The sequence below is a fragment of the Lucilia sericata genome, unplaced genomic scaffold (assembly GCF_015586225.1).
Source record: "Lucilia sericata isolate MDLA Ls3-8-SP2 unplaced genomic scaffold, ASM1558622v1 Contig000844F_arrow, whole genome shotgun sequence".
Lineage (NCBI taxonomy): Eukaryota > Metazoa > Arthropoda > Insecta > Diptera > Calliphoridae > Lucilia > Lucilia sericata.
Genome location: NW_023994836.1, coordinates 49,758 through 120,000, shown reverse-complemented (window position 1 = coordinate 120,000; position 70,243 = coordinate 49,758). Strand labels below are relative to the sequence as shown.

Here is a 70,243-nt window from a genome sequence, read left to right as displayed (position 1 = left end):
GTCTTCTTTAGAGTATTTTCTAAAGAAGTGTCTTCTTTAGACTCTTTTCTATAGAAAAGTGTCTTCTTTAGACTCTTTTCTATAGTCTTCTTTAGAATCATTTCTTAATGTGTTTTTTTACACCCTTTTCTATAAAAAAATGTCTTCCTAGAAATGTCTTCTTCAGATTCTTTTCTATAGAAAAGTGTCTTCTTTAGAGTATTTTCTATAGAGTCTTTTCTATAGAAAAGGGTCTTCTTTAGATTCTTTTCTATAGAAAAGTGACTACTTTCGACTCTTTTCTAAAGAAAAGCGCCATCTTTAGATGCTTTTCTATAGAAAAATGTTTTCTCTAGACTCTTTTCTATAGATAAGTGTCTTATTTAGACTCTTTTCTATAGAAAAGTGTCTTCTTTAGACTCTTATCTATAGACTACTTTCGACCCTTTTCTAAAGAAAAGCGCCATCTTTAGATGCTTTTCTATAGAAAAATGTTTTCTCTAGACTCTTTTCTATAGATAAGTGTCTTATTTAGACTCTTTTCTATAGAAAAGTGTCTTCTTTAGACTCTTTTCTATAGATAAGTGTCTTCTTTAGACTCTTTTCTATAGAAAAGTGTCTTCTTTAGACTCTTTTCTATAGAAAAGTGTCTTCTTTAGACTCTTTTCTATAGAAAATTTTCTTCTTTAGACTCTTTTCTACAGACAAGTGTCTTCTTTAGACTCTTTTCTATAGAAAAGTGTCTTCTTTAGACCCTTTCTATAGAAAAGTGTCTTCTCTATACACTTTTCTATAGAAAAATTTCTTCTTTAGACTTTTTTCTATAGAAAATACTACTTTCTATAGAAAACTGTCTTCTTTAGACCATTTTCTATGAAAAAGTGTCTTCTTTAGACTCTTTTCTATAAGTGTTTTCGTAGACTCTTTTCTATAGAATACTGTCTTCTTAGAAGTGTCTTCTTTAGACTCTTTTCTATAGAAAGGTGTCTTCTTTAGACTCTTTACTATAGAAAAGAGTCTTCTTTAAACTCTTCTATAGAAAAGTGTCTTTAGATTTTTTATAGATAAGTGTCTTTTTTCGACTCTTTTCTATAGACTATTTTCTGTAGAAGAGTGTTTTCTTTAGACTCTTTTCTGTAGAAAAATGTTTTCTTTATACACATTCCTTTTTGGAAGTGTCTTCTTTAGACTCTTTTCTATATAAAAGCGTCTTCTTAGACTCTTTTCTAAAGAAAAGAATCTTCCTTAGACTATTTTCTATAAAAAGTGTTTTCTTTAAACTCTTTTCTATAAAAAAAATGTGTAAATCTTTTCTATAGAAAAGTGTCTACTTTATACTCTTTTCTATAGAAAAGTGTCTTCTTTTGACTGTTTACTATAGAAAAGAGTGTTCTTTAAACTCTTTACTACAGAAAGGTGTCTTCTTTTGACTCTTTTCTATAGAAAATAGTCTTCTTTAGACTCTTTTCGATAGAAATGTGTCTTTATTAAACCCTTTTCTATAGAAAAGTGTCTTCTTTAGACTCTTTTCTGTAGAAGAGTGTTTTCTTTAGACTCTTTTCTGTAGATAAGTGTTTTCATTACACATATTTCAATAGATAAGTGTCTTCTTTAGACTCTTTTCAAGGGAAAAGTGTCTTCGTTAGACTCTTTTCAATAGAAAAGCGTTTTCTTTAGAGTATTTTCTATAGAAAAGTGTCTTCTTTAGATTCTTTTCTAAAGAAAAGCGTCATCTTTAGATGCTTTTCTATAGAAAAATGTTTTCTCTAGACTCATTTCTATGAAAGTGTCTTCTTTAGACTCTTTGTCTTTATTAGACTATTTTCGATAGAAAAGTGTCTTTATTAAACTCTTTTCTATAGAAGAGTGTTCTTTAGAAGAGTGTTTTCTTTAGACTCCTTTCTGTAGAAAAGTGTTTTCATTATACATATTTCGATAGATAAGTGTCTTCTTTTGACTCTTTTCAAGGGAAAAGTGTCTTCGTTAGACTCTTTTCAATAGAAAAGCGTTTTCTTTAGACTATTTTCTATAGATAAGTGTCTCTTTAGACTATTTTCTATGAAAAGTGTCTTGTTTCGACTCTTTTCTATAGAAAAGCGTCTTCTTTAGATTCTTTTCTATAGATAAGTATCTTCTTTAAACTCTTTTCTATATAAAAGTGTCTTCTTTAGACTCTTTTCTATAGAAAATGTCTTCTTTAGACTCTTTTCTATAGAAAAGTGTCTTCTTTAGACTTTTTTCCCTTTTTTTATATCCACTCCTATAAGGAAAAACATTTCAAACAACTAAACTTTCCCCCAAATAGGGCTAATTTTGAATAAGTTTTTCAACACCTTTTTTTAACGCCCCTTGATATGTAGATGTGCGCATCTAAAGTACAAATAAATAAATCATATATTTTTAATACATTGACTAGTTATGATATACATATATATTTTTTTGTTATTTTATTTAAAAAAAAGAAAAAGTTTAAAAAGTTGGTGAGATTTGTGTGTGCGTTGTTTTTTTCAATGGCGTTAATACTCGTAATAGTAATAATGTTAATAATAATGGCCTTAAATAATGTTTGTTTGTTTATTTTATGAAATGGTGAGACAATTTTTTTCGGTTTTTTGTAGTTTGTTAGAAAATAATATACTTTAATTACCAAGATATCTTTTTTTTTTATAATATCATGACATTTTCCTTTCAACAACTAAAAAAAGAAGTTTATTTATAAGATATAATAAAAAACTAGTATGTAGTAAGTATTTAATAAAAAGATGAACAGAAATTAAAAAAAATAATAATAATAACTTTCTCAGTTTCATATTTTATAGATAATTATGTAGTTGCATTATTAGTTGTGGCAACTGATTGGTGTTTTCCTGTGGAAAAGTCTTCCTTGGTATGTTTGCTAAAGAAAAGTGTCTGTTTTTAGATTATTTTCTATTAACAAGAGTCTTGTCTAGACTTTTTTTTTTAATAGAAAAGTGTTCTTTTTAAAACCTTAACTATAGAAAAGTGAGATTAAGATTATTTTCTATAACAAAGAGTTTAGTCTAGATTTTTTTTATAGAAAAGTGTTCCTTTTAAAACCTTTATTATAGGAAAGTGCCTTCTTTAGGGTTCTTTTCCCATAGAAAAGAGTCTTCTTTAGAAAATTTTCTATAAAAAATTTCTTTCTTAGAGTATTTACTATAAAAAAGTGTCTTGTTCAGAGAATTTTCTATAGAAGAGTGTGTTTTTTAATGACTTTTTTATACAAAAATGTCTTTAGAGTATTTACTATAAAAAAGTGTCTTCTTTAGGGATTCTCTATAGGAACTAACCTTCTTTAGACACTTTTCTATAGAAAAATACTTCTTTAAGGTATTTACCAAAGTATAACGTATTTACTATAGAAAAATGTCTTCTTCAAAGTATTTTCTATAGTAAAGTATGTTCCTTAGATACCTTTTTATAGAATAATATCTTCTTTAGAGTATTTACTATATTCTGTAGGGATATTCTGTAGAAAATAGTCTTCTTTAGACATTTTTGTATAGAATAAAGACTTCTTTAGAGTATTAACTATAGCAAAGTGTCTTCTCTAGAGAATTTTCTATAGAAAAGTTTCTCCTTTTGACTATTATCTATATAAAAGTGTTTTCTTTAGACTCGTTTCTAGAAACGCGTCTACTTAAGACTGCTTTCTATAGAAAAGTGTCTTCTTTGCAATTTTCCCAAGAAAATTGTCTCTTATAGTAGTAGGTTCTACTATAGAAATATATCATCTTTTGTATAGAAAATAGCCTTCTTTATATTTCTTTCTATATAAAACTGTCTTCTTTAGACTCTTTTCTTATAGAAAAGTATTTTCTTTAGATACTTCTAAAGAAAACCCGTTTCTTTACGTTCTTTTCTACAGAAGAGTGCCTTCTTTAGACTATAGAAGAGGGTTTTATTTAAACGTTTTTCTATGGAAAAGTATATTTTTATGTTCTTTTCTCTAGAAAATTTACTTCTTTAGGTCTCTTATAGACCCTATACTATAGAAACTTTTCTTCTATAACTCTCCTAAAGAAAATTATCTTCTTTAGATTCTTTTCCATATATAGATCCTATTCTATATACTAGAGTCTTATTTAGACTGTTATCTATATAAAAGTGTCTTATTTAGATTCTTTTCTATAGAAAAATCTTTTCTTTAGGCTTTTCTTTAGACTCTTCTATAGAAATGTAATTAGGCTCTTATATAGAAAAGTGTCTTCTTTAGACTCTTCTTAAGAAAAGAGTTTTCTTTAAACTATTTTTTTCTTGTCTTCTTAAGACTCTTTTAAAGAAAAGTATCTTATTTTTCTATAAAAAAAGGTTCTTCTATAGAAAAGTATCTTCTTTTGACACTTCTTAGGTGTTTTCTGTAGACAATTTTCTATAGAACTATGTATGTCTTTTATATAGAAAGAGTATGTTTTATATTCTTTTCTATATAAAAGAATATTTTCTATAGAAAAGTGTAATCTTTAGACTAAAGTATATTCTCTAGACTATAAGACTAGACTAGACTAAAAGTATATTCTCTAGACTATTTTCTATGAAGAAAATGTTTCTTTATGCTTTTCTATAGAAAAGCCTAGTCTTTAGATTCTTTTAAAGAAAAGTTGCTTGTTTTTCATAAAATAGTGTCTTCTCTAAACTATTTTCTATAGAAAAGTGTCTTACTTAGAGTCTTAAGAAGACTCTTTTCTATAGAAAACACTAAATTCTATAGAAAAGTGTCTTCTTTATGCATTTCTATAGAAAATTATCTTCTTTATACAATTCTAAAGAAATATGTCTTATTTAGACTATTTCCTAAAGAAAAGGAATCTTCTTTGGATTATTTTCTATAGAAAAGTGTCTTCTAGAGAGTGTGTATATAGAAAAGTCTCTTTTATAGTCTGTTTTCTATAGAAAAGTGCTTTCTTTACACGTTTTCCCAAGGAAAATTTTAACTTTTTGGTTGTTTTTTAATGGAAAAATGAATTCTTTGGTATTTTTTCTATAGAGAAGTGTCTTCTGAAGTATTTTGTATAGTAATGTAGAAAAGTAACTTCTAGATGCTTCTAAAGAAAAGTGTCTTCTAGACTCTTCATATATAAAAAAGTGTCTTCTTTAGATTCTTTTCTATAGAAAAATCTTTCCTTTAGGTTCTTCTTTAGACTCTCCTAAAGAAATGTATCTTCTTTAGAATCTTCTTAAGAAAAGATTTTTCTTCAATTTTCTATCGAAAATTGCCTTTTTAAGACTCTTCCAAAGAAAAGAGTTTTACTTAGATTCTTTTCTAAAGAAATGTGTCTTACTTAGATTCTTCTATATAGAAAAGTCTTCTTTAGGCTCTTATATAGAAAAATGTCTTCTTTAGACTAAAGAAACGTATCTTCTTTAGAATCTTCTTAAGAAAAGAGTTTTCTTTAAACAACTTTTTTCTAGGCTTCTTAAGACTCTTTTAGAGAAAAGTATCTAATTTTCTATAAAAAATGTTCTTCTATAGAAAAGTATCTTCTTTGGACACTTCTTAGGTGTTTTCTGTAGACAATTTTCTATAGAACTATGTATGTCTTTTATATAGAAAGAGTATGTTGTATATTCTTTTCTATATAAAAGAATATGTTCTATAGAAAAGTGTAATTTTTAGACTCTTTACTATAGAAAAGTATATTCTCTAGACAATTTTCTATGGAAAAAGTTCTTCTTTATGCTTTTCTATAGAAAAGTCTAATCTTTAGATTCTTTTAAAGAAAAGTTGCTTGTTTTTCATAAAATGGTGTCTTTTTTAAACAATTTTCTATAGAAAAGTGTCTTTCTTAGAGTCTAAAGAAGATACTTTTCTACAGATAATAATATATTCTATAGAAAAGTGTCTTCTTTATGCATTTCTATAGAAAATTATCTTCTTTATACTCTTCTAAAGAAATATGTCTTATTTAGACTATTTCCTAAAGAAAAAGAATCTTCTTTGGATGATTTTCTATAGAAAAGTGTCTTCTAGAGAGTGTGTATATAGAAAAGTCTCTTTTATAGTCTGTTTTCTATAGAAAAGTGCATGCATTTCCCAAGGAAAATTTTAACTTTTTGGTTGTTTTTTAATGGAACAATGAACTCTTTGGTATTTTTTCTATAGAAAAGTGTCTTCTGAAGTATTTTATATAGAAATGTAGAAAAGTAACTTCTAGATGCTTCTAAAGAAAAGTGTCTTCTAGACTCTTCTATAGAAAAGTGTCTCCTAGACTCTTTTATAGAAAAGTATCTTCTTTAGACTTAGTTCTATAGCAAAGTCTTTGATTTAGACTTTTCTTTCGCCTATTTTTTTATAGAAACTTGTTTTGTAGTGATAATTTTTGGTAGAGGAGTGTCTCTTAGAGACTATTTTCTATAGGAAAGCGACTTCTTGAGAACATTTTCTATGGAAAATAACTTCTTTAGTTTATTTTCTATAAAATGGTTTCCTAACAAAAGATTCTGTACAATATTGTTGCTTGAAGTCTATGGCTGGGTTTATTACTTTTTTAACCCACTGTATTATATAATGGAATTTGACATGCTACTTTTGCATGTCTTAATTAAATATAAAACTTTTGTTTTCATCTTCAATTGAATGTTATTATAACTATTGAATTAAATACATTTCTTTAAATAAATTAAAAAAATAAATTACTTAAATGTTTATTATTTAAGTTAAAATATGTGTGAATTAGATTTAATTGTATATTTGGGTTTTTTTTCGAAATTTGTGAAATTTTATTAAAATTCATCTGAAAGCCCTTAATATTTTGGGTTCTCTTATTCTCTGTAGTATTATTAATAATGTTTAGGTTTTAGACACAAATTAATCATATTAAAACGTTCATTATATATCTGTGATTACAAGCAACAACAGCCTAAGTTGAAAAATAAGAAAATCATAGAAACTTAACAACAAAATGGCTATTTTTAGGTTCATAGGTAGTAACATTAATTTCTAGATAACGGCGAAATGTTCTTAAGTCAACTTAGGAGTTTATAGCTTGTGATCAGAGATTTCTATATGTCTCTTAGATGTAATCGTTTATAATGGTTAATTATGATTTTGTTGTTTGGTATCATCATAATCATGTTAACATCAATGCTTTCCATTTCATTTTCAAAAACAAAAAAAAAAAAAAAAACATTTCTTTAACGTTATTTTTGCCGCTTCTTTATATGAATTTCTGTTGTTATTTCACGTCTTTAAAACAAATTTTAATGTATTTATTGATGGTGATTTTGATATTTTGTATTGAACATTATTTCTGTTGTTTGTTAGTTAATGTTTTTTAATATGTGTTAAGAAAACAAAATGAAAAAACTACACACCACGTTTAAAGTGAAACTTTTTTGTTGAAAATTGTAAACGTTCCAATTTTTTTTTTCAATCGTTTGTTCGTTTATTGTGTTAAATTCAATTTCTTACGTACGTAAATCAATTAAAATTTATATTTTTGCCATGTTAAATGCAATTAATATTAAACTATTGTCAACAGAAAAAAAAACCATAAATATTTTTTAAGTAATAAGTTTAAATTGATTGAAAGTTGAGAAAAGATATAATATTTTAGCAGTTCCGCTATTGCTATCGAGTGAATAAACTTTTTGATAAACAAGTGTCTAAGAAAGACACTAGGAAAGAGCCTAAAGAAGAAAATTTTCTAAAGATGGCAATTTTGTATTAAAAGAGAATAACTTTTCTGAAGCCAAGAGTAGACAAAAGTATCTTCTCTAGACTATTTTCTATAGAAATGTGTCTTCTCTAGACTTTTCTATAGAAAAGAGTGTAAAAAACACACTTTTCTATAAAAGAGTCTAAAAAGAAATTTTCCTATAGAAAAGAGTCTAAGTAAGACACTTTTCTATAGAAAAGAGCCTAAAGAAGACACTTTTCTATAAAAAAGAGTCTAAAGAAGATACTTTTCTATAGAAAAGAGTCTAAAGAAGACATGTTTTATAGAAAATAGTTCTTCTATGAAAAAGTCTTTTCTATATAAAAGAGTCTAAAGTTTAAAAAAGACACTTTTCTATAGAAAAGAATCTAAATAAGACACTTATCTATAGCAGAGTCTAAAGAAGGCACTTTTCTATAGAAAAGAGTCTAAGTAAGACACTTTTCTATAAAAAAGAGCCTAAAGAAGACACTTTTCTATAGAAAAGAGCCTAAAGAAGACACTTAGCTATAGAAAAGAGTCTAAAGAAGACACTTTTCTATAGAAAAGAGTCTAAAGAAGACATATTTTATAGAAAATAGTTTTTTTATGAAAAAGTCTTTTCTATAGAAAAAAGTCTATAGAAGACACTTTTATATAGAAAAGAGTTTAAAAAAGACACTTTTCTATAAAAAAGAGTCTAAAGAAGACACTTTTCTATAGAAAAGAGTGTAAAGAAGACACTTTTCTATAGAAAAGACTCTAAATAAGACACTTATCTATAGAAAAGAGTTTAAAGAAGACACTTTTCTATATAAAAGAGTTTAAAGAAGATACTTTTCTATAGCAAATGGTCTAAAGACGACACTTTTCTATAGAGTCTTTTCTATAGAGTCTAAAGAAGACACTTTTCTATAGAAAAGAGTCTAAAGAAGACACTTTTCTATAGAAAAAAGTCTAAGAAAGACACGTTTCTGCAGAAAAGAGTCTAAAAAGACACTTTTCTATGGAGTAGAGTGTAAAGAAGACACTTTTCTATAGAAAAGAGTCTAAACTAGACACTTTTCTATAGAAAAGAGTTTAAACTAGACACTTTTCTATAGAAAATTGTCTAAAGAAGATACTATTCTAGAAAAGAGTCTAAAAAAGACACTTTTCTATAGCGAAGAGTCTAAAGAAGACACTTTTATATAGAAAATAGTCTAAAGAAGACACTTTTCTATAGAAAAGAGTCTTAAGAAGACGTTTTTTTTTAGTAAATAGACTACATTTCTATAAAGAAGAGCCTAAAAAAGACACTTTTATATAAAGAAGAATGTAAAGAAAACACATTTCTATTGAAGAATTAAAACAAAACTTATAGAAGAGTAAAAAGAACGTTTCTATAGAAAAATAGTCTAAAGAATAGACTTATATACGGAGAGCAGTCTGAAGAAAACCTTTTCTATAGAAAATAGTGTAAGAAGACACTCTTCTATAGAAAAGAGTCTGAAGATTAAATGTTCTATAGTAACGAGTGTAAAGGAGACACTTTCCTATAAAAAAAGAGTATAAAGAAGAAAATTTCTAAAGAAAATAGTCTAAAGAATGCACTATTATATAGAGAAGAATTTAAAGAAGAACTTTTCTATAGAAAATAGTCTAAAGAAGAAACCTTTCTATAGAAAAGAAAAAAAAAAACTTTTCTATAGAAAATTGTTTAAGAAGTTACATTTATATAGAATAGTGTATATTTTTCTATAGGAAATAAACTTAAAATACTCTTTTCTATAGAAAAGAGTCTAAAGAATAACTTTCTACAGAAATGCATCTAAAAAATACATTTCTATATGGAATAGAAGAACTTGTTTATAGAAAATAAGCTAGAGAAGACTATTTTATATAGAGAATACTCTACAGAAGAACTTTATCCTTTAGAAAAAAGAAGTAAAAAGACTTTCATATAGAATGTAATACAAAGAAGCACTTTTCTATAGAAAAGAGTCCAAAAAATATATTTTTCTATAGAAATTACTCCTAAGAAGACAACTTTTTCTACAGGAAAATGATTAAATAAGACAATTTTCTATAGAAAAGAATACACCTTGAAATTACGTGCGTATCTTTCCCACAAATAAGAAATTCTCTAGAAAACTGTTAACTCTTCGATGGGAAAGTAAAATTCTTTTAAATATTTCTCAAGCCGGAAGACAATTGCTTCTATTAGAAACTGAAAATAGTTTTTTTTTTGCACATTTAAAAAAAAAATTATCATATGTGCAAGTGATGTAATCTTTACTAAAACATTGTCTACTAAAAGTACTTAATGTTTTCAAGCCGTTTTATTATTATTACTCTCGTCTTAATAATAATTTTAAAAATAAACAAAAAAATGTTCTTAACAATTAACATAAATAGAATGAATGAAGTTTAACTTATAACTGAAAAAAAAATATACTTTAAAAACACAAGAATGAAGACGAATTAAAAAAATCACAGATACGTATAGTATTTTGCGTGCTAAAGTGTTGACAAAAGTTATTAACTTTTTAAATTTTTTTCCCCACAAATGACCTATAATCGGTAGTGTTACGTAGCCCGAGGGAAATGTTGAAGTGATAGAGATAAAAGAGTGTAAAAAACATGATTTTCTAAAGACAACAGTTTAAAATTGCTTCAACTTCTAGTTGCTTCAAATACAGACATGTTTTCTATAGAAAATTTGCTGCAATTATAGACAATTTTTCTATAGAAAAGTTGCTTTATATATAGACAACTTTTCTACAGAAAAGTTGTTTTATATATAGACAACTTTTCTATACACAAGTTGCTTTCTCTATAAACAAATTTTCTATAGAAAAGTTGCTCTATCTATAGACAAATTTTCTTTTAAAAAGTTGCTCTATCTATAGACAACTTTTCTATAAAATAGTTGCTCTACCTTTAGACAACTTTTCTATAGAAAAGTTGCTATATTTATAGACAACTTTTCTATAGAAAAGTTGCTCTATTTATAGACAACTTTTCTATAGAAAAGTTGCTTTATTTATAGACAACTTTTCTATAAAAAAGTTGCTTTATTTATAGACAACTTTTCTATAGAAAAGTTGCTTTATTTATAGACAACTTTTCTATAGAAAAGTTGCTTTATTTATAGACAACTTTTCTATAGAAAAGTTGCTTTATTTATAGACAACTTTTCTATAGAAAAGTTGCTTTATATATAGACAACTTTTCTATAGAAAAGTTGCTTTATATATAGACAACTTTTCTATACAAAAGTTGCTTTATATATAGACAACTTTTCTATACAAAAGTTGCTTTCTCTATAGACAAATTTTCTATAGAAAAGTTGTCTATAGATAGAGCAGAAAAGTTGCTTTATATATAGACAACTTTTCTACAGAAAAGTTGCTTTATATATAGACAACTTTTCTATACAAAAGTTGCTCTATCTATAGACAACTTTTTTTATAGAAAAGTTGCTCTATCTATAGGCAACTTTTCTATACAAAAGTTGCTCTATCTATAGACAACTTTTTTATAGAAAAGTTGCTCTATCTATAGACAACTTTTCTATAGAAAAGTTGCTCTATCTATAGACAACTTTTCTATAGAAAAGTTGCTCTATCTATAGACAACTTTTCTATAGAAAATTGCTCTATCTATAGACAACTTTTCCATAGAAAAGTTCCTCTATCTATAGACAACTTTTTTATAGAAAAGTTGCTCTATCTATAGACAACTTTTCTATAGAAAAGTAGCTCTATTCTATTCAAAAGTTGCTCTATCTATAGACAACTTTTCTATGGAAAAGTTGCTCTATCTATAGACAACTTTTCTATAGAAAAGTTGCTCTATCTATAGACAATTTTTCTATAGAAAAGTAGTTCTATCTATAGACAACTTTTCTGTAGAAAAGTAGCTCTATGTATAGACAACTTTTCCATAGAAAAGTTGCTCTATTTATGGACAACTTTTCCATAGAAAAGTTGCTCTATTTATAGACAAGTTGCTCTATCTATAGAAAACTTTTCTATAGAAAAGTTGCTCTATTTTTAAAGACAAGAGTTGTTCTATCTATATACAATTTTTCTATAGAAAGTTGCTCTATTTATAGACATATTTTCTATAATAAAGTTAATCTATCTATTGACAACTTTCTTATAAAAATGTTGCTCTATCTATAGACAACTTCTATAGAAAAGTTGCTCTATCTATAGACAACATTTCTATAGAGAAGTTGCTCCATCTATAGCCAACTTTTCTGTAGAAAAGTTGCTCTATCTATAGACACGTTTTCTATAGAAAAGTTGCTCTATCTATAGACAACTGTAGAAAAGTTGCTCTATCTATAGACAACTTTTCCATAGAAAAGCTGCTCTATCTATAGACAACTTTTCTATAGAAAAGTTGCTTCAACTATAGCCAACTTTCCTATAGAAAAGTTGCTTCAACTATAAACAACTTTTCTATAGAAAACTTGCTTCAACTATAGACAACTTTTGTATATAAAACTTGCTTCAACTATAGACAACTTTTCCATAGAAAAGTTGCTTCAACTAAGTAACTAAGAGATCAAATTTCCCTTAAAAATTTCTTCAGTGTATTTTTTCAAACTTGGCTTAAACGACAAACACCACAACAATAACAACAAATTAAATTATGTGTGGCAAGTGAAGATCAAACAAAACTAAATGTGAAAGAAAGCAAACAAAAGAGAAACGAAAAGCTGAAAAAGAAAAGACAAAAAAAGAAAACGTGCGAGAAAAGAAATCAAAAAAGAGTTAAAGAGAAGTGTTAAGAAGACAAAAAGCCAAAGAAGTTTTGTTGTAGTATTAACAACATGTTTTTTATACATATAGTTTTTTGTTTCATTTATATATTTTCTTTAAGCCCCAAGTGCTAAAGGAATGGTTAGTAATATTTGGATGGCCAGTCTAAGGTGAACTCTCGAGTAAAACGGTTTATTTTTTTAATAAAAGAAAAAAAAAATTGGTGGAACTTTTAACAACAAAAAAAATAAACATTACGGGAGTTAAGAAAAAATTTAAGAAAAAAAGTTATATAAAATATTACCAAAAATATATTTAAAAAACATCAACTAAGTAAAGAAAACTAAAAAGATTTTTAATTAAAAATTAATTTAATAAAAAAGAAATATACGTAAAAGTTTTATAAAATAATTTGAAAAATATATTATTTTAATTTATATTAAAATATCTAATAAATCACAAAGTAAATTAAAAAATTTAACAATTTAATTGTTTTTTAAAAAAGTATCTTTAATAAAATAACTCACAATACAATGGAATACCGGTGCTCGAGTAGATTAACAACCAAAGTAAGTGACCTCAATCAAACCAGCAAAAGTTATAAATAAAAAAAAAAATTCGAAAAAATTGAAAATAAATGAAAAAGAAAAAAATATAATAAAGTCAATTAAATAAAGAAGCTGTAAAAATCTATACAATAAAATTCCTTTATTTATTATGGTTATTATGGTCAAGACAGAGCTGCCAAAAGAAAGTTTTTTATTTAACGATTTTGAATTTTTTAAATATTGAAAAAAATTGTCTTAATTTGAAGTGTTTTTAAGGGTTTTTATCTTAAGTGTTCTGATTTTTTCTATAGAAAAAGTGTCTGTAGACGTTGGAATTTTTCAATAGAAAAGTTGTCTATAATATAAAAATGTGTTAGAAAGTTGCAGCAACTTTTCTATGGAAATCTTGTCTACGATAGAGACTAATTTTATGAAGAAAACTTGTCTAAAGTTGGGGCAACTTTTCTATAAAAAAAAGTTGTCTATAGATGGAGAAACTTTTGTATAGAAAAGTTGTCTGCAGATAGAGCAACTTTTGTATAGAAAAGTTGGCTGCAGATAGAGCAACTTTTGTATAGAAAAGTTGTCTATAGTTAGAGCAACATTTCTATAGAAAAGTCGTCTATAGAAAAGTTGACCACAGTTAGAGTAACTTTTCTATAGAAACGTTGTCTATAGTTAGAGTAACTTTTCTATATAGAAGTTGTCTACAGTTAGAGCCACTTTTCTATAGAAAAGTTGTCTATAGTTAGAGTAACTTTTCTATAGAAACGTTGTCTATAGTAAGACTAACTTTTTTATATAGAAGTTGTCTACAGTTAGAGACACCTTTATATAGAAAAGTTGTCTATAGTTAGAACCACTTTTTCTTTAGAAAAGTTGTCTATAGTTAGAGCAACTTTTCTTTAGAAACTTTTTTTAAGGTTTCGGCAATTTCCCTATAAAAAAGTTGTCTACAGTTATAGCAACTTTTCTTTAGAAAAGATGTCTATAGTTTGAGCAACTTTTCTATAGAAAAGTTGTCTATAGAAAAGTTGTCTATAGTTAGAGCAACTTTTCTATACAAAAGTTTTATAGTTAAAGCAACTTTTCTATAGAAAAGTTGTCTATCGTCAGAGAAACTTTTCTATAGAAAATATGTCTATAGTTAGAACAACTTTTGAATAGAAAAGTTGTCTATAGTTAGAGAAACTTTTCTTTAGAAACTTTCTTTAAAGTTTCGGCAATTTTCCTATAAAAAAGTTGTCTATAGTTTGAGCAACTTTTCTATAGTAAAGATGTCTATAGTTTGAGCAATTCTTCTATAGAAAAGTTGTCTATAGATGGAGCAACTTTTATATAGAAAAGTTGTCTATAGTTTGAGCAACTTTTCTATAGAAAAGATGTCTATAGTTTGAGCAACTTTTCTATAGAAAAGATGTCTATAGTTAGAGCAACTTTTCTTTAGAAACTTTCTCTAAAGTTTCGGCAACTTTCCTATAAAAAAGTTGTCTATAGTTGGAGCGAATTTTCTATAGAGAAGTTGTCTGTAGATAGAGCATTTTTTGTGTAGAAAAGTTGTCTATAGTTAAAGCAACTTTTCTATAGAAAAGTTGTCTATTGTTAGAGCAACTTTTGTATAGAAAAGTTGTCTTTAATTTGAGCAACTTTTATATAGAGAAGTTGTCTATAGTTAGAGCAACTTTTCTATAGAAAATTGTCTATAGTTAAAGCAACTTTTCTTTAGAAAAGTTCTTTATAATTAGAGCAACTTTTCTATACAAAAGTTGTTTATAGTTAAAACAAAAGTTGTCTATCGTCAGAGCAACTTTTCTATAGTAAATATGTCTATAGTTAGAACAACTTTTGAATAGGAAAGTTGTCTATAGTTAGAGCAACTTTTCTATAGAAAATATGTCTATAGTTAGAACAACTTTTGAATAGAAAAGTTGTCTATAGTTAGAGCAACTTTTGTATAGAAAAGTTGTCTATAGTTAGAACAACTTTTCTGTAGAAACTTTTCTATAGAAAAGTTGTCTATAGTGAAAGCAACTTTTCTTTCGAAAAGTTGTCTATAGTTAAAGCAACTTTTCTATAGAAAAGTTGTCTATCGTCAGAGTAATTTTTCTATAGAAAATGTGTCCATAGTTAGAGCAACTTTTGTATAGAAAAGTTGTCTATAGTTAGAGCAACATTTGCATAGAAAAGTTGTCTATAGTTAGAGCAAATTTCCTTTAGAAAATGTTTTTAAATATAGAGCTACTTTCCTTTAGAGAAGTTGTCTATACTAGAAATTACTTTCTAGAGAAATATTTACTAAAGTTGCTGCAACTTTTCTATAGAAACATTGTGTTTATTGAAGCAAGTTTTATATATATATAGAAAATGGCAACTCTTCTACCTTTCTTCTCTCTGTATACAATATCTCTTGAGTGTGAGTAATATATCTTTAGTCATGAATCCAATGTTTGTATGTCTGTCTGTCTGTCCCCTTACACATGTAAGTTGGTATATATGTATGTATGTATATATGTTTTGGATCTGTGTATATTTTTGTGGTTCTTGGAAATAAGCTTTATTTTTCTCCATGTTTTCTTGTATAGTTTTTTTTTCTCTTCATTTTACAAGTAAACATCGTGCAACAGCAGCATCCCAATAAAAATTGTTTAATGTTAAGAAAATACCAAGTTGCAACTTTTAATCAAACTTATACATAGATACTAAAACACACCAACACAAACACACTTGCTTTTATTATTACCAACATAAGCAGCTAATACTTTGCATTGTGTTTTGTTGTTGTTGTATTTATAAGAAACAAAAAAAAAATTGTATTTTAAAACCAGTATCTTAAATTGTGGCAAGTTCAGGTTCAAATATGTGTTGTTGTATTTTGTTTTAATGCATCTTGATGATGATCAATTTTGTTGTTTCAGTATTATATTTTGTGTGGTTTGTTTTTCGTAAAATTTTTATGATCGATCATAAAGTTGTAGTTTTTTTTACTTTTAAGAGGATTCAAAACAATTTGTTCAGTATTTAAAAAGTACAAAGAGTAGTTAAAAATAACTTATTTATCAATATTATAAAACATTTTTCAAGATTTGCACAAAAATTCTGCTTAAGAACGAACGTTTTTTTTTTGTGTTACTTGTTTAAAGTTTGCTGCTTAAGTCTTTTGTTTTCGTCAAGACTAAATATGGAAAATGTTATAAAATACAAAAAATTCTTCCATTTAAACTAATATAACTTCTTCAGTTTTGCTCTAAATTTCCCTTAACATTTTATGTTTTTTTTTTAAATCTTTTCAAATAAACTTTAAAAATAAAACTAACGGCCTGAATTTTAAACAAAAAAGCTTAAACTTTTTTTGTTGTTCTATTAATTTATTGATTGTTTACAATCGAGAGAAGAAGAAACGAAAAAAAAAAAACAACAACTTTAAACAAAACGAAATAACAATAAATTTTCTACTTAAAAAAAAATATCTTTAGACAATTAAACAGAATAATAAAGACAGACCTAATTCGGCCTTAGAGGTGTGTAGTCGTCGTCAAACATGTGAATAATGCAAAGGTACAACATGTGAATATAAATTTAAGAAAATAAAAGAAAAAAAAAAAAAAAAAACAGTAGTGGCTACTATCAGATTAACCCTTTAGGGCAAAAAGAGATCAGATTATAACTTTAGCAAATTACTAATACTGACTGGAGATATTTCTTTATAGATAAATTGTCTATAATTGCAACAACTATTCTTTAGAAAAGTAGTCCAAAGTTAAGAAACTCTTCTTTAGAAAAGTTGTCTATATATGGAGCAACTTTTATATAGAAAAGTTGTCTATATATAGAGAGCAACTTTTATATAGAAAAGTTTTCTATATATAGAGAACAACTTTTATATAGAAAAGTTGTATATATATAGAGAGCAACTTTTATATAGAAAAGTTGTCTATATATACAGCAACTTTTATATAGAAAAGTTGTCGATATATACACCAACTTTTATACAGAAAAGTTGTCTATATATAGAGCAACTTTTATATAGAAAAGTTGTCTATATATAGAGCAACTTTTATATAGAAAAGTTGTCTATATATAGAGCAACTTTTATATAGAAAAGTTGTCTATATATATAGCAACTTTTATATAGAAAAGTTGTCTATATAAGGAGCAACTTTTATATAGAAAAGTTGTCTATATAAGGAGCAACTTTTATATAGAAAAGTTGTCTATATAAGGAGCAACTTTTATATAGAAAAGTTGTCTATAGTTAGAGCAACTTTTCTATAGAAAAGTTGTCTATATATAGAGCAACTTTTATGTATATAGAAAAGTTGTCTATAGTTAGAGCAACTTTTCTATAGAAAAGTTGTCTATAGTTACAGCAACTTTTCTATAGAAAAGTTGTTTATATGAAGAGCAACTCTCCTATAGAAAAGTTGTCTATATTTAGAGCAACTTTTCTAGAGAATAGTTGTCTATATATAGAGCAACTTTTCTAGAGAAAAGTTGTCTATAGTTAGAGCAACTTTTCTATAGAAAAGTTGTTTATAGTTAGACCAACTTTTCTATAGAAAAGTTGTCTAAAGTTAAAGCAACTTTTCTATACAAAAGTTGTCTATAGTTAAAGCAACTTTTATATAGAAGAGTTGTTTATTTAGAAAACTTATTTATATATAGAGCAACTTTTGTCTATAGCTAGAGCAAGTTTTCTATAGAAAAGTTGTCTATAGTTAGAGCAACTTTTCTATAGAAATGTTGTCTATAGTTAGAGCAACTTTTCTATAGAAAATTTGTCTAAAGTTAAAGCAACTTTTCTATAGTAAAGTTGTCTATAGTTAAAGCAACTTTTATATCGAAGAGTTGTCTACAGTTAGAGCAACTTTCCTATAGAAAACTTTTCTATAGTTAGAGAAACTTTTCTATAGAAAAGTTGTCTATAGTTAGAGCAACTTTTATAGAGAAAAGTTGTCTTTAGTTAGAGCAACTTTTCTAGAGAAAAGTTGTCTATAGTTAGAGCCTTTTCTATAGAAAAGTTTTCTATAGTTAGAGCAACTTTTCTATAGAAAATTTGTCTATAGTTAGAGCAACTTTTATAGAGAAAAGTTGTTTTTAGTTAGAGCAACTTTTCTAGAGAAAATTTGTCTAAAGTTAAAGCAACTTTTCTATAGAAAAGTTGTCTATAGTTAAAGCAACTTTTATATCGAAGAGTTGTCTACAGTTAGAGCAACTTTCCTATAGAAAACTTTTCTATAGTTAGAGAAACTTTTCTAAAGAAAAGTTGTCTATAGTTAGAGCAATTTTGCTAAAAAAAATTTATTTCTGTTGAGAGCAACTTTTCTATTGAATAGTTGTTTATATTTAAAGCAACTTTTCTATAGAAAAATTGTGTATATTTAGAGCTACTTTTCTATAGAAAATTAGTCTTCAGTTTATTTCCCTTAAGATTAAATTTTAACTGTATTAATCATCCCACAAGAAATGTGAACAAAAATTCCAATATTTTTTTTTTTTCCTATAAATTTAAACAAAAAATTCGACTTTACTTTTGGGATGGGTTCTGTCTCACTTAATAAATTTTTGTTTTTGTTTAAGAAAAAAATTTCTTTTTTGTTATTTTTGTTTTACTTTTTTTTTCTGTGGTTATTTATTTAAGGTTCTGCATATATTTAGCCTACTTTTTTATGAACAAAAAAAAAAAAAATAAAACAATTTAAATAAATTTGTTTTCTTTTGATTTACATATTGAATCCACTCGTAGTTTTTTTTGTCTTTTACTCTCATTTTTATGTGTCTATTTTTTTTGTCTTAAATTTTTTGACAGGTTGATAATAGTTAAATAAAAAAAAAAGAATTTAAACATTTCTCTAATAAAAAAAAAAAAAAAAATGTTAAAAGATAAAAATCTTAATTGTTTGGACATGATTAGATTTGGCGAAAAAAAAGTATGTACTGAGGATTATTTGTATTTTCTTGTTTTAAACTTTCTATTGTTTTAAGAAAAGAAATTTAATTGACAATTTTTTTTCTCTTTAAATTGGATTTTAAAATGAAAGGAATGCTAAATTGTCAAGTGAATATTTTATGTCAATCTTAGATTTTATTTGCTGTGGCTTTAGGAATTTGTTTTTTAGTAATAATAATAAATGAAGAAATTAAACAAAATTTCTATAAAAAATTTCCCTTTATTCGCGGCAACTTTTCTATAAAAAAATGTCTCTATAGTTGGAGCAACTATTCTATATAAAAATTGTCTATAGTTGGAGCAACTTTTCATTGCCAAAGTTGTCTGTAGTTGGAGCAACTTTTCTATAAAAAAGTTGTCTATAATTGGAGCAGCTTTTCTATAAAAAAGTTATCTATAGTTAGAGCAACTATTCTATAAAAAACTTGTCTATAGTTGGAGCAACTTTTCTATAGAAGAGTTGTCTATAGTTGGAGCAAATTTTCTATAGAAAAGTTGTCTATAGTTGGAGCAACTTTTCTAGAGAAAAGTTGTCTATAGTTGGAGCAACTTTTCTATAGAAAAGTTGTCTATAGTTGGAGCAACTTTTCTATAGAAAAGTTGTCTATAGTTAGAGCAACTTTTCTATAGAAGAGTTGTCTATAGTTGGAGCAACTTTTCTATAGAAGAGTTGTCTATAGTTGGAGCAACTTTTCTATAGAAAAGTTGTCTATAGTTGGAGCAACTTTTCTATAGAAGAGTTGTCTATAGTTGGAGCAACTTTTCTATAGAAGAGTTGTCTATAGTGTGAGCAACTTTTCTATAGAAAAGTTGTCTATAATTGAAGCAACTTTTGTATAAAAAGTTGTCTATAGTTGGAGCAACTATTCTATAAAAAAGTTATCTATAGTTGGATTAACTTTTCTATAGAAAAGTTGTTTATAGTTGGGGCAACTTTTCTATAAAAAAGTTGTCTATAGTTGGAGCAACTATATATAGAAAAGTTGTTTATAGTTGTAGCAACTTTTCTATAAAAAAGTTGTCTATAGTTGGAGCAACTATATATAGAAAAGTTGTTTATAGTTGTAGCAACTTTTCTATAGAAAACTTCTCTATAGTTGGAGCAACTTTTCTATAGAAAAGTTGTCTATATTTAGAGCAACATTTGTATAGAAAAGTTGTCTATATCTAAAGCAACTTTTCTATAGGCCAAACTTTGACAGTATTTAGGGTTACGGTTGAAGCCATGCTTAGAGCTCTGGTCAAACTACGACTGCATTAAAAATTAAGTTTGAAGCCACACTTAGACTGTATTTTAAGCTAAGATTAAAGCTTAAACATAGACTATATTACGAGTTATGATTAATGCCAAACTTATACTTTATTTGGAATATATTTGGTGCTACAATTAAAGCTAAGCTTAGACTAAAATTAGAGCTGCATTTAAAGCCAAATTTAGATCAAACTGCTACTGAAGTCAAGCTACGATTAAAGCCAAACTTCGATAGTATTTAGAGCTACGATTAAAGTATAAGTTAGACTAAATTTGAAGCTGTTATTAAAGTCAAACTTAGTCTGATAAGTTTTATGATTAAAACCAAACTATGGCTATATTTAGAGCTAAAATTAATCAAAACTCAGACTGTTGTAAGAGTTACGCTTGAAGCTAAACTTTGACTTTAGTTGGATCTACGATTAAAGCCAAACTTAGACAGTATTTAAAGTTACGCTTACAACTATAATTGGACCTGTAATAAGAGGTTGATTAGAGTTACGATCGAAGCCAAACTTTGACAGTATTTAAAGCTATGATCCAAGCCTAACCTGGCTTAAAACTAAAGTTTTGATTAAAGCCTAACTTGTTCTATCAGAGCTACGATTAAAAAACAAAATTAAGTCTCAATTTAAGGCTATGAATCGTGTCAAATTAGTGCCATATTAGAGCTTTCATTAAGGCAAAATTAAAACAAAACTTTTAATGAATAATGTTCAAAATTCTTTTTTTTTTTTAATAATATAACTTTCTATTTCTTCCCACTTATCTCTGAAATGAAAATTCAGAACAGTAGCTGTCGGTAAAAAGAAATTTCTTTTGTGAAATTCTTTTGTTTTCTCATTGTAGTGGATTCACATCATAAAATCTTTCTTAAAACAAAAGTAAAATCTTTACAAAAACATTCCCACACCCACATAAAATGACCAGTAAAAGTGATACTAATGCTGCAACTATGCCAAATTTCTTATGAAGAGCTTTTACAGCAACCATATCATAAATATGAGTTATGGTTAGTTAGTCTTAAAAGCATAAACTCTTGCTTTAAATTTCTTAATAATTTCGAAACCCCAAAAAGCCGTTAGTTATTTTAGGGGGAATTTTCAATTATATTTTGTTATTATGGTTATTGTTTTAAATAATGGAAATTTATTACTTTGTTAGTGGTTTTTTATTTAATTTCAATTTTAATCAAAAATGCCTTAAAGGTGTTAATGATATTAGAGATGCCCATTAAAAGAAAATATTGAAAAAAGTATAAATTTTAAGCAAATTTTGCTTTTTTTTAAAGACCTCAATTTGAAATTTCTTTCTTACTTTGGTCACTACTTTGAGATAATTTTTGGTTAAACATAAGTAAGAAAGACAAGTGCTTTAAAGCTGCTGCTGTTTCTTTAGGTGCAGGCGTTTGGTTTGGATATTTCTTTCAGAAATGTTACCACGTTTAACGGTTTTTTGTTCTTCTTTTAAGAAAAACGTGTTTTGCATGCTTAACGAAGAGCTGATCTTTTAAAGTTAAACTTTAACAATCGTAGAGAGTTGTTATAGTTTTTTTTTGTTTTAAGCTTAAGGTTATCACGACTTTAATTTACTTTAAAAGCTCTTTAATAGAAATATGACATTGTTATTATTATTTGTTGCGTGTTTGACCCTTTTTTATAAGAGTAATTTTACTCTCAGTGTTAGTTGAAGTTTATGAAAAACATTTCAAAAACTAAGAGTTTTTAAAAGCCAAGATTAAAGCCACACTTAAGCTGTATTTAACGGCAAAGTAAGACTATACACAGAGCTAAGCTTAAAGCCCAACATAGACTTTAGATAGAGCTAGGATTGAAGTCAAACTTGAACTATAAACAGAGCTACGATTAAAGCCAAACTTTGGCTGTATTTAGAGTTGAAGTTAGACTATACCCAGAGCCAAACTTTGGCTGTATTAAGAGGCAAAGTAAGACTATACATAGAGCTAAGCTTAACGCCCAACAAAGACTTTAGCTAGAGCTAGGATTAAAGCCAAACTTGAACTAAAATTATAGCTACGATTAAAGCCAAACTTTGTCTATATTAAGAGGCAAAGTTAGACTATACCCAGAGCTAAGATTAAAGTCTAATATAGACTTCCGCTAGAGCTAGGATTAAAGACAAACTTGAACTACGATTAAAGTTAAACTTTGCCTGTATTTAGTGACAAACTTTGACTATATCCAGAACTGAGATTAAAGCTCCACTCAAACTTTAGCTAAAGTTAGGATTAAAGCCTAACTTGAACTATAGTTCGAGCAATGATTAAAGCCAAACTTTGTCTGTATTTAGAGGCAAAGTTAGACTATACCCAGAGCTAAGATTAAAGTCCAACATAGTCTTTAACTAGAGCTTGGATTAAAGCCAAACTTGAACTATAATTAGAGCTACTATTAAAGCCATACTTAGCCTGTATTTAGAGGCAAACTTTAACTATATCCAGAACTGAGATTGAAGCTCAACTCGATCTTTAGCTAGAGATAGGATTAAAGCCAAACTTGAACTATAATTAGAGCTACGATTAAAACCATGTGTAGACTATATCTAGAGCAACGATTAAAGCCTAGCTTAGACTGTAGTCAGAGCTAGGATTTAAACCAAAGGATTAAAGCCAAACTTAAGCAGCATTTAGAGCTACAATTAAATCCCAACTTAGGCATTATCTAGAGCTTCGATACCAAAGTCAAAGATCTTCGATACTAAAGTCAAATAAAGCCAAGCTTAGACTGTATTTAGAGCCAGGATTAAAGCCAAACTAACGACTTTACTTAAAGCCATGAATAAAGCCAACAATAGACTCTAATTAGAGCTACGATTCAAACCAGACTTAGACCACAGTTAGAACTAGGAATAAAGCCAAACTTAGGCAGCATTTAGAGCTGTGATTAAAGCCCGATTTATCCTTAACTATAACTTCTGTAATAGTCAACATAGGCTATATTTAGAGTCCTGATTAGAGCCAAACTTTACGACCATATTTAGAATCCAGATAAAAGCAAACTTAGACTATATCTATAACTACGATCAAAGCCAAACTTTGAGCACATTTAAAGCTTAGTCTATATGTAGATCATTGCCCAACATAGGCTAAACTTTGGACTTTAATTGGAACTACGATTAAAAACAAACTTGACTATATTTAAAGCTACGATTAAAGCCAAACTAAGACCATATTTAAATCAACGATTAAAGACTAACTAAGATCCTATTTAAAGCTACGATTTAAGCCAATCTAAGACCCTATTTAAAGCTGCGATTTAAGCCAATCTAAGACCCTATTTATAGATCAGATTTAAGTTTAAATAAAACTATATCTTTACCCTCAATTACGGTTAAACTAACACATATTTCGAATGATATATAAAGTATCCCTTTTTTATAGAATTATTCTTAAACATCCCGACATTTCACCACTATTTCACCACACTTTCAACAATAAACTTCTTTAAATATTTCCCACTAAACCCTAAATTTTTCATCTTAATAAATACACAAATCATTTTCATTTTATTATTATTTAAAAAAATACCTTCAAATATGGGTCAACAACCTTAACAATAACGGCTTACTTACATACTACTATACAGCTTGATTGGTTGAACGGACCAAACAAACAAAAAAAATAATAACTTTGAAAAAATACGCACAGAAAATATAAAGAATATATAAATTTTTTAAAATCTCATCATCAGCTTCTTGTTAACTCTCTCCCTCTTTTGTTAGCAAGTCCAAGTACTACTACAAACATGATTTTTTTTCATAATTCTATAAAAAAAAATTATATAAATATGTATGTATATATGTATGAATGTAAAGTGTGTAGCTGTTTTATAACTTTGAAATATCAGTATCAGGTGTACAGCATTTTAAAAACAATATTTATCTATGAGTGCTAATTAGCTTTGTCATTCATTTATTTGTTATAGGGGCTACTAAGAGCTTTAAATTAAGAAAAAAAGATTCGGTAGCAAAAATTAGTTGTTAATTCTATTTTATACCCTATTTCATTCTTAGGTATTGAAAGAACACAATTTTACTTTAAGCTTAAAATATATTCTCTACTCAGTTCTAAATAGAGTCCAACTTATCTAGTCTATAGTCTAGTCTATAGTCTAGTCTATAGTCTAGTCTATAGTCTAGTCTATAGTCTAGTCTATAGTCTAGTCTATAGTCTAGTCTAGTCTAGTCTATAGTCTAGTCTATAGTCTAGTCTATAGTCTAGTCTATAGTCTAGTCTATAGTCTAGTCTATAGTCTAGTCTATAGTCTAGTCTATAGTCTAGTCTATAGTTAGTCTACAGTCTAGTCTATAGTCTAGTCTATAGTCTAGTCTATAGTCTAGTCTATAGTCTAGTCTATAGTCTAGTCTATAGTCTAGTCTATAGTCTAGTCTATAGTCTAGTCTATAGTCTAGTCTATAGTCTAGTCTATAGTCTAGTCTATAGTCTAGTCTATAGTCTAGTCTATAGTCTAGTCTAGTCTAGTCTATAGTCTAGTATAGTCTAGTCTATAGTCTAGTCTATAGTCTAGTCTATAGTCTAGTCTATAGTCTAGTCTATAGTCTAGTCTATAGTCTAGTCTATAGTCTAGTCTATAGTCTAGTCTATAGTCTAGTCTATAGTCTAGTCTATAGTCTAGTCTATAGTCTAGTCTATAGTCTAGTCTATAGTCTAGTCTATAGTCTAGTCTATAGTCTAGTCTATAGTCTAGTCTAGTCTATTAGTCTATAGTCTATAGTCTATAGTCTATAGTCTATAGTCTATAGTCTAGTCTATAGTCTAGTCTATAGTCTAGTCTAGTCTATAGTCTAGTCTAGTCTATAGTCTATTCAGTCTATAGTCTAGTCTAGTCTATAGTCTAGTCTAGTCTAGTCTAGTCTAGTCTAGTCTAGTCTAGTCTAGTCTAGTCTAGTCTAGTCTAGTCTAGTCTAGTCTAGTCTAGTCTATAGTCTAGTCTAGTCTAGTCTATAGTCTATAGTGTAGTCTAGTCTATAGTCTGTCTATAGTCTAGTCTATAGTCTAGTCTATAGTCTAGTCTATAGTCTAGTCTATAGTCTAGTCTATAGTCTGGTCTATAGTCTAGTCTATAGTCTAATCTATAGTCTAGTCTATAGTTTAGTCTATAGTCTAGTCTATAGTCTAGTCTATAGTCTAGTCTATAGTCTAGTCTATAGTTTAGTCTATAGTCTAGTCTATAGTCTAGTCTATAGTTTAGTATATAGTCTAGTCTATAGTCTAGTCTATAGTCTAGTCTATAGTCTAGTCTATAGTCCAGTCTATAGTCTAGTCTATAGTCTAGTCTATAGTCTAGTCTATAGTTTAGTCTATAGTCTAGTCTATAGTCTAGTCTATAGTCCAGTCTATAGTCTAGTCTATAGTCTAGTCTATAGTCTAGTCTATAGTCTAGTCTATAGTCTAGTCTATAGTCTATAGTCTAGTCTATAGTCTAGTCTATAGTCTAGTCTATAGTCTAGTCTATAGTCTAGTCTATAGTCTAGTCTATAGTCTAGTCTATAGTCTAGTCTATAGTCTAGTCTATAGTCTAGTCTATAGTCTGGTCTATAGTCTAGTCTATAGTCTAGTCTATATTCTAGTCTATAGTCTAGTCTATAGTCTAGTCTATAGTCTAGTCTATAGTCTAGTCTATAGTCTAGTCTATAGTCTAGTCTATAGTCTAGTCTATAGTCTAGTCTATAGTCTAGTCTGTAGTCTAGTCTATAGTCCAGTCTATAGTGTAGTCTATAGTCTAGTCTATAGTCTAGTCTATAGTCTAGTCTATAGTCTAGTCTATAGTCTAGTCTATAGTCTAGTCTATAGTCTAGTCTATAGTCTAGTCTATAGTCTAGTCTATAGTCTAGTCTATAGTCTAGTCTATAGTCTAGTCTATAGTCTAGTCTATAGTCTAGTCTATAATCTAGTCTAGTCTATAGTCTAGTCTATAGTCTAGTCTATAGTCTACTCTATAGTCTATTCTATAGTCTAGTCTATAGTCTACTCTATAGTCTATTCTATAGTCTAGTCTATAGTCTAGTCTATAGTCTAGTCTAGTCTGTAGTCTAGTCTATAGTCTAGTCTATAGTCTAATCTATAGTCTAGTCTATAGTCTAGTCTATAGTGTAGTCTATAGTCTAGTCTATAGTGTAGTCTATAGTCTAGTCTATAGTCTAGTCTATTGTCTAGTCTATAGTCTAGTCTATAGTCAAGTCTATAGTCTAGTCTATAGTCTAGTCTATAGTCTAGTCTATAGTCTAGTCTATAGTCTAGTCTATAGTCTAGTCTATAGTCTAGTCTATAGTCTAGTCTATAGTCTAGTCTATAGTCTAGTCTATAGTCTAGTCTATAGTCTAGTCTATAGTCTAGTCTATAGTCTAGTCTATAGTCTAGTCTATAGTCTAGTCTATAGTCTAGTCTATAGTCTAGTCTATATTCTAGTCTATAGTCTAATCTATAGTCTAATCTATAGTCTAGTCTATAGTCTAGTCTATAGTCTAGTCTATAGTCTAGTCTATAGTCTACTCTATAGTCTAGTCTATAGACTATAGTATGGACTAGTATGGACGATTATATTTGGTCTATGTATAGTAATATTTGAAATTCGTCTACTATCTATAACTACTTTCAACCACACGCTATCCCAGTTATTTAAACGGAAATGCTTGTCTTAGTGAGTGCTTTTAACCGATATTCTTGCTAATATTAGCCTCTAGAAAAAAGCATAAACAATGAAACTTTTGATTATATAAAATATTTGCTAATTTATTTTTAAACTAATAAATGTCTTGTATTTCTTAAGTATTAACAATAAAAAAAGTGATTAATGTTTTGTTTTTTTTTTATGAAATTTAAATTTCAAAATATTTATGAATGAAGCAATTAGAAGCGAGAATATTATGTTGATGACGGAGTTTTAGAATATGGGTCAAAACTAATTTCAGTTTTTTTTTTTAATTATGTTTAGTTTGTTTTTAACTGTTGTTGGGGTTTTTAAATTGTATTCTTAAGATTCTAGAGATGAGCTTATATTTCTCATGAGATTTTGTAAATGCTGCTGGAAATGAGGGTTAAAGGTTGTGGCATAGAGTGGTGGGAATTAGAAGCGGTTTTTAAAGAAGTACCTTTTTCTTGTATTGAATTATTTATAGTTTTATTAACTAGTTTTTCTGTAAAGATTTTCTATTTTAATCTTAAGTTAAACCTAGTTTTTACCAAAAAAAAATATACAAGCTTTCCCGCAATTTAAATAAATTTATAGAAATATTTAAACACATTTATGTAGATTGTTTTACATTTTATCAAATGCATTCAATTGTTAATGATTTTGTACAAAAAAACACGTTTCGTGTTTTTGCGCCAAAGAAACTCAACTCCATACAACATTATTTAAAATGCCAACAACATTGTATTCAAAAAGAAACATTAAATAAATTCCAAACATACAAAGTAAATTAAATGAAAAAATAAATAAAAAAAAGAGTTTTCACTATTGTTTGTCATGATTTCTTGGAATCTACAATTATGAGATCATTTCAAGACCAAGATCAAGCCAAACAGAGGACAAATTGAAAAAAATAATAAAAAACACTTGTTTGAAAATAACATTTTTAATAAAAAACAGCATGACATGACTTGCTCATGAAAATAATTGGTTATCATATCAATCTTTCTAATAGATGTAGAAGAAATGTTTAATCTTCTTTGCTAATTTTAACTAATTGTGTTCAAGAAACTAGTTGTCAATTTCTGTTTATAAACTAGATTTTAAAATTGATTTGAAATTTAAAATAGTGAAGTCAATGGTTTAGAAGTTGTGATAAATGATCATTTGTTTCTTGTAATTTATTGATTTTTTGCTTAGTAGACTACAGTCTGGACTATAAACTAAACTATAGTTTGGACCATAGACGACTAAACTATAGTATGGGCTATAGACTAAACTATAGTTTGGACTATAGTCTAAACTATAATCTGAACTATATTCTGGACTATAGACTAAACTATAGTCTGGACTGTAGACTAAACTAGAGTCTTGACTATAGACTAAACTATAGTCTGGACTTTAGACTAAACTAGAGCCTCGACAATAGACTAAACTAGAGTCTTGACTATAGACTAAAATAGAGTCTGGGCTATAGACTAAACTATAGTCTGGAATATAGACTAAACTAAAGCCTGCACTATAAACTAAACTATAGTCTTAGCTATAGACAAAACTTTAGTCTGGACTACAGACTAAACTATAGTCTGATCTATAGACTAAAATATAGTCCGGATTATAGACTAAACTAGAATCTGAACTATAGACTAAAGTACATTCTAGACTAAGCTAGACTAGACTAAAAAGTCTATAGTGTAGTCTATAGTATAGTCTATAGTGTAGTCTATAGTATAGTCTATAGTCTAGTCTATAGTGTAGTCTATAGTATAGTCTATAGTGTAGTTTATAGTCTAGGCTACAGTCTAGTCTATAGTCTAGTCTATAGTCTAGTCTATAGTCTAGTCTATAGTCTAGTCTATAGTCTTGTCTATAGTCTAGTCTATAGTCTAGTCTATAGTCTAGTCTATAGTCTAATCTATAGTCTATTCTATAGTCTAGTCTATAGTCTAGTCTATAATCTAGTCTATAGTCTAGTCTATAGTCTAGTCTTAGTCTAGTCTGTAGTCTAGTCTATAGTCTAGTCTATAGTCTAGTCTATAGTCTAGTCTATAGTCTAGTCTAGTCTATAGTCTAGTCTATAGTCTAGTCTATAGTCTAGTCTATAGTCTAGTCTATAATCTAGTCTATAGTCTAGTCTATAGTCTAGTCTATAGTCTAGTCTATAGTCTAGTCTATATTCTAGTCTATAGTCTAGTCTATAGTATAGTCTATAGTCTAGTCTATAGTCTAGTCTATAGTCTAGTCTGTAGTCTAGTCTATAGTCTAGTCTGTAGTCTAGTCTATAGTCTAGTCTATAGTCTAGTCTGATCTATAGACTAAACTATAGTCCGGATTATAGACTAAACTAGAATCTAGACTAAAGTACATTCTAGACTAAACTAGACTAGAGTAAAAGTCTATAGTGTAGTCTGTACTCTAGTCTATAGTCTAGTCTATAGTCTAGTCTATAGTCTAGTCTATAGTCTAGTCGTCTATAGTCTAGTCTATAGTCTAGTCTATAGTCTAGTCTATAGTCTAGTCTATAGTCTAGTCTATAGTCTAGTCTATAGTCTAGTCTATAGTCTAGTCTATAGTCTAGTCTATTGTCTAGTCTATAGTCTAGTCTACAGTCTAGTATATAGTCTAGTCTATAGGTCTAGTCTATAGTCTAGTTTACAGTCTAGTTTATAGTCTAGTCTATAGTCTAGTTTATAGTCTAGTTTATAGTTTAGTCTATAGTGTAGTCTATAGTCTAGTCTATAGTCCAGTCTATAGTCTAGTCTATAGTCTAGTCTATAGTCTTGTCTATAGTCCAGTCTATAGTCTAGTCTATAGTCTAGTTTATAGTCTAGTCTATAGTCTAGTCTATAGTCTAGTCTATAGTCTAGTCTATAGACTAGTTTATAGTCTACTTTATAGTTTAGTCTATAGTTTAGTCTATAGTCTAGTCTATAGTCTAGTCTATAGTCTAGTTTATAGTCTAGTCTATAGTCTCGTCTATAGTCTAGTCTATAGTCTGGTCTATAGTCTGGTCTATAGTCTAGTATATAGTCTACTCTATAGTCTAGTTTATAGTCTAGTCTATAGTCTAGTCTATAGTCTAGTCTATTGTCTAGTCTATAGTCTAGTCTATAGTCTAGTCTATAGTCTAGTCTATAGTCTAGTCTATAGTCTAGTCTATAGTCTAGTCTATAATCTAGTCTATAGTCTAGTCTATAGTCTAGTCTATTGTCTAGTCTATAGTCTAGTCTATAGTCTAGTCTATAGTATAGTCTATAGTATAGTCTATAGTCTAGTCTATAGTCTAGTCTATAGTCTAGTCTATAGTCTAGTCTATAGTCTAGTCTATAGTCTAGTCTATGGTCTAGTCTTTAGTTTAGTCTACACTCTACTATATAGTCTGAATTATTCTTTAGTTAATTGACTATACTATAGTCTATATAAACAACTCATCTCCAAATTTCCTACTGGGTCTTGTTTACTTCTTTGGTAATTATTTAAGAAATTTGTTTATACTTTTCAGTTTCTAAAACTTTTTTAATACTTATACGTAACTTTAAAGTTTTTCTGTAAAAACAAGAGTTTTAAAAACTATAATATTACGTCTAACTAAAATCATTTAAAAACCAGTCCATCATAAAGTTATAAAATTTTCCAAACATAAATATACAAAAAAAAAAAAAAAAACAACATAATTTGTTTTAAAATGTAATTTTAGCTTTAAACGAAATGATAATTAAAAAGCAAAGAGGCAACCAAAATGATTCATTCCATTAAACTAAAAAAAAAAAAAGAAATTAAAAAAAGCCACTGGCTTTACATAAAAAACTTAAACAACATACCAAAAGAAAAAACAAAACTAATCAAATTATGGTCTACATACATATTTACAATAAACAATAATGAAAAATGTTGTCATCACTCTCACCCGAATTTCTAATGCAGTTAATACGAGGCTAGTTTAAAAATTTGTTTTAAACTGGACTTTAGGCTAGACTATAGACTAGACTATAGACTAGACTAGACTATAGACTAGACTATAGACTAGACTATAGACTAGACTATAGACTAGACTATAGACTAGACTATAGACTAGACTATAGACTAGACTATAGACTAGACTATAGACTAGACTAGACTATAGACTAGACTATAGACTAGACTAAAGTCTAGACTATAGACTAGACTATAGACTAGACTATAGACTAGACTATAGACTAGACTATAGACTAGACTATAGACTAGACTATAGACTAGACTATAGACTAGACTATAGACTAGACTATAGACTAGACTATAGACTAGACTATAGACTAGACTATAGACTAGACTATAGACTAGACTATAGACTAGACTATAGACTAGACTATAGACTAGACTATAGACTAGACTATAGACTAGACTATAGACTAGACTATAGACTAGACTATAGACTAGACTATAGACTAGACTATAGACTAGACTATAGACTAGACTATAGACTAGATAGACTAGACTATAGACTAGACTATAGACTAGACTATAGACTAGACTATAGACTAGACTATAGACTAGACTATGACTAGACTATACTAGACTAGACTATAGACTAGACTATAGACTAGACTATAGACTAGACTATAGACTAGACTATAGACTAGACTATAGACTAGACTATAGACTAGACTATAGACTAGACTATAGACTAGACTATAGACTAGACTATAGACTAGACTATAGACTAGACTATAGACTAGACTATAGACTAGACTATAGACTAGACTATAGACTAGACTATAGACTAGACTAGACTAGACTAGACTATAGACTAGACTATAGACTAGACTAGACTAGACTAGACTAGACTATAGACTAGACTAGACTAGACTAGACTATAGACTAGACTAAGACTAGACTATAGACTAGACTATAGACTAGACTATAGACTAGACTATAGACTAGACTATAGACTAGACTATAGACTAGACTATAGACTAGACTATAGACTAGACTATAGACTAGACTATAGACTAGACTATAGACTAGACCTTAGACTAGACCTTAGACTAGACTATAGACTAGACTATAGACTAGACTATAGACCAGACTATAGACTAGACTATAGACTAGACTATAGACTAGACTATAGACTAGACTATAGACTAGACTATAGACTAGACTATAGACTAGACTATAGACTAGACTATAGACTAGACTATAGACTAGACTATAGACTAGACTATAGACTAGACTATAGACTAGACTATAGACTAGACTATAGACTAGACTATAGACTAGACTATAGACTAGACTATAGACTAGACTATAGACTAGACTATAGACTAGACTATAGACTAGACTATAGACTAGACTATAGACTAGACTATAGACTAGACTATAGACTAGACTATAGACTAGACTATAGACTAGACTATAGACTAGACTATAGACTAGACTATAGACTAGACTATAGACTAGACTATAGACTAGACTATAGACTAGACTATAGACTAGACTATAGACTAGACTATAGACTAGACTATAGACTAGACTATAGACTAGACTATAGACTAGACTATAGACTAGACTATAGACTAGACTATAGACTAGACTATAGACTAGACTATAGACTAGACTATAGACTAGACTATAGACTAGACTATAGACTAGACTATAGACTAGACTATAGACTAGACTATAGACTAGACTATAGACTAGACTATAGACTAGACTATAGACTAGACTATAGACTAGACTATAGACTAGACTATAGACTAGACTATAGACTAGACTATAGACTAGACTATAGACTAGACTATAGACTAGACTATAGACTAGACTATAGACTAGACTATAGACTAGACTATAGAATAGACTATAGACTAGACTATAGACTAGACTATAGACTAGACTATAGACTAGACTATAGACTAGACTATAGACTAGACTATAGACTAGACTATAGACTAGACTATAGACTAGACTATAGACTAGACTATAGACTAGACTATAGACTAGACTATAGACTAGACTATAGACTAGACTATAGACTAGACTATAGACTAGACTATAGACTAGACTATAGACTAGACTAGACTATTGACTAGACTAGACTATAGACTAGACTAGACTATAGACTAGACTAGACTATAGACTAGACTATAGACTAGACTATAGACTAGACTATAGACTAGACTAAAGACTAGACTATAGACTAGACTATAGACTAGACTATAGACTAGACTATAGACTAGACTATAGACTAGACTATAGACTAGACTATAGACTAGACTATAGACTAGACTATAGACTAGACTATAGACTAGACTATAGACTAGACTATAGACTAGACTATAGACTAGACTATAGACTAGACTATAGACTAGACTATAGACTAGACTATAGACTAGACTATAGACTAGACTATAGACTAGACTATAGACTAGACTATCGACTAGACTATAGACTAGACTATAGACTAGACTATAGACTAGACTATAGACTAGACTATAGACTAGACTATAGACTAGACTATAGACTAGACTATAGACTAGACTAGACTATAGACTAGACTATAGACTAGACTATAGACTAGACTATAGACTAGACTATAGACTAGACTATAGACTAGACTATATAGAGACTATAGACTAGACTATAGACTAGACTATAGACTAGACTATAGACTAGACTATAGACTAGACTATAGAATAGATTATAGACTAGACTATGGACTAGACTATAGAATAGATTATAGACTAGACTATGGACTAGACTATAGACGAGACTATAGATTACATGATAGACTAAACTGGACAATAGTCTAATCCAGTATAGACTGAACAGTAAACTAGAATAGACTAAAATAGAATTCAGACCATAGTCAAGCCTAGAGTAAAATCTATAATCTATACTATAGTCTGGACTGGATATAGAAAAACGTTATCAATAGATCAAATTTTGTTGTAATTTATACGATAAACAAATTATTTTTATACAACTCTTTGGCGGCGTTCTATTTCAAATCTAAACATTTATCAATAACTAAACTATTCAACGCCTAGTTGTTATGACCTCAATATGAACGAGTCATCCCCCTATAAATATACTCAAGTTTAAGAAATATATGGTTAGAAAGAAAATTTGTTATAAAAAAGTTTAAAAAAACTTTAACACTTAGAAATAAATTCAAATTTCTTAACATATACCACCAAATATAGATGTGCGAAAGTGAAAAAAATACTTTATAATATTGAAAAATAAAAACAAATTTTTATAAAAAAAAACAGCCAAGAAAAAATAATACAATAAAATAGTAAAAAAAACTATAATACGCTAAAATACAAATAAGGCATAAAGCCAAGTGATATGATTTTTACTTTCTCTGTTGAATTTTTTCTATTTATATTTGGAATTTCTGGTATTCAATGTGCAGTAGCAGCAATAGAAGAAGACATGTGTTTATTTTGTTGAAATGTTAAATATTTATTTAATGAAATTGAATCTAAAACACTTGTTAAAAGAAAACCAGTTTTTATGAAAACTTATGTTATATTAATAATAATTAATATGTTTGAACATATTAAGCTTCTTTTTAACAAATAAAAAGCTATTTAAGTAATTGCCACAATAAGGTTAAATTTTAACAATTTTATAATAATAATTTAATAAAAAAATAATAATTTACTTAAAAAAGCCACAAACATTGGCGGCGTGCATTCACTTTATTCAAATCAAAAGACTTGAGAAACAAACTTTCTTTTCATTAAAGAATGTTTGTAAGAGAAAAAGAGAGAAAGAGCGTTAACAGCCTGAGTATTAAGGGAAATCTTTATTAATTAATTTCTTTTTTGTTGTTTATTTTTTAAAGGAAATTGTATACAAAAAAAAATAGTCTCGAAATAATGGTGGGAATAACAAATGAAAGCGAAATTCTATTATTTAATTCTTTGCTTATTATAAACTAATGAAGAGAAACAAAAAACCAGAAACAAAAAATAAAAAAAAAACACTAACAAAAACTACTCAACAGTGAATAAACTCATAAAACGTATGAATGACAGGTTTTATTTTAAAATTAAAATGTAAAAAAGACACCAAAACCATAAAAAATTAATTAAATATTTTGGTTTAACTTATAGAAATCATAATATTTAACTTTGAATTTTTAAAAAAGCAAACGAAACTCTGTGTCATACTAATTTGGCAATAAATCACATTATAAGCTAAGCTATAGAGCCGACTATAGAATATATTGCAGACTAGACTATAAACTAGACAACACACAAGACTAAAGATTAGTTGTCTATAGTCTAGTCTATAGTCTAGTCTATAGTCTAGTCTATAGTCTAGTCTATAGTCTAGTCTATAGTCTAGTCTATAGTCTAGTCTATAGTCTAGTCTATAGTCTAATCTATAGTCTAGTCTATAGTCTAATCTATAGTCTAGTCTATAGTCTAATCTATAGTCTAATCTATAGTCTAGTCTATAGTCTAGTCTATAGTCTAGTCTATAGTCTAGTCTATAGTCTAGTCTATAGTCTAGTCTATAGTCTAGTCTATAGTCTAGTCTATAGTCTAGTCTATAGTCTAGTCTATAGTCTAGTCTATAGTCTAGTCTATAGTCTAGTCTATAGTCTAGTCTATAGTCTAGTCTATAGTCTAGTCTATAGTCTAGTCTATAGTCTAGTCTATAGTCTAGTCTATAGTCTAGTCTATAGTCTACTCTATAGTCTAGTCTATAGTCTAGTCTATAGTCTACTCTATAGTCTAGTCTATAGTCTAGTCTATAGTCTACTCTATAGTCTAGTCTATAGTTCTAGTCTATAGTCTAGTCTATAGTCTAGTCTATGTCTAGTATATAGTCTAGTCTATAGTCTAGTCTATAGTCTAGTCTATAGTCTAGTCTATAGTCTAGTCTATAGTCAGTCTATAGTCTAGTCTAGTCTCTATAGTCTAGTCTATAGTCTAGTCTATAGTCTAGTCTAGTATAGTCTATAGTCTAGTCTATAGTCTAGTCTATAGTCTAGTCTATAGTCTAGTCTATAGTCTAGTCTATAGTCTAGTCTATAGTCTAGTCTATAGTCTAGTCTATAGTCTAGTTATAGTCTAGTCTATAGTCTAGTCTATAGTCTAGTCTATAGTCTAGTCTAGTCTAGTCTATAGTCTAGTCTATAGTCTAGTCTATAGTCTAGTCTATAGTCTAGTCTATAGTCTAGTCTATAGTCTAGTCTATAGTCTAGTCTATAGTCTAGTCTATAGTCTAGTCTATAGTCTAGTCTATAGTCTAGTCTATAGTCTAGTCTATAGTCTAGTCTATAGTCTAGTCTATAGTCTAGTCTATAGTCTAGTCTATAGTCTAGTCTATAGTCTAGTCTATAGTCTAGTCTATAGTCTAGTCTATAGTCTAGTCTATAGTCTAGTCTATAGTCTAGTCTATAGTCTAGTCTATAGTCTAGTCTATAGTCTAGTCTATGTCTAGTCTATAGTCTAGTCTAGTCTAGTCTAGTATAGTCTTAGTCTAGTCTATAGTCTAGTCTATAGTCTAGTCTATAGTCTAGTCTATAGTCTAGTCTATAGTCTAGTCTATAGTCTAGTCTATAGTCTAGTCTAGTCTAGTCTATAGTCTAGTCTATAGTCTAGTCTATAGTCTAGTCTATAGTCTAGTCTATAGTCTAGTCTATAGTCTAGTCTATAGTCTAGTCTATAGTCTAGTCTATAGTCTAGTCTATAGTCTAGTCTATAGTCTAGTCTATAGTCTAGTCTATAGTCTAGTCTATAGTCTTCTAGTCTATCTAGTTAGTCTATAGTCTAGTCTATATATCTAGTCTATAGTCTAGTCTATATAGTCTATAAGTCTATAGCTAGTAGCTATAGTCTATAGTCTAGTCTATAGTCGAGTATAGTCTAGTCTATAGTAGTCTATAGTCTATAGCTCTATAGTCTAGTCTATAGTCTAGTTAGTCTAGTCTATAGTCTAGTCTATAGTCTAGTCTATAGTCTAGTCTATAGTCTAGTCTATAGTCTAGTCTATAGTCTAGTCTATAGTCTAGTCTATAGTCTAGTCTATAGTCTAGTCTATAGTCTAGTCTATAGTCTAGTCTATAGTCTAGTCTATAGTCTAGTCTATACTCTAGTCTATAGTCTAGTCTATAGTCTAGTCTATGTCTAGTCTATAGTCTAGTCTATAGTCTAGTCTATAGTCTAGTCTATAGTCTAGTCTATAGTCTAGTCTATAGTCTAGTCTATAGTCTAGTCTATAGTCTAGTCTATAGTCTAGTCTATAGTCTAGTCTATAGTCTAGTCTATAGTCTAGTCTATAGTCTATAGTCTAGTCTATAGTCTAGTCTATAGTCTAGTCTATAGTAGTTTATAGTCTAGTCTATAGTCTAGTCTATAGTCTAGTCTATAGTCTAGTCTATAGTCTAGTCTATAGTCTAGTCTATAGTATAGTCTATTGTATAGATAGTCTAGTCTAGTCTATAGTCTAGTCTAGTCTATAGTCTAGTCTGTAGTCTAGTCTACAGTCTAGTCTATAGTCTAGTCATAGCCTAGTCTATAGTCTAGTCTATAGTCTAGTCTATAGTCTAGTCTATAGTCTAGTCTATAGTCTAGTCTATAGTCCAGTCTATAGTCTAGTCTATAGTCTAGTCTATAGTCTAGTCTATAGTCTAGTCTATAGTCTAGTCTATAGTCTAGTCTATAGTCTAGTCTATAGTCTAGTCTATAGTCTAGTCTATAGTCTAGTCTATAGTCTAGTTTATAGTCTAGTCTATAGTCTAGTTTATAGTCTAGTCTATAGTCTAGTCTATAGTCTAGTCTATAGTCTAGTCTATAGTCTAGTCTATAGTCTAGTCTATAGTATAGTCTATTGTATAGTCTATAGTCTAGTCTAGTCTATAGTCTAGTCTAGTCTAGTCTATAGTCTAGTCTGTAGTCTAGTCTACAGTCTAGTCTATAGTCTAGTCTATAGCCTAGTCTATAGTCTAGTCTATAGTCTAGTCTATAGTCTAGTCTATAGTCTAGTCTATAGTCTAGTCTATAGTCCAGTCTATAGTCTAGTCTATAGTCTAGTCTATAGTCTAGTCTATAGTCTAGTCTATAGTCTAGTCTATAGTCTAGTCTATAGTCTAGTCTATAGTCTAGTCTATAGTCTAGTCTATAGTCTAGTCTATAGTCTAGTCTATAGTCTAGTCTATAGTCTAGTCTATAGTCTAGTCTATAGTCTAGTCTATAGTAGTAGTCTATAGTCTAGTCTATCGTCTAGTCTATAGTCTAGTCTATAGTCTAGTCTATACTCTGGTCTATAGTATAGTCTAGTCTATAGTCTGGTCTATAGTCTAGTCTACCATATAGCTTAAACTGAAGTCAAGTCCATGTCCTGGACTAAAGTCTATTCTATAGTCTGCACGTTATACTAGTTTACAGTTTGAATTTAAACTATAGCTTCACTTATAACCCTTTGATTAATCTTTGTATATGTCTTGCCTCTAATAACTGTATAAATTACTTTACTATTTCCTAATGACAATTTCTCTAACTAATGATCAATATCCATATGTAAAACCTAATATCACTTAGAAATCAACATAGATATTCATTCATAAAAAAATCAACCAAACATATCATTACCTACAACATACACTAATTTATTATTCATACTCAAATGACAACAACAACAAAATGTCATTTAAGTTCATAGTCCATGGCTTCCCAAAAACATCCTCCATATTAATAAATAACGTTTGTCATTAACACTTTAATGACAAATTGTAATGTGCGCATGCGTATGCCATTAATGTTGCCATATTTTTTACAAATTAGGGAAATTTGTGAGAATTCTTTTGGAAGTATTCAAATATTTTTAAAATTTCTTATATATTGGAGAAATATTTTTTTTTAAATTTTGTCAAAAATAAAAATTATTGTTTTTTAATTATAAATCTGGCAGCTTTGTTTACTAGAAAATTATTTATTTTTTCTTTTAAGTGAAAAGTAGTATTTTGTTAAAAAGAAACTTTGTAAGAAAATAAAAACAATAATAACAACAACAAATTTAACAAATTTACATACATGCACACGATTTATTAATGATAATTTGTGAAAAGAAATGAATAAAAATTTAAGAATAAAAAACAAAACACTGAGAGAATAAATAAGTCATATTTATAATATATTTAATGCAAATATTGAAGAATAATGCTCTAGTCTATAGTGTAGTCTATAGTCTAGTCTATAGTCTAATCTATAGTTTAGTCTATAGTCTAGTCTATAGTATAATCTATAGTCTAGTCTATAGTCTAGTCTAGTCTATAGTCTAGTCTATAGTCTAGTCTATAGTCTAGTCTATAGTGTAGTCTATAGTCTAGTATATAGTCTAGTCTATAGTCTAGTCTATAGTCTAGTCTATAGTCTAGTCTTAGTCTAGTCTATAGTCTAGTCTATAGTCTAGTCTATAGTCTAGTCTATAGTCTAGTCTATAGTCTAGTCTATAGTCTAGTCTATAGTCTAGTCTAGTCTAGTCTATAGTCTAGTCTATAGTCTAGTCTAGTATAGTCTAGTCTATAGTCTAGTCTATAGTCTAGTCTATAGTCTAGTCTATAGTCTAGTCTATAGTCTAGTCTATAGTCTAGTCTATAGTCTAGTCTATAGTCTAGTCTATAGTCTAGTCCTATAGTCTAGTCTATAGTCTAGTCTATATCTAGTCTATAGTCTAGTCTATAGTCTAGTCTATAGTCTAGTCTATAGTCTAGTCTATAGTCTAGTCTATAGTCTAGTCTATAGTCCTAGTCTATAGTCTAGTCTAGTTCTAGTCTATAGTCGAGTCTATATAGTCTAGTCTATAGTCTAGTCTAGTCTAGTCTATAGTCTAGTCTATAGTCTAGTCTATAGTCTAGTCTATAGTCTAGTCTATAGTCTAGTCTATAGTCTAGTCTATAGTCTAGTCTATAGTCTAGTCTATAGTCTAGTCTTAGTCTAGTCTATAGTCTAGTCTATAGTCTAGTCTATAGTCTAGTCTATAAGTTCTAGTCTATAAGTCTCGTCTATCGTCTAGTCTAGTCTATAGTCTAGTCTATAGTCTAGTCTATAGTCTAGTCTATAGTCTAGTCTATAGTCTAGTCTATAGTCTAGTCTATAGTCCAGTCTATAGTCTAGTCTATAGTCCAGTCTAGTCTATAGCCCAGTCTAGTCTATAGCCCAGTCTAGTCTATAGTCTAGTCAAATAGTATAGTCTATAGTCTAGTCAATAGTCTAGTCTATAGTCTAGTCAAATAGTCTAGTCAAATAGTCTAGTCAATAGTCTAGTCTATAGTCTAGTCTATAGTCTAGTCTATAGTTTAGTCTATAGTCTAGTCTACAGTCTAGTCTACAGTCTAGTCTATAGTCTAGTCTATAGTCTAGTCTACAGTCTAGTCTATAGTCTAGTCTATAGTCTAGTCCATAGTCTAGTCTATAGTCTAGTCTATAGTCTAGTCTACAGTCTAGTCTATAGTCTAGTCTATAGTCTAGTCCATAGTCTAGTCTATAGTCTAGTCTAGTCTATAGTCTAGTCTATAGTCCAGTCTATAGTCTAGTCTATAGTCTAGTCTATAGTCCAGTCTATAGTCTAGTCTATAGTCCAGTCTATAGTCTAGTCTATAGTCTAGTCTATAGTCTAGTCTATAGTCTAGTCTATAGTCTATTCTATAGTCTAGTCTATAGTCTAGTCTATAGTCTAGTCTATAGTCTAGTCTATAGTCTAGTCTATAGTCTAGTCGAGTCTATAGTCTAGTCTATCGTCTAGTCTATAGTCTAGTCTATAGTCTAGTCTATAGTCTAGTCTATAGTCTAGTCTATAGTCTAGTCTATAGTCTAGTCTATAGTCTAGTCTATAGTCTAGTCTATAGTCTAGTCTATAGTCTAGTCTATAGTCTAGTCTATAGTCTAGTCTATAGTCGTCTATAGTCTAGTCTATAGTCTAGTCTATAGTCTAGTCTATAGTCTAGTCTATAGTCTAGTCTATAGTCTAGTCTATAGTCTAGTCTATAGTCTAGTCTATAGTCTAGTCTATAGTCTAGTCTATAGTCTAGTCTATAGTCTAGTCTATAGTCTAGTCTATAGTCTAGTCTATAGTCTAGTCTATAGTCTAGTCTATAGTCTAGTCTATAGTCTAGTCTATAGTCTAGTCTATAGTCTAGTCTATAGTCTAGTCTATAGTCTAGTCTATAGTCTAGTCTATAGTCTAGTCTATAGTCTAGTCTATAGTCTAGTCTATAGTCTAGTCTATAGCCTAGTCTAGTCTATAGTCTAGTCTATAGCCTAGTCTAGTCTATAATCTAGTCTATAGTCTAGTCTATAGTCTAGTCTATAGTCTAGTCTATAGTTAGTCTATAGTCTAGTCTATAGTCTAGTCTATAGTCTAGTCTATAGTCTAGTCTATAGCCTAGTCTATAGTCTAGTCTATAGTCTAGTCTATAGTCTATATAGTCTAGTCTATAGTCTAGTCTATAGTCTAGTCTATAGTCTAGTCTATAGTCTAGTCTATAGTCTAGTCTATATTCTAGTTTATAGTCTAATCTATAGTCTAGTACATAGTCTGTTATATATTCTAGTATATTATCTAGGCTATAGACTAGCACATAGTCTGGTCAATATGCTGGTCTATAGTCTGGTCTTTAGCCTGGTTTTAAGTCTATAATGTGGTCTAAAGTTTGTTCTATATTCTGATATATTGTTCGTTCTATAATCTGATCTATAGTATGAGCTCCTATAGTATGAGCTCCTAGCTCATATAGTATGAGCTCCTAGTCTATAGTCTAGTCTGGTCTATAGTCTAGCCTATAGTCTAGTTTATAGTCTAGTTTATAGTCTAGTCTATAGTCTAGTCTATAGTCTAGTCTATAGTATAGTCTATAGTCTAGTTTATAGTCTAGTCTATAGTCTAGTTTATAGTCTAGTCTATAGTCTAGTTTATAGTCTAGTCTATAGTCTAGTTTATAGTCTAGTCTATAGTCTAGTCTAGTCTATAGTCTAGTCTTCAGTCTAGTCTATAGTCTAGTCTATAGTCTAGTCTATAGTCTAGTCTATAGTATAGTCTATAGTCTAGTCTATATTCTAGTCTATAGTCTAGTTTATAGTCTAATCTATAGTCTAGTACATAGTCTGTTATATATTCTAGTCTATTATCTAGTCTATAGACTAGCACATAGTCTGGTCAATATGCTGGTCTATAGTCTGATCTTTAGCCTGGTTTTAAGTCTATAATGTGGTCTAAAGTTTGTTCTATAGTCAGATATAATGTTCGTTCTATAATATGATCTATAGTATGAGCTCCTATAGTATGAGCTCCTAGATCATATAGTATGAACTCCTAGTATATAGTCTAGTCTATAATCTAGTCTATAGTCTAGTTTATAGTCTAGTCTATAGTCTAGTTTATAGTCTAGTCTATAGTCTAGTCTATAGTCTAGTCTATAGTCTAGTCTATAGTCTAGTCTATATTCTAGTCTATAGTCTTGTTTATAGTCTAGTACATTGTCTGTTATATATTCTGTTCTATTATCTAGTCTATAGACTAGCACATAGTCTAGTCAATATGCTGATCTATAGTCTGGTCTTTAGCCTGGTTTTAAGTCTATAATGTGGTCTAAAGTTTGTTCTATAGTCTGAAATAATATTCGTTCTATAATCTGAGTATGAGCTCCTATTTCTTTTTTTCTCAGTGTATAATGTTAAACTTTTCTTTCCAAGAGAATATTTCAATAACATCGGTAGCTGACATGTTTGTCTCGCTGTCGGTTTTCTTGCAGACAACATACATACATATGTATGTGCGTGTTTATAATCATTTTAACATGTGTAAAAATTTTTATTAATAAAAACAAAATGTATTTTATGCATTTGTTTGTAGGATTGTACATCTTGTATGTTTTACTTAAAAAAAAACTGACAAAAACATTCTTCATTTTAAACACATTTTGTTAAAAAAAAAAAAAAACACAATGTTTGCATGTTAGATCACGACATTATAATGTTATGACAATTTTCATTTAGTCTTTTTTTCTTACATCTTCGTGAAATCTGTGATTTTTTTTCCTTCTCTATATATCAAACTCTTTTGTTTTTGTTGTAGTTTTTACAGTATGTTTAATTTTCTAGTAAAGTCATGCAAATGTTGTTAGAAACCGAAAACCGTTATAAGTACTAGAGTAGAGAATGGAAAATTTTCAAACTACAGCAAACAGCATAAATTTAATTGCAAAATTTTTATTCATTCATTGTTATTTATACTGACTCACCTTTGTATCTTTGTTTTTTCCTCTCTCTGTTCTTTTGTCTTTTACTAGATTTTAGCATTATTTTGTATTATTAACTTAAATGTCCACATCGCCAGTGCCTCATTATGGAACAGTTATGGCAGCAGTAGCAGCAGCAGTAGTGATAGTAAAACATTAAGTTTGGCCAGATGTAGTGGCGGTAGAGGTTTAAAATATTTATCCGGTGATGCTTTAACAGACTCACCCGATTGCTTGGGTCCTAATAATGCTCCCTATCCAAGGTAAGGCTTTTTAATCTAAATATATTGAAAACAAACTAATCAGACACTAAATTCTAGGTTATTTTTTAGTCTAAAGTATAGTGTAGTCTATGGTCTAGTCTATAGTCTAGTCTATAGTCTAGTCTAGTCTATAGTCTAGTCTAAATTCTAGTCTAGTCTAGTCTATAGTCCAGTTTATAGTCTAGTCTATAGTCTAGACTAGACTATAGACTAGTCTATAGTCTAGTCTATAGTCTTGTCTATAGTCTAGTCTATAGTCTAGTCTATAGTCTCGTCTATAGTCTAGTCTATAGTCTAGTCTATAGTCTAGTCTATAGTCTAGTCTATAGTCTAGTCTATAGTCTAGTCTATAGTCTAGTCTATAGTCTAGTCTATAGTCTAGTCTATAGCCTAGTCTATAGTCTAGGCTATAGTCTAGTCTATAGTCTAGTCCACTCTATAGTCTAGTCTAGTCTATAGTCTAGTCTATAGTCTAGTCTATAGTCTAGTCTATAAACTAGTCTATAGTCTAGTCTATAGTCTAGTCTATAGTCTAGTCTATTGTCTAGTTATAGTCTAGTCTATAGTCTAGTCTATAGTCTAGTCTATAGTCTAGTCTATAATCTAGTCTATTGTCTAGTCTATTGTCTAGTCTATAGTCTAGTCTATAGTCTAGTCTATAGTCCTAGTCTATAGTCTAGTCTATAGTCTAGTCTATAGTCTAGTCTATAGTCTAGTCTATAGTCTAGTCTAGTCTATAGTCCTAGTCTATAGTCTAGTCTATAGTCTAGTCTATAGTCTAGTCTATAGTCTAGTCTATAGTCCAGTCTTTAATCTAGTCCATAGTCTAACCTATAGTCTATTCAATAAAGTATAGTGTAGTCTATGGTCTAGTCTATAGTCGAGTCTATAGTCTAGTCTATAGTCTAGTCTATAGTCTAGTCTATAGTATAGTCTATAGTCTAGTTTATAGTCTAGTCTATAGTCTAGTCTATAGTCTAGTCTATAGTCTAGTCTATAGTCTAGTCTATAGTCTAGTCTATAGTCTAGTCTAGTCTAGTCTATAGTCTAGTCTATAGTCTAGTCTATAGTCTAGTCTATAGTCTAGTCTATAGTTTAGTCTATAGTCTAGTCTATAGTCTAGTCTATAGTCTGTCTATAGTCTAGTCTATAGTCTAGTCTATAGTCTAGTCTATAGTCTAGTCTGTAGTCTAGTCTATAGTCTAGTCTATAGTCTAGTCTATAGTCTAGTCTATAGTCTAGTCTATAGTCTAGTCTATAGTCTAGTCTATAGTCTAGTCTGTAGTCTAGTCTATAGTCTAGTCTGTAGTCTAGTCTATAGTCTAGTCTATAGTCTAGTCTATAGTCTAGTCTATAGTCTAGTCTATAGTCTAGTCTATAGTCTAGTCTATAGTCTAGTCTATAGTCTAGTCTATAGTCTAGTCTATAGTCTAGTCTATAGTCAATCTATAGTCTAGTCTATAGTCTAGTCTATAGTCTAGTTATAGTCTAGTCAATAGTCTAGTCTATAGTCTAGTCTATAGTCTAGTCTATAGTCTAGTCTATAGTCTAGTCTATAGTCTAGTCTATAGTCTAGTCTATAGTCTAGTCTATAGTCTAGTCTATAGTCTAGTCTATAGTCTAGTCTAGTCTAGTCTATAGTCTAGTCTAGTCTAGTCTATAGTCTAGTCTATAGTCTAGTCTATAGTCTAGTCTATAGTCTAGTCTATAGTCTAGTCTATAGTCTAGTCTATAGTCTAGTCTATAGTCTAGTCTATAGTCTAGTCTATAGTCTAGTCTATAGTCTAGTCTATAGTCTAGTCTATAGTCTAGTCTATAGTCTAGTCTATAGTCTAGTCTATAGTCTAGTCTATAGTCTAGTCTATAGTCTAGTCTATAGTCTAGTCTATAGTCTAGTCTATAGTCTAGTCTATAGTCTAGTCTATAGTCTAGTCTATAGTCTAGTCTATAGTCTAGTCTATAGTCTAGTCTATAGTCTAATCTATAGTCTAGTCTATAGTCTAGTCTATAGTCTAGTCTATAGTCTAGTCTAAAGTATAGTCTAAAGTATAGTCTAAAGTCTAGTCTATAGTCTAGTCTAAAGTCCAGTCTAAGGTCTCGTCCATAGTCTATTCTAAAGTCTAGCCTACAGTCTAGTTTATAGTCTGTAGTCTAGTCTATAGTCTAGTCTATAGTCTAGTCTATAGTCTAGTCTATAGTCTAGTCTATAGTCTAGTCTATAGTCTAGTCTATAGTCTAGTCTATAGTCTAGTCTATAGTCTAGTCTATAGTCTAGTCTATAGTCTAGTCTATAGTCTAGTCTATAGTCTAGTCTATAGTCTAGTCTATAGTCTAGTCTATAGTCTAGTCTATAGTCTAGTCTATAGTCTAGTCTATAGTCTAGTCTATAGTCTAGTCTATAGTCTAGTCTATAGTCTAGTCTATAGTCTAGTCTATAGTCTAGTCTATAGTCTAGTCTATAGTCTAGTCTATAGTCTAGTCTATAGTCTAGTCTATAGTCTAGTCTATAGTCTAGTCTATAGTCTAGTCTATAGTCTAGTCTATAGTCTAGTCTATAGTCTAGTCCTATAGTCTAGTCTATAGTCTAGTCTATAGTCTAGTCTATCTAGTCTAGTCTAGTCTATTGTCTAGTCTATTGTCTAGTCTGAAGTGTAGCCTATAGTCTAGTCTATAGTCTAGGCTTTAGTCTACCCTAATGTTTAGTCTATAGTCTAGTCTATGGTTTTATCCATAGTCCAGTCTAAAGTCCATTCCAGTCTAGTCTATAGTCTAGGCAATAATCTAGTCTATAGTATAATCTATAGTCTAGGCTATAATCTAGTCTATAGTCTAGTCTATAATATAGACTATAGTCCATTTTATAGTCTAAAGTCCTAGTCTATATTCTGGCCTATAGTTTAGTCAAGCAGTCTGGTCTGTAGAGTAGTCTTAATAGATAATTTTTTTTATAACCTACATATCGGTGACGTCAATTAAAAATTGCCTTTATTATCTTTTCATTAATAAACAATTTATGTTACAATGTTATATTAATTAAGCATTTCATCTAATTGTCATTTGTTATTAATAAATTTCCTCTATTTCTTGTTTTTTTTATTTAATTTTTCAAGTGCGGCCGTGGCGCGAACATTTACCAATTGGAACGGAAGTTCACGACGTGGCCGTCAAAGTAAATTGCCATCAACATTAGATCCCGCCATTACAACTAGCGCTCTATTGAGGGCTTACAATGAAGTTAATAATGAAGATATTGATAATCATCGTTTTGGTAAGTGTGCTAATGTTGTTTGTTGTTTTTATTTTTTGTCTTGTTTATATAGATTTATTGATAAATAATTATGTAGATGGAAATATGCATAAGCACATGTTTAAAATGTGCAGTGCGGATGACAGTTGTTTGAAAGAGTTAGTTGTTCGACTTTTTATTTTTGCAAACACTTTTAGAAAAGGAAGGAAACTTAGGTCCATACTATTCTACCTCTCTCTGTTGCACTATTCTATAAAAAACACTTACGGCGAAGCACTTTTATGTATAATACTGTCATATCCTGACACTTTTTATAAAATATTGCACTTTTCGGCGACACGGCGACATGGCGAATAAAATTTCTATTAAAAATTGTGAAGGCGAAGCAGTTTTCTATAGAATAGTGCCACGGCGAAACAATTTTCTATAAAATATTGCCAAGGCGAAGCTCTTTTCTATAGAATAGTGCCACGGCGAAACATTTTTCTATCAAATATTTCTGGGCGAAACACTTTGCTAAAGAATACTGTCACAGCGAAGGCGAAACACTTTTTTAAAGAATAGTGCCACGGCGAAGAACATTTCTATAAAATATTGTCAGGGCGAAACACTTTACTGTAGAATAGTGTCACGGCGAGGCATTTTTCTATAAAACATTGCTAAGACGAAGCAACTATCTATAGAATTTTGCCACGGCGAAAATTTCTATTAAAAATTGTGAAGGGGAAGCAATTTTCTATAAATTATTGCCACGGCGGGACATTTTTCTATCAAATATTTCTAGGCGAAACACTTTGCTAAAGAATACTGCCACAGCGAAACACTTTTCTACAAAATATTGACAAGACGAACCCTTTTCTATAAAATAGTGCCAGTGCGAAACAAAACATTGCAAAGGCGAACCCTTTTCTATAGGATAGTGCTACGGCGAAACACATTTTTATAAAACGTTGTCAAGGCGAAGCACTTTTCTATAGAATAGTACCACGGCGAAACACTTTTCCACAAAATATTGCCAAGGCGAGCCCTTTTCTATAAAATAGTGCCACGGCGAAGCACATTTCTATAAAATGTTGTCAAGGCGAAGCACTTTTCTAAAGAATAGTGCCACGGCGAAAAACATTTATATAAAATATTGCCAAGGCGAAGAACTTTTCTATTGAATAGTGTCACGGCGAAACTTATTTCTGTAAAATATTATCATGGCGAAACACTTTTTATAGATTAGTCCCGCGGCAAGACATTTTTCTATAAAACATTGTCAAGGCGAAGCACTTTTCTACAGAATAGTGCCACAGCGAAGAACATTTCTATAAAATATTGTCAAGGCGAAACACTTTACTGTAGAATAATGTCACGGCGAGACATTTTTCAGTATAATAGTGTCACGCAAGACATTTTTCTGTAGAATAGATCCAAGGCGAGAAAATTTTCTATAGAATAGTCATACGGCGAGACACATTTCTCCAAAATAGACCTAAGGCGAAACAAGTTCCAATAATATAGAGTCACGACAAGACAGTTTTAAATGGTATTTTATCAAGACAATACATTTTGCTATAAAATAATACCGAATCAACTTATTTAGATTCATGACTGTTCATTCGATTGTAGTTTTTTTGTTAAATGTGACAATTTTCTATGTACTTCCTATTTTCATCACATATTTAACTAATTGTTAATTTGAAAGAAAGCAACAAGAAATAGCCATTGATTACATTATTCTTTAACGTATAGAATAAAACGTATACATTACATTCTAACAACGTTTTTGAAATAATATTAGAACGTAAATAAAGATAATAAATACTTAAGTAAAGAGTAAATAGCCGGCAAAACATAATAACCTACTTTATAAAAGTTAAAACGTACAACAACTAAATACCAATTATAACATTTTATATTGTTTACTTTATTTGCTATATTGTAACAAACTAATAAAAATTAATTTCTTTCTTTTTTTTTTTGTTATTAACAACATTTATAGGCCGCTCATTGAAGCAAACACCACAAGTCGACCAGTGCAGAAGTACCCCAGCACGTTTGTGTAAGACACGCTACAATACCACCGCACCCATGTATGGTGTCAGTTTGACATCAGGCCAACCCGTTACCATTGTACAAAAATTCCCCGATCTCTTGCAACAAGTTGTCTTTGAAGTGTGCGAGTATGTATACAATGTTTTCTTAAGAAATTAAGATTAGATTTTTAATAAAAAAAATATCTTTTAGATCTTCTGAATGTGATGTGGTTAGAGGTGAATGTACTCAAACTTATGTGCCTTATTTATTTTTGGTTATACCTCTGGGCCCTGTTACCTTAACGGGCCAGGATTATGTTTTGGTTGAAAGTGGTTGTGTTTGTAAACCTAAATATTCGACAGGAGCGACTCAAGAACCTAATATGATACCATAGTTTAATTAAATTTTTCATGTATGTATATGTAGTATAAGGCGGGCAAAAAAACAACATCAACAACAAAATTGTTTTGAAAACAATTACAAATTATATTATTATTATTAAAAAACATAAAATTTGAAAAAAAAATCTTTATAATTTAAATGTAATTTTAAACGAAAACATAAACTACCAAAAGTACTGATCTTTTATGATAAATGTAAACAAAAGACATGTTAATGAAACAAAATAAATTCATAATTTCGGGGTTTTTAAAACACAACGGACATAATCACAGGCAGTTGTTATGAATTACAAATGTGGCAACTTTAAAGGAATTATTCTAAATTACAATATAGTCTGGTAGCCTTAAAGACAGCTGTTAAGTGGCATCTTTAACTAGTGTTGCCAAAATATTACGGTTTTTTCTATTGCAGTGCTTTTTAGCACTTTTCATTATGACGTTTGGCAGTAGTTATTTAAGAAGCCATAGTAAAGCAGATTTATATGAAATATTGCCAAGGTGCAGCACTTTTCTATAGAATAGAATTGCGGCGATATAAATTTCTATAAAATATTGCAAAGGCGAGAATAGTGCGACGACGAAACACTTTTATATAAAATATTGCTAAGGCGAAACACTTAGCTATAGATTACTGCCACGGCGAAATACTTTTTTATAACATATAGCTAAGGCGAAGTAATTTTCTATAGAATAGTGCCGCGGCGAAACACTTTTCTATAAAATATTACTAAGACGAAGTACTTTTCTATAGAATAGTGACAAGACAAAACAAATTTCCTACATTATAAATTCCTATAGAATAAAGTTACGGCGAGTCAGTCTTCTTTCTTAGCGACAAAAACATACAAAACATACACTGTTCTATAAAATATTGTCACGGCGAAACCTTTTTTTATAAAATACTGCTGAAACGATTCAATATTTGTAAAAAAATAATGTCAAGACATAGTAACACTTTTATCTATATTAGTTCTTCGTTAAAACATTTTCTTCCCAACTGTCCGGGAGTATGTCCTCTTATATGGTTTTAATTTAAAACAGGTTCAAAACTTTTGTAACTAATAAAATTTTCAACTTCCGAAAATTAGTAAAATTTTTAAAAATTTAAAAAAAATGTAAATTTAATTACATTTTAATAAAAAAAAACATAATTTAATTATAAGTTTGTTTTAAAAAATAAAAATTTCGAAAAAAATCTTTTAAAAGATTTTAAAAATTTATAATTTAATATATTTTCTTTATAAAATTTGTTTTCCTTTTATGTTAATTTTAAGTTTTAATAACTATTTATTGTTCTTTGCTATTTAAATTCTTTTTGTAAAAATTCCAATTACGACATTTTTCTAAACGAGTTTATGGAAAATTTTGTAAGTGAAAAATGTCGTTTTTGGAATAATATTTATTTTTTTTTTATTAATAAATTTATTTTAATTTAAATTTAAGTAAATAGTTTTTTAAGTATATTTTAAATTAAGTTTTAAAAAATATTTTTCGATTTATATGATAAATGTGTTGCATTTATTAAATACAGAAAATAATGTTTTTGAATTAAATTATTTAAATAATAAAAAAGACAAAAATTAATAAAAAGTTGAAAAATATTGTGGATGAAGTTTTACGGGTGAGTGTATAAAGGAGGAAAATGTTTAGATTAAACCATACCCAGTTGTTCCTTCAAATTATTGTTAATAATCTTAGATATCTTACCATTTTGTTAATATACATTTATAATATATTAGTAACTATTACTTACTTGTGTCCATGTTCCAAATCCTTCTTGGGACTCAGCAAATTTGATTTATTAAAATTTTCAGAAGTAAATAGGGATTTTCTGTAATATCTGGATTGTATAGTATCTTATGCACATACAATTTTGTGCAAATTATGTTGGTAATGTAAGTTACAAATAACTTTAAAGATTGTTGTAAATTTTTCACAAAATTAAGTTTTTTTTTTTTTGTAAAAACAAAGTTGTAGTCTTTTGCTTATAACTCAGCAATATCTGTAGCGATTTTAATAATTAAATAAGTATACAAAGAAGAAAATGTCACTTTTGTAAAAACCATAAGTTTTATGAACAAAATTTGAAAGTTTTTGTTTAAAATTTGTAAAAACTACAATTGTTTACACACTTTAATGTAAAACTTAAAGATTTTACCACTTTGATATTTTCCCACCACTTTGTCATTGTACAGAGTTGTATTTATCAGCTAATTACAACCCTGTTTTATAAAACACTACTACCTCACCACAGATGTCATCTCTGTATATTCACTTTGCGTGAGAGTGCGAATCAGAAACCCGCGTCAAAATGTCAAAACCGCCGCCGCCGAAAATGTTTCAGCTTAATATGGCTTAAAAATTTAGCCATATTTTGTATAATTTACAGAACACTTTCTCTAAATTTATGGAATTTTACAATATAAAATTAATTTGTTTTCATTTATGCTAGTTTTCTTTTATCTAATAATAAGCCGCTCATTGCAATTTGAACGGTGTGTAAAACGTTCAAATCATATTGCTTCGCCTCAGACATTTTCGTGTTTTCGCGCCTAATTCTATTCGCTGCTTTTACTTCAAACCAGCTTAGTTGACGTCAAACAAGCTCCACCTAAAACTCACTCCAAAATATTATTTCCAAAATATATTTCTTGAATGTTATTATATTTATAACATTTATGGTTATATAACATCAAAAATTCAAGACCAAGGTTAGTTCCATCTGGAAGTTGTAAGCACTCAAAGTTGAAAATTTTGAAATAAATAAAATATGAAAAATATTTCAAATAAAATAATAAAAAGGAACTTTTTAAAAGTTTTTTTCTATTTTATTTATGTTTCACTTAAAGGTATGATAATTAATTTTGATATCATGTGAAAGGTCTTTGGGAGGCACTTTCAATGGCGTATTACAATTTAAAGTAAAAAAATTAAAGTGTTGTTTAGATTATTCAAAATTTTATTATATAGATTACACTACGCGGCAAAAATAAATACCTGGGAAAATATCATCATAAAATTTGGTGAAGGGATTTGTTTTTAATTTTTAAGAATTAATCAAATTTAATTTTTTATTTAATTTTTTTCCATCCCTGCATAATTTCTCACACAACTTTTGTGCTCGCTCTATTTTATTGTTATAAATTATACACAAAATCCCACTTAAAAAGTCTCTTGGATCACGTTTTATTTTAAAATCTTTGAAAATTTTAAAATTAAGCGTATTTGAGAACTTAGCCGGCTTACAGTCGATTTTAAGCCGCCGCCGATATTTTTAGTGTCAGCCGCCGCCGCCGTTAATATTTGTCGGCGCACGGCTCTGGTGCGAATGCAAGAAGAAAACGAATATTGTTTTTTTAACGAATTATTCGTTAAGTTTTCTTTTCGGTGCGTCTCCATTTTGCATAGAGCCGTATAAAAAATTGTGTAAATTTTTACAAAAATTACAATATTCTTATTGAAAATATTGTAAAAAACGGCTAAATTAAAGAAAACAATGTATTTGCTAACCTAATTACATTAAATGTGTCACTTTTAGTGTGTTTTTCTAAGCAAAATTACCAAGCGAAAAATTAAAAAAAATAAGATTCCATAATTTTTTTTGCTGAATTTTTTTTCGTATTACATTTTAATGCTGCTTTCGTAGCTGTCGTCGTTGTCAAGATAAGGCAGTTGTTAATTTTTTTTTTTAATTTTTGCTGCTATTGCTGTTCTTGTTTTTTATTATTTTCGCACCACGCCGTTTTGGAGTTGTACCCGGTTTTTTCTTCTGCTTTCTCAGCTTTTGTGGTCTTGTGTATAAAAAAAAAGTATAAATATTTTCTTAACCAATAAAAAGTGTGGGAAATTCAATACAAGTGTTTTTGTTATTATTTAAAATAAAATAATAAAAAAGTTAGGCTAAAAAAGAACCGCAAATAATTATAATTGATGGCCTGAAAAATGGCATAATTAAAAGTTATCCAAGGAAATTTGTGTAGCCTAAAAACACATTTTTATTTCCTCGGCCACGAAAAAGAAAAAGTTTTCCAATATTTGTTTTATAATTTGTTTCTACATTCTTATTTTACCAACAATTCATCCGTCGTTGTTCATAAATTAAGGGTGACAAAATGATGTTCACGGTAAGTTGAAATTAATATTTTATGTTTGTCATAATGTTCTCTACTGTGTTTTTATTATTATTCTTTTTTGGTTGTTTTCGTATTGGAAAGAAATTATATTTTAATATTTTTGTTAAATGGTTTTATAATTGCGTTTAAAAAGTGTTTAATAAGAGGCATGTGTTAGAGTTAGTAGCAGCACTAAAAAGGTCCTACAGTTTAAATAATTTTTTAGAAAATTTTGAAAACTTTATTAAATCTAAATTGGGGTCAAGCTTTACATTTGAAATTTTGGCCAATTTTTTGTTCAAATTATTATTCAGTTCTAGTTCAGTTGCAGTTCAGATCTCGTTCAGTTTTAGTTCAGTTCTAGTTCAATTCTAGTTCAGTTCTAGTTCAGTTCTAGTTCAGTTTTAGTTCAGTTCTAGTTCAGTTCTAGTTATTTCTAGTTCAGTTCTAGTTCAGTTTTAGTTCAGTTTTAGTTCAGTTGTAGTTCTAGTTCAGTTCTAGTTCAGTTCTAGTTCAGTTCTAGTTCAGTTTTAGTTCAGTTCTAGTTCAGTTCTAGTTCAGTTCTAGTTCAGTTCTAGTTCAGTTCTAGTTCAGTTCCAGTTCAGTTCTAGTTCAGTTCTAGTTCAGTTCTAGTTCAGTTCTAGTTCAGTTCTAGTTCAGTTCTAGTTCAGTTCTAGTTCAGTTCTAGTTCAGTTCAGTTCTAGTTCAGTTCTAGTTCAGTTGTAGTTCAGTTGTAGTTCAGTTGTAGTTCAGTTCTAGTTCAGTTCTAGTTCTGTTCAGTTCTAGTTCAGTTCTAGTTCAGTTCTAGTTCAGTTCTAGTTCAGTTTCTAGTTCAGTTCTAGTTCAGTTCTAGTTCTGGTCTAGTTCAGTTCTAGTTTTAGTTCTAGTTTTAGTTCGGTTCTGGTTCAGTTCTAGCGCAGTTCTAGTTCAGTTCTAGTTCTGGTCTAGTTTAGTTTAGTTTTAGTTCAGGTTCTGGTTCAGTTCTAGCGCAGTTCTAGTTCAGTTCTAGTTCAGTTCTAGTTCAGTTCTAGTTCAGTTCTAGTTCAGTTCTAGTTCAGTTCTAGTTCGTTCTAGTTCAGTTCTAGTTCAGTTCTAGTTCAGTTCTAGTTCAGTTCTAGTTCAGTTCTACTTCAGTTCTAGTTCAGTTCTAGTTCAGTTCTAGTTCAGTTCTAGTCAGTTCAGTTCTAGTTCAGTTCTAGTTCAGTTCTAGTTCAGTTCTAGTTCAGTTCTAGTTCAGTTCTAGTTCAGTTCTAGTTCAGTTCTAGTTCAGTTCTAGTTCAGTTCTAGTTCAGTTCTAGTTCAGTTCTAGTTCAGTTCTAGTTCAGTTCTAGTTCAGTTCTAGTTCAGTTCTAGTTCAGTTCTAGTTCAGTTCTAGTTCAGTTCTAGTTCAGTTCTAGTTCAGTTCTAGTTCAGTTCTAGTTCAGTTCTAGTTCAGTTCTAGTTCAGTTCTAGTTCAGTTCTAGTTCAGTTCTAGTTCAGTTCTAGTTCAGTTCTAGTTCAGTTCTAGTTCAGTTCTAGTTCAGTTCTAGTTCAGTTCTAGTTCAGTTCTAGTTCAGTTCTAGTTCAGTTCTAGTTCAGTTCTAGTTCAGTTCTAGTTCAGTTCTAGCTTCAGTTCTAGTTCAGTTCTAGTTCAGTTCTAGTTCAGTTCTAGTTCAGTTCTAGTTCAGTTCTAGTTTAGTTCTAGTTCAGTTCTAGTTCAGTTCTAGTTCAGTTCTAGTTCAGTTCTAGTTCAGTTCTAGTTCAGTTCTAGTTCAGTTCTAGTTCAGTTCTAGTTCAGTTCTAGTTCAGTTCTAGTTTAGTTCTAGTTCAGTTCTAGTTCAGTTCTAGTTCAGTTATAGTTCTATTCTAGTTCAGTTCTAGACGAGTTCTAGTTCAGTTCCATTTTAGGTCCAGTTTAGTTCTAGTTCTATTTCAGGTCTTATTGGATTATTAGATTTTTTAATATTTACATAACAGAACAAAAAATTTTAATTCGTAAACTCCTCTATATCCACTCTATAGGGCACCACTCAACAACAAGACACTCGCTTTAGCGACAAAGAAAAGAAACTTATGAAACAAATGAAATTTGGTGATTGTCTCAACAAACGAGTCGACATGTCCAAAGTCAAGCTGGATGTATTAAGGCCATGGATCAGTAAGAAAATTACCGATATGTTACACATGGAAGATGATGTAGTCGCTGAGTTTGTTTACAATCAACTGGAAGAAGAAAAATTTCCTTGCCCCAAGAAAATGCAAATAAATATGACTGGATTTTTAAACGGTCCCAATGCCCGACAATTTATGGGTGAATTATGGGCTCTTCTACTATCGGCGCAAGATAGTGATACTGGCATACCAGCCGAGTTTATACAACAGAAAAAAGATGAAATTCTCAAAAGAGACGAAGAGAATAAGCATCGAGAACGAAATGATAGATCAAGATCTAGATCCCGTTCTCGTTCAAGAGATAGAGGTGATAGACGTGGTACAGGAGGAGGACGAGGAGGAAGTTCTGGTGCTGGTGGTACTACTAAAGATCGTGATTTAACACAAAAAGAACGTGAACAACAATTACCGCCCAGCACTCTTAGCGCCATTGAACAGGTACGTTCTCATCTCTCGGCTAAAAATCGTTCGAATTCCGATGAACAACGTAATTCGCATAAGGATGATGATAAAACTACAAACAATGTAGAGAATCAGTCAACAAAACGTGACAAATCTCGATCTAAGTCAAGAGATAATCATGTGGATAAAAATAGATCACCACGTAAACGTTCTAGGGATAGATCGGTGCAGAAAGAACGCTCTTCACGTGATCGTAGCTCACCTCAGCGCCGGCGTAATGGTTCTAGAGAAAAAGATCGCAGACGTAGCTCAAGATCACCGCGACGCCGTTCACCCGATCGCCGCAGACGAAGATCACGTTCTAGAGATCGTAGTGTACGACGACAAAAATCACGTTCTAAGACACCTCAAAAACGTCGAGATAATTCTCGCTCACGTAATCGCAAGTCACGCTCACGTTCGGTAGAAAAACGCAAAGTGAGTCCGCCACCCCCTAAACCAGCTTCACCTAAACGCAATCGTTCCGAGTCAAGAAATTCGAATCCGGCACAAAATGGTCATGAGAAAAAAGGCTCCGCTTCTAAGAATCCCCGCAATCCATTTGCGGCCAAAAATAAACGTTCATCTTCCCGCAGTCGCAGTAGGGCCACATCACCGGGTGTTCGTAAACCCAAACCGCGTTCACCGCCTCGTTCTTCTCGTTCACGCTCTCGTTCCCATTCATCAGCACGCTCAAGTCCCAAACGTAATAATAAACGTTCGCCTTCACGCTCTGCTAGTCTGTCTCTTTCACCCGAACCACCCCAAGAGGATTTCGAATTGAAGCGTAATAAGAATAGTATACAAAATAAACGTCAATATCGCAATAATAGAGACTCTTCGGCCAGTTCTTTAGATAGAGATGGTGGACGAGGAGGAGGTGGTGGTGGCGGCGCTGGTGGCAGGAGAGGTGATTCACGCAGCCGTGGCAGAGGTTTTATGCATAATCGTAATAGAAGAACACCATTGCGGTTTGATGATAGAGGTCCTGGAGGCGGCGGAGGTGGACGTCAGCAACGTTCAAGATCGAGGAGAAGATCTCGTTCGCGCCAGCGTTCATTTTCACGCAATCGCTCTAGATCGCCTAGAAGGTATTTTTTTTTTCTTCTTTCGTGAAAAAGTTCTAAAAAGCTTTTTATTTTGGTAATTTTGAATAAAAAGCTTTTTCATAGAATGTTTTTTTTTTTTTTTTTAAAAAGCTTTTTCATAGTAAGCTTTTGTTGTAAAAAGGTTTTTTAAACGTTAATAAAAGATCAGAAAAACATTCTTGGAAAGCTTCTTTTGTAAAAAAAGTCATTAGATAAAAGTATTTTTTGCCAAAAGCTTTTTTAAACGTTAATAAAAGATCAGAAAAACTTTCTTGGAAAGCTTTTTTTGTAAAAAAAACATTTAGATAAAAGCTTTTTTTGCCAAAAGTTTATTTGTAAAAAACTTTTTTTAAACGTTAATAAAAGATCAGAAAAACTTTCTTGGAAAGCTTTTTTTGTAAAAAAAAAAAACATTTAGATAAAAGCTTCTTTTACCAAAAGTTTATTTTAGCAAAATGCCTAAAAGCTTTCTCACAAAAAATAATCCTTTTAAAAAGCTTTTTTGATAATATTTATTATTTTTTATTGTATAATTGAAAAAATGCCTTTAATTTCATCTCTAGATTCAACCGGCGTCGTTCACCGTTCCGCGGCAATAATCGCAACAATCGTGGACGCATGAATCACTGGAATCGTAGAAGCCAAAGTCGTGAACGTGGTGGCGGCGGTGGCGGCAGAGGCATGATGGGTGGCGCTGGCAATCGTTTCGATAATCGTCGCAATCAATCACCGCCACGACGTTTTTCACGCGAAAGACGTTTCTCACCTGTGCAAAATCAATTTCGCAAATATTCACCCCAATGGCGTGGTTCACCACCCAGACGATCACGCGAACGCAGGCCTAATTCACGAGAACGACGACCGTCATCGCCCTTGCGAGGATCTTCACCGGAACGTGGCGGTGGTGGAAGTGGACGTGGTGGTGCTGCTGGTGGTGGAGCCTTCAATCGTTGGGATCAATCACAAAGAAATGCTGCTGTTGCACCCCCAGTCAATAAACCAAAGCAACGTTCGCCTTCGCCGGGTTCGAATTGGGAAGATGAATCGGATAATGAGAATGTAAAGAAGAACATGAGTAGTAATCGTCGTAGTAGTGAGACTAGAAAATCCTCACCACCACCACCACCAGCGTCCAAAGAGAAGGCACGTAAAAATCGCAGTCTCAGCAGGTCACAAGAACGTTTCAAGAGGGTGCCTAATCGTTCTAGGGAAAGTGGTGGTAAGTTAAATTTTCAGAAAGAAATTTTGAATTTGTTTTAAAATTAATGTTTTTGTTAATTTTTTCCTTTCTTACTAACAGGACGCTCTTCGGTGGAGTACTGTGCCCCAGCGGTAAAAACTATAGACTTATCACGAGATGAAGCAGAGGAAGCCGCACGTAAACATTCTAAAGCAGAAACCATAGCCCCCCTAGAAACTAAAACCAAGAAGTTAACAGCTGTACAAACAACTGCAACCGGCGGGCGACGAGATCATTATAGTGTTAGTTTATCTAGGACACCCTCTCCATTCCTTAAACCCCATGAGCGCAAGCAAGCTGCTGCTGCGACTACTCTAGACTCCCAAGCCTCCTCTAGCAAGGATAAAAAGTCATTGACTAAAAAACGACCAGACAGTGATACAAGTTCCTCAGATAGTTCAGATGATAGTGACGATAGCGAAGATGAGGATGACAGCACAGATGAAGAAGAACGTGAAAGAGTAAGACGTGAAAAAGAAAAAGCCAAAGCTAAAGAAGAATTAAAGAAAACTCAAACTGCATTGGCCAATAAAAAGTCTGAAAAGTTGGAAAATGAAAAGAAAATGGAAAAGTCAAACAAAACGCAACGCAAACCACAACAGACTTCATCTAGTGAAAGTGACTCAGAAGACTCCGAGGAGGAGAAACAAAGAAGGAAAAAGTCTTCTACGAAAACAACAGCTCCTTCGAAGGTAAATCATAAGGAAAGTAAGACGCATCATGGCAATGAGGAGGAGCAACGCAAACGAGACAAATTGACGTTAGAGGTGGCTGAGAAACGTAAACATACGGAAGCAAGAGAAACCAATAGCTCAACCTCGGCTAAACGTTCTAAAACTAGTGCTGAAAAACAAGTAATTACTACTACTACAAACACCTCCTCATCCTCGTCGGCTAAAAAATCCAGCAGCTCCTCAAAAACAGAACATAAGAAACCCAAATCCGATACGGAATCAGATGTGCCCGCTGCCAACAATAAGTCAATGGAAATGGAGTCCAAATCCTCCAAATTACAGGCCCGCAAAAGAACACATTCAGCCACAAATAATGAGCGTAAAAAGTCTAAAAATGATTCCTCAGACACGGATGAACATACCGCCAAAAAGAAACGTAAAAAATCTAAGAAATCCTCTTCAAAACGTAATTCAGATGATGACTCCTCCTCCGATACGGAGGCCGAGTCCAATAAAAAGAAAAAACACAAGAAACACAAAAAACACAGTAGCAAAAAGAGTAAAAAACATAAGAAACACAAGAAAAAGAATAAAAAGGCTGACAGCTCATCGAGCAGTGATGATGACAACGTTATGGAAACACATCGCAAAGAGGAAAAGTCTTCTAAGGCAGGAGGCTCAAATTCAGCATCCATGTTGTTGGGCGGTGTTAATGAGGATTTAGAAAAACAATTAAGAGAAAGAGCTCTTAAGTCAATGAAGAAAATGGATTAGAACTCTAGGAAATACATGTAGTTTCTGGGGGATTTATAGTCCAGACATTTTCTTTCCATCCTTTTTTACACATTTAAAAACAAAACAAACAAACCAACCAACCAGCAACCAATCAATCACATAAAACTTGTCTTACAACTTTTAGCTTTTAAACTCCTGTTTTTTCTCCTGCTAATCCCTTATCCACCCCTTATTATTACATTTATTGTAAAACTTTTTACCACAAAATAGTGTTTATTCAATTGGCTTTTTATATATATTTAAGCTAATGTTGAAAACTATTTTATTATTAGCTTTCTCTTTTCTTTTTTTTTTTTTTTTAACCGACATGTGTATTCTTGTTGCATCCTTTCAAGAATACTCAACACCCCGTATTTTTCATTCTCTATTTCTCAAAGTATAACTTTTTTTACAAAAGAAACAAAAAAACATAAACAAGCAAGAAATATAAACAAAAACCTATTAAGATTTTTTGTCCATTCTTATATTTTTTCTTTTAGTTTTTAATTTTTAAGTAGTTTCATAACTTAATTAAAACAAAAACAAACAAACAAACAAACAACATCTTTATATTAAACAAAAAAAAATATTATTAAAAAAACAAAACAAAACAAAATATAAATTAATACATATAGAATTCAAAATATGTATTTATCTACCCCAAGTTTGAGCATATAAATTTTAAGAAGAGTTTAATTAAAATTTAACAGAAAAAAATTAATAATAATAATAAAAAATATGTGAGAGTAAAAACAAAATATTTGAAAAAAACAATTCTAAAGAAGAATTAATAAAAATTACAAAAAAACGAGTGTGCTGTTCTTAGTTATTGGACGAACAAGTAAGGTATGTGAGTTTAAAAAGTTTTTGTTAAAAAAATCTTTTTGAAATGTTTATTTTTAGAGATAAAACTAAAAAGTCCGAGCGTTTTATTGCTTTTATTAAGCAAACAGAGATAGAGATAAAGCGGAACGAAATGTTACAGTCTCGTGGTCATTCCGATACATTAGTAGTGAAGACTATTCAGGCTATACTAGGGTTCTATAAATCGACTTTCGAATAATCGAACAATCGACTTTTTGTCGAAAAAAGTCGAAAAGTCGAAGTCGACTATTTTGTTCCAAAAAAGTCGATAACTCGACTATCGTCTATGAAAAAAGTCGAAAAGTCGACTTTGTAAATAAAAGTCGAAAAGTCGGAAAGTCGAAAAAAGTCGAAAAGTCGAAAAAAGTCGAAGAAAGTCGAAAAGTCGGAAAAAGTCGAAAAGTCGGAAAAAGTCGAAAAGTCGAAAATAGTCGAAAATTTTAAAAAAGTGGAAAAGAGGTCAAAAACTCTAAAATAGTCGGAAAAACTCGAAAAAAGTAAAAATAGTCGAAAAAAAGTCGAAAAAAAGTCGAAATAAGTCGAAAATAGTCAAAAAGTCGTAAAAAATCGAAAAGTCGGAAAAAGTGGAAAAGTTGAAAAAAGTCGAAAAAAGTCGAAAAGTCGAAAAAAGTCGGAAAAAGTCGAAAAGTCGCAAAAAGTCGACCATTTATAAAATACTAAAAGTCGAAAAGTCTAAAAGTCGACTTTTAAATAAATGAAAAAGGTCGAAAAGTCGAAAAATCGACTTTTCATAAAATGGAAAAAGTCGAAAGGTCGAAAAGTCGACTTTTAACTAAATGCAAAAAGTCGAAAAGTCGACTTTTCGTTTCAACTATAGAACCCTAGGCTATACTACTCCCCCAGCTGTCCTGCCACGAAACAACAGCTTGCCACCAGCATGGTTTCCGTAAAATGCACAAAAACGCCACAAGCAAGAAAGGCCATAAACACTCAGATCTCAAACAACTTAATCATGCTTTGTTGTCATCTTTTGTTTATCGCCTAGAGGGAGAGAGAGATAAAACGAAACGGTGTGTTGTTCGCAAACTTCACTAACCTACACCAGTAGCGAAGACACTTTAGGCACGTTTCCACGACAATCGGTTCTTCGCACCGGAACAACTCGGAGTTCAACGAACAACGACCAAAGATTGTCAACCCAGCCACATCGGCTGCTACAACAACAACAACAACAACTCTTTAGGCACTCATCCTCACCCAGCTGTCCTGCCACTTAACTAGCAATCAGATCTCATACAGCTTAAACTTGTTTTCATACGTCTTTTATTGGTCACCCAAAGAGAGATAGAGGGAGACAAAGAGTAACGAAATTTTGTTCGCAAACTTCACAACCTTTCTGTCTCAAATATTACACAACCCTAAATACAGCCAAGCAAACCAAAAAGATTGATCTCAAGTTGAGACTATAACAGGCATATCCATTTTGAATCAATTTTACGAGCGAGAAGTTGAGTACTTTACAATGATTTTCAACCTCAATGTCTGAAAAAGGTAGAATCATTCCGAAGAACGCGGCAAAGGAACAATCCTATGTCCCTCCTGCCACAAGTAGCGAAGACTCTTGAGGCTATTCTACTCCATTAGCTGTCCTGTCAGATCTCACGCAGCTTATACTTGCTTTATTCCCATTCTTCACTTCCTTTCACTCTCAAATATTACACTAAATACAGCCGGGCACCAGCATGGTTTCCGTGAAACTCCCATAATCATTCAGATCTCAAACAGCTTAAACTTGCTTTGTTCTCATCTTTTATTGATCACCTAGAGAGAGAACGAGAGAGTAATCGAAATGTTGTTCGCTAACTTCACAACCTTCCAGTCTCGAACATTACAGCCAGATCATATGATTATGGCGATTACTCCCGAAGGCATATCCATGCAGATGTCGAAATAGTTTGGCGAGCGGAAAACTCTGGTACTTAGCAATGGTTTTCAACCGGTCCGGAAAAAGAGAAGTACTGCTAATAATGGTAAAGTTATATGATTTTGGCTTCAATTTAAAAAAGGGGTAATTGTAAAACGTATGAAGCCCATTTGATAAATTTTATAAAAATCTAGCAGTTCTTGCTTATACGACCATTTTGCAATAATCTGGCCACTCTATTAAATTGGACGTTTAATTCAAAGATATTGTCAAACAAAAGGCCATTAATTATGCTAAATTTAGGCGTTTCCTGGGAGCAGGATATCCTCGGCCATGCATCCATACATTTAAAAGAATATTTATTCGGAACTCTATAGTACCAGAGATTAGATCTCCCTGCCTAAACGATATTTAGATTGGTTTGTGATCGTCGTAGGTCTCTTAATGAGAAACATTTGAATCTGGAGTTATTCAGGATGTCGTATCACTCCAATGATCATGTAAATGTGGATGTGCTAACTTTTGATCGAATGTTGGGAAGGTTATAAAGTTTTGAAGTTTATTTTCTAACTAACTAACTAACTAACTAACTAACTAACTAACTAACTAACTAACTAACTAACTAACTAACTAACTAACTAACTAACTAACTAACTAACTAACTACAACTAACTAACTAACTAACTAACTAACTAACTAACTAACTAACTAACTAACTAACTAACTAACTAACTACTAACTAACTAACTAACTAACTAACTACTAACTAACTAACTAACTAACTACTAACTACTAACTAACTACCTAACTAACTAACTAACTAACTAACTAACTAACTAACTAACTAACTAACTAACTAACACTAACTAACTAACTAACTAACTAACTAACTAACTAACTAACTAACTAACTACTAACTACTAACTAACTAACTAACTAACTACTAACTAACTAACTAACTAACTAACTACTAACTAACTAACTAACTAACTAACTAACTAACTAACTAACTAACTAACTAACTAACTAACTAACTAACTAACTAACTAACTAACTAACTACTAACTAACTAACTAACTAACTAACTAACTACTACTAACTAACTAACTACTAACTAACTAACTAACTAACTAACTAACTAACTAACCTAACTAACTAACTAACTAACTAACTAACTACTAACTAACTACTAACTAACTAACTACTAACTAACTAACTAACTAACTACTAACTACTAACTAACTAACTAACTAACTAACTAACTAACTAACACTAACTAACTAACTAACTAACTAACTAACTAACTAACTACTACTAACTAACTAACTAACTAACTAACTAACTAACTAACTAACTAACTACTAACTACTAACTAACTAACTAACTACTAACTAACTAACTAACTACTAACTAACTAACTACTAACTAACTAACTAACTACTAACTAACTAACTAACTACTAACTAACTAACTAACTAACTAACTAACTAACTAACTAACTAACTAACTACTACTAACTAACTAACTAACTAACTACTAACTAACTAACTAACTAACTAACTAACAACTAACTAACTACTACTAACTAACTAACTAACAAACTACTATCTATGAAGAAAAATTACTTTAAAATCGTTTCAGTATCTAAAAATACACCCATCTTGTGGTGAGTAGCTGCGACTTATCTGCTTTCTCACTCTGCTAACATAAAATACAACCCTGCTCTTCAAAAATAACATTCACAAGCAGATGTCGCCCCTGCAAACACTTGACAGCTGTCACTAAATGTCTATGAACAATAATTGGTAAACAACTGTCAAATTAATTGTCAAATAAAGCGACATCCGGCCATCTTCCTTTCCTTTTTTTCGTATCTTACAAGATGGTAGGTTCTACCAAAATTTTTGATTGTGTTAAAATTCATTGCCATCCAAAAGAAAACAATAAAAAATGTGTAAAATTAAGTGAAAAACAAATAAAGTGCTAAAATTGCTAACAGAAAATGTAAATATTTCCCAAATGCCAAAGTGAAAAACACAAAGAAATTAAGAAAATTGTAACCAAAATGATTTAAGGCTTAGAAACAGTAAACAAATGGAAAAAATGTTAAATAAATAAAAAGATGGCAGTGTTTTTTCATGATGAATTTATAAATAAATGAAAAAAGTGTTAATTAAAGAAACTAATGTGTTTTACTTTTTGTTTATTCTTTTAAAAAATGTGTATGAAAACAGGCGCGAGGTCCTAAGAAGCACTTGAAACGTTTAGCCGCCCCTAAGGCTTGGATGTTGGACAAATTGGGAGGTGTTTTCGCTCCCCGTCCCTCCACCGGTCCACACAAATTGCGTGAATCCTTGCCTATGATGATTTTCTTGAGAAATCGTTTGAAGTACGCCTTGAACGGTGCTGAAGTAACCAAAATTGTTATGCAGCGTTTGATTAAGGTCGATGGTAAGGTACGCACCGACCCCACCTACCCAGCTGGTTTCATGGGTAAGTTTTCTTAACTTAGATTTGTAGGTAGAGGAGGTGTTTTATTAATTTATGTTTGCAATTGTTTATTTTAGATGTCATCACCATCGAAAAGACCGGTGAATACTTCCGTTTGGTCTACGACGTTAAAGGTCGTTTCACCATTCACCGCATCTCCGCTGAAGAAGCTGCCGTAAGTATTTGTTTTGTTTATATAGAGTTTGGTTAAGGGAGATGAGAAGTAGTGTCTTGAATATGAAAAGTTTTAACTTAATTAATTGAAGAATGTTTTGCGGCTCCGGAAAATAAAAGAATAGTGAAATATTTGAAAGTGTAAGAGATCTGAATATTATGTTTATAGCAGGATTTGCACATAAGTTGAGATAATGTTGGAGAAAGATATTGTATATATGGGGAGTAGTAAAAACCTGATATAATTGTAGAAATATAAAAAACAATCCCGGCTTTACAGAAAAGAGATTTTGGCAGACTTGTTAAATATTCAAATACTGGTTTTATAGGATATCGTCAATATAGCAGTTGTTAGTACCTTTGGATATGGATTTCAAATTGGGGCTTTTACGGTTCAAAAGCGAATTCTTAACAGTTTATGTTTAAAAAACCTTTCCATTTCCAAGAATTGTTTTTAGGTTTATTTCTTGTTTTAATGGGCTTTCCAACACCACATTTCTTGATTTTTTGATTCATTATAGTGTGGATACTTTTTCTAAAAAAACGCCTAACAAGCAATTTTTGTAACGACGGTCTTTGCTTTAATCATTTCCTAGATACTGCAATAACATTTACGTTCAATTACAAATTATAACTTTCATTTCTAGTTCAGTTCTAGATCAGATCTAGTTCAGTTCTAGTTCAGTTCTAGTTCAGTTCTAGTTCAGTTCTAGTTCAGTTCTAGTTCAGTTCTAGTTCAGTTCTAGTTCAGTTCTAGTTCAGTTCTAGTTCAGTTCTAGTTCAGTTCTAGTTCAGTTGTAGTTCAGTTTCTAGTTCAGTTCTAGTTCAGTTCTAGTTCAGTTCTAGTTCAGTTCTAGTTAGTTCAGTTCTAGTTCATTCTAGTTCAGTTTCTAGTTCAGTTCTAGTTCAGTTCTAGTTCAGTTCTAGTTCAGTTCTAGTTCAGTTCTAGTTCAGTTCTAGTTCAGTTCTAGTTCAGTTCTAGTTCAGTTCTAGTTCAGTTCTAGTTCAGTTCTAGTTCAGTCTAGTTCAGTTCTAGTTCAGTTCTAGTTCAGTTCTAGTTCAGTTCTAGTTCAGTTCTAGTTCAGTTCTAGTTCAGTTCTAGTTCAGTTCTAGTTCAGTTCTAGTTCAGTTTCTAGTTTCAGTTCTAGTTCAGTTCTAGTCAGTTCTAGTTCAGTTCTAGTTCAGTTCTAGTTCAGTTTCTAGTTCAGTTCTAGTTCAGTTCTAGTTCAGTTCTAGTTCAGTTCTAGTTCAGTTCTAGTTCAGTTCTAGTTCAGTTCTAGTCAGTTCTAGTTCAGTTCTAGTTCAGTTCTAGTTCAATTCTAGTTCAGTTCTAGTTCAGTTCTAGTTCAGTTCTAGTTCAGTTCTAGTTCAGTTCTAGTTCAGTTCTAGTTCAGTTCTAGGTTCAGTTCTAGTCAGTTCTAGTCAGTTCTAGTTCAGTTCTAGTTCAGTCTAGTTCAGTTCTAGTTCAGTTCTAGTTCAGTTCTAGTTCAGTTCTAGTTTCAGTTCTAGTTCAGTTCTAGTTCAGTTTCTAGTTCAGTTCTAGTTCAGTTCTAGTTCAGTTCTAGTTCAGTTCTAGTTCAGTTCTAGTTCAGTTCTAGTTCAGTTCTAGTTTCAGTTCTAGTTCAGTTCTAGTTCAGTTCTAGTTCAGTTCTAGTTCAGTTCTAGTTCGGTTAGTTAGTTCTAGTTCAGTAGTTCAGTTCTAGTTCAGTTCTAGTTCAGTTCTAGTTCAGTTCTAGTTCAGTTCTAGTTCAGTTCTAGTTCAGTTCTAGTTCAGTTCTAGTTCAGTTCTAGTTCAGTTCTAGTTCAGTTCTAGTTCAGTTCTAGTTCAGTTCTAGTTCAGTTCTAGTTCAGTTCTAGTTCAGTTCTAGTTCAGTTCTAGTTCAGTTCTAGTTCAGTTCTAGTTCAGTTCTAGTTCAGTTCTAGTTCAGTTCTAGTTCAGTTCTAGTTCAGTTCTAGTTCAGTTCTAGTTCAGTTCTAGTTCAGTTCTAGTTCAGTTCTAGTTCAGTTCTAGTTCAGTTCTAGTTCAGTTCTAGTTCAGTTCTAGTTCAGTTCTAGTTCAGTTCGTTCAGTTCTAGTTCAGTTCTAGTTCAGTTCTAGTTCAGTTCTAGTTCAGTTCTAGTTCAGTTCTAGTTCAGTTCTAGTTCAGTTCTAGTTCAGTTCTAGTTCTAGTTCAGTTCTAGTTCAGTTCTAGTTCAGTTCTAGTTCAGTTCTAGTTCTAGTACTAGCTCAGTTCTAGTTCAGTTCTGTTTTAGTTCATCTTTTCCATATATTTGGGAGTAGCAGACTTCCTAGTATGGCTCTATCGAAGACTATGCTAAATGAATATAAATTAACCACATTTTCATAGATCAAAAGTGAGCCTAAAGCAATTTTTGTAACGACGGTCATTGCTTTATCATTCGCCAGATACTGCAATAACATTTACGTTCAATTACAAAATTTAAAGGTAAACTGTTAGAGAAATCAGCACACTTCCCTCCCAAAAACTATTTCAGAAGATTATTTTTTTTTTATTTTGTTTTTTCGAAAACATATAAAATAACGTTTACTTTCTTTCAATTACAGTACAAATTGTGCAAGGTCCGCAAGACACAATTGGGCGCCAAGGGTGTACCATTCGTTGTTACCCATGACGGTCGCACCATCCGTTACCCCGATCCCTTGATCAAGGCTAACGATACCGTACAAGTTGATATTGCCACCGGCAAAATCACCGATTACATCAAGTTCGATTCCGGTAAGTTTACAAACAAAAAAGCAACGCCCCTCTCTGGCATGATCGAAGTCCTTGTTTGATGATTATTATTAAACCACATTGGCAAGGATCAAAAGCAGGCCTAAAGCAATTTTTGCAACACGGTCATGGCTTTATCTTTTAAATGATACTGTCATAACATTTTAGTTCAATTACATTTTTATCTAAATCAAAATAAAACTTTTCAATTTCTTTGGATTTTTATTTAATTTCCTACTTTTTTCTTTTGCATATTTACAGGCAACTTGTGCATGATCACTGGAGGTAGAAATTTGGGTCGTGTCGGTACCGTTGTCAACCGTGAAAGACATCCCGGCTCCTTCGATATTGTGCATGTTAAGGATACTCAAGGTCATGTATTCGCTACCCGTTTGACCAATGTCTTCATCATTGGCAAGGGCAACAAGCCTTACATTAGTTTGCCTAAGGGCAAGGGTGTTAAATTGAGCATTGCTGAAGAACGTGACAAGCGTTTGGCTTCCAAAGCTCATTAAGTAACTTAGTAAGATGTGTTTTTTGATTTTATAAAAAAACTCCAACAAAAAAACCCAATAATTTTACATTTTACCATGATGGAAAAAATACATAAAAACTAAACAAAAAAAATTATATACTTTCAATTGAGTCTTTTTTGTGGAAGGCGCAAAAGTGCCAAATGAAAGTGGGATAATTTGTACCGTTAGACGGAATTAAGGATACTTCTTGTGAGAGTTCTTAAAAGAATACTAGTTCAGTTTTATTTCAAATCTTGTTCGGCTCAAGATCAGTTCTAGTTCAGTTCTAGTTTAGAACTAGTTCAGTTCTAGTTTAGAACTAGTTCAGTTCTGATCTAGTTCAGTTCTAGTTCAGTTCTAGTACAGTTCTAGTACAGTTCTAGTTCAGTTCTAGTTCAGTTCTAGTTCAGTTCTAGTTCAGTTCTAGTTCAGTTCTAGTTCAGTTCTAGTTCAGTTCTAGTTCAGTTCTAGTTCAGTTCTAGTTCAGTTTAGTTCAGTTCAGTTCAGTTCTAGTTCAGTTCTAGTTCAGTTCTAGTTCAGTTCTAGTTCAGTTCTAGTTCTAGTTCAGTTCTAGTTCAGTTCTAGTTCAGTTCTAGTTCAGTTCTAGTTCAGTTCTAGTTCAGTTCTAGTTCAGTTCTAGTTCAGTTCTAGTTCAGTTCTAGTTCAGTTCTAGTTCAGTTCTAGTTCAGTTCTAGTTCAGTTCTAGTTCAGTTCTAGTTCAGTTCTAGTTCAGTTCTAGTTCAGTTCTAGTTCAGTTCTAGTTCAGTTCAGTTCAGTTCTAGTTCAGTTCTAGTTCAGTTCTAGTTCAGTTCTAGTTCAGTTTTCAGTTCTAGTTCAGTTCTAGTTCAGTTCTAGTTCAGTTCTAGTTCAGTTCTAGTTCAGTTCTAGTTCAGTTCTAGTTCAGTTCTAGTTCAGTTCTAGTTCAGTTCTAGTTCAGTTCTAGTTCAGTTAGTTCAGTCTAGTTCAGTTCTAGTTCAGTTCTAGTTCAGTTCTAGTTCAGTTCTAGTTCAGTTCTAGTTCAGTTCTAGTTCAGTTCTAGTTCAGTTCTAGTTCAGTTCTAGTTCAGTTCTAGTTCAGTTCTAGTTCAGTTCTAGTTCAGTTCTAGTTCAGTCTAGTTCAGTTCTAGTTCAGTTCTAGTTTCAGTTCTAGTTCAGTTCTAGTTCAGTTCTAGTTCAGTTCTAGTTCAGTTCTAGTTCAGTTCTAGTTCAGTTCTAGTTCAGTTCTAGTTCAGTTCTAGTTCAGTTCTAGTTCAGTTCTAGTTCAGTTCTAGTTCAGTTCTAGTTCAGTTCTAGTTCAGTTCTAGTTCAGTTCTAGTTCAGTTCTAGTTCAGTTCTAGTTCAGTTCTAGTTCAGTTCTAGTTCAGTTCTAGTTCAGTTCTAGTTCAGTTCTAGTTCAGTTCTAGTTCAGTTCTAGTTCAGTTCTAGTTCAGGTCTAGTTCAGTTTCTAGTTCAGTGTCGAGTTCAGTTCTAGTTCAGTTCTAGTTCAGTTCTAGTTCAGTTCTAGTTTCAGTTCTCGTTCAGTTCTAGTTCAGTTCTAGTTCAGTTCTAGTTCATTCTAGTTCAGTTCTAGTTCAGTTCTAGTTCAGTTCTAGTTCAGTTCTAGTTCAGTTCTAGTTCAGTTCTAGTTTCAGTTCTAGTTCAGTTCTAGTTCAGTTCTAGTTCAGTTCTAGTTCAGTTCTAGTTCAGTTCTAGTCGTTCTAGTTCAGTTCTAGTTCAGTTCTAGTTCAGTTTCTAGTTCAGTCTAGTTCAGTTCTAGTTCAGTTTAGTTCAGTTCTAGTTCAGTCTAGTTCAGTAGTTTCAGTTCTAGTTCAGTTCTAGTTCAGTTCTAGTTCAGGTCCTGTTCAGTTCTAGTTTCAGTTTCTAGTTCAGTTCTAGTTCAGTTCTAGTTCAGTTCTAGTTTCAGTTCTAGTTCAGTTCTAGTTCATTTCTAGTTCAGTTCTAGTTCAGTCTAGTTCGTTCTAGTCAGTTCTAGTTCAGTTCTAGTTCAGTTCTAGTTCAGTTCTAGTTCAGTTCTAGTTCATTCTAGTTCAGTTCTAGTCAGTTCTAGGTTCTAGTTCAGTTCTAGTTCAGTTCTAGTTCAGTTCTAGTTCAGTTCTAGTTCAGTTCTAGTTCAGTTCTATTCTGTTCTA

The 70,243-nt window shown here is 30.6% G+C and overlaps 3 protein-coding genes and 2 non-coding genes across 5 annotated transcripts; all 5 read left to right on the top strand.

The window, feature by feature from the left end:
- Positions 1-12,664: 12,664 nt before the first annotated feature.
- LOC119608521 lies at positions 12,665-50,554 on the top strand. The gene is made up of 5 exons (XM_037962974.1): positions 12,665-12,960; positions 43,092-43,303; positions 46,414-46,571; positions 48,538-48,718; positions 48,783-50,554. The coding sequence occupies exons 1-5, from the start codon at positions 12,925-12,927 to the stop codon at positions 48,964-48,966; spliced, it is 771 nt and encodes a 256-aa protein (XP_037818902.1). The 5' UTR covers positions 12,665-12,924; the 3' UTR covers positions 48,967-50,554.
- A 1,783-nt stretch (positions 50,555-52,337) lies between these two features.
- Positions 52,338-59,469, top strand: LOC119608511 (serine/arginine repetitive matrix protein 1). Its single transcript, XM_037962961.1, has 4 exons — positions 52,338-53,097; positions 55,087-56,768; positions 57,329-57,984; positions 58,066-59,469. Exons 1-4 carry the CDS (start codon positions 53,086-53,088, stop codon positions 59,451-59,453), a joined length of 3,738 nt encoding a protein of 1,245 aa, XP_037818889.1. The 5' UTR covers positions 52,338-53,085; the 3' UTR covers positions 59,454-59,469.
- Positions 59,470-63,974: 4,505 nt separating this feature from the next.
- Positions 63,975-68,230, top strand: LOC119608517 (40S ribosomal protein S4). The gene is made up of 5 exons (XM_037962972.1): positions 63,975-64,087; positions 64,437-64,695; positions 64,770-64,867; positions 67,432-67,603; positions 67,862-68,230. The coding sequence occupies exons 1-5, from the start codon at positions 64,085-64,087 to the stop codon at positions 68,113-68,115; spliced, it is 786 nt and encodes a 261-aa protein (XP_037818900.1). The 5' UTR covers positions 63,975-64,084; the 3' UTR covers positions 68,116-68,230.
- On the top strand, positions 67,157-67,305 carry LOC119608522. Its single transcript, XR_005231826.1, has one exon. It is a non-coding gene; the product is annotated as a small nucleolar RNA psi28S-3327 (small nucleolar RNA).
- LOC119608523 lies at positions 67,634-67,781 on the top strand. The gene has a single exon (XR_005231827.1). It is a non-coding gene; the product is annotated as a small nucleolar RNA psi28S-3327 (small nucleolar RNA).
- Positions 68,231-70,243: the final 2,013 nt, after the last annotated feature.

Coding starts and splice junctions, on each gene's coding strand:
- LOC119608511 (XM_037962961.1), top strand. Junction 56,769..57,328: donor CGCTCTAGATCGCCTAGAAG/GTATTTTTTTTT, acceptor TTTCATCTCTAG/ATTCAACCGGCGTCGTTCAC. Junction 57,985..58,065: donor TCGTTCTAGGGAAAGTGGTG/GTAAGTTAAATT, acceptor TCTTACTAACAG/GACGCTCTTCGGTGGAGTAC.
- LOC119608521 (XM_037962974.1), top strand. CDS start 12,925: ATGGAATACCGGTGCTCGAGTAGATTAACAACCAAA. Junction 12,961..43,091: donor CGAGTAGATTAACAACCAAA/GTAAGTGACCTC, acceptor GTCTTTTACTAG/ATTTTAGCATTATTTTGTAT. Junction 43,304..46,413: donor AATAATGCTCCCTATCCAAG/GTAAGGCTTTTT, acceptor TAATTTTTCAAG/TGCGGCCGTGGCGCGAACAT.
- LOC119608517 (XM_037962972.1), top strand. Junction 64,868..67,431: donor TCTCCGCTGAAGAAGCTGCC/GTAAGTATTTGT, acceptor TTTCAATTACAG/TACAAATTGTGCAAGGTCCG. Junction 67,604..67,861: donor TTACATCAAGTTCGATTCCG/GTAAGTTTACAA, acceptor GCATATTTACAG/GCAACTTGTGCATGATCACT.